Raw genomic sequence first — 72,089 nt, 5'->3', positions numbered from 1 at the left:
TATGTCCATTGAGTCGGTGATGCCAATCCAACTTTAAATCGGTGGTGGAAGTAAAAAGAATGTACATTTTACTAATGATAACTTATTAAATAGAAAAGTGTTCATCAGGCAGAGTATTCACTAGACACTTGAAAACAAGTATCTTAAGATTTTGCTTCTCTTGAAAATCCAAAGCATATAAAAATGTTGATTAAAATATCTCCCCCCCCAAAGAGAACTAACACATTCTCTGCTGACACAAAAACAAGACTGTGGATAACTGAACTATAACAAGATCTACATTGAGCTAGTTAAAATGGAACATTAGATTTTCTGTAAATCTATGTTCTATTGAGGTGTTTGCTAATTTATCTTCTCTGTTTATAGAATATATACAAGAACATTTGGACTTTCATAATTACAAAATACACTGAGAGAAAATAAACTTTGCTCTCAAGTAGCAAACAGTTTAGATACTGTTCTTTTTGAAATATATTTTCTTCAATAACCATACCAACATATTTTATGATTGCTCTCTGTTTCAAACATTATATAAATGGATTCATTTGAATCTCAATGGAGAAGAGGCACAGACTGTTGAAAACTGGAATAACGAGCATATAGTTTTTCAAAACAATATGCAGAACACACATAATAAAATGAAGATTCATATAAAATACACATATGCTTGTAATGAAACTTCATGATAAATGCAAAGCTGCAACTGGTATGAAAACAGATTTGGTAAACATCTAGCAAGAATAGAAGAGAATCAAAGCAAACCAAAGAAAAAGGTGAGAAGTTCATGCTGAACTTAAAGTTTTGTGTGGAAGCACTGAACAATAGTGGACAAAGCAATACTCAGGAAAAGAAAATATGCTCAGTGTTGTTCAGTTAAAACTACTTTTGTTTCTAATATACATGATTTCAACTTATGAGTCTTTCATGAAAAAATTATTAGAGGACTAATTAAGGAAAGTAATCACTGATGGCTTAAACAGAGGTAGAAGTTTTGCTGAGCAGAAGTCTTCTTAAACCTCAGATTAAAGATGAAACGCCTGAAGAATTGATAGTAATAAAACACAATGGAAATATAGAAATAAGATAACGTTTTAGAGTAGACTGGTGAAATTAGAACATGAGATACAAACTACAGGCTTATTGGAATGGTCAAGTAAAAAATCTGAAAAACCGTTTACCAGCAAAGATGAGGGACAACAGGAACTCTCACTCATTGTTAGTGGGAATGCAATTTGGAAGCAATATCTTACAGGGCTAAATGTTGTCATACCACATGATTTAAAAATTATGCTCCTAGATAGTTCAGAAAAAGATTTGATAGCTACTGCCCACACAAAAACATGCACATGAACTCTATAACAGCTTAATTCATACTATCACTCTCTTTCTCTGACAGACACACACACCAAAGTGTCCTTTAATAGATGACTGGATAAGCAAAGATCAACATAACAGAATATTATTCAAGAATAAAATGAAATGAGCTATCAAATTGCAAAAATAAATGGATGAAACCTAAATGAATGTTATTTTATTAGTTTGCATAAGGTATGTCAACACTCAACAATTCCTCTCCTACTTTGACTCATAAATCTACTCAGTTGGATTCTTCATTGCCCCAGAGCTCCTAAGTCTGCAGGAACCTCGACATTGAGGGGTTTGTGGTTACCACCGGTTGACATGATGAGTTTCAGATTTCGTACACTGGACACAAATTTCACAAGGTACATCTCGAGTAAGGTTAAGGTATGGAACATGTAGTCTTCTTCAAAGGAAGACTTTTCCTTTTTTTTTTTTTTTAATGAGACAGCCGAATGAACAGCCCTGACGGGCAGCAGGAGTCTAAATTTTACTCTCTCCACTCTCTCCTGCCAACTTCACTGTCACGTACATCAGCACAATGAAGAAAAGCCAGAGCAACGTGATCTCAAGCCAGTCTCATGCATACTCTTGTAGATTCTGCTAAATTAAAATGTGCCCTCCACAGAGCATCTTCCACTGGATTTCTACAGCTTTGTCTCTCAGAGAAGTAAACATTAAGACATAGACACAGGTAACAGCCATGGAAAAGCACAGGAACGATTTGAGGGACCACATAGTGAGCTGAGAGGAAATGGCTCCTGGTGTGCTGGACTGCCCAGGCACCTAGAGACTGAGGACCAGCCAGGGCTGGGTCCTAGCTAATATCATAGAGGGCCCTGCCCCAGCCAGAACCCATGTGGCCATTGCGATGAATTCAGGGTGGAGGATAAGGAGGCTTGCCAGGGTCAACTGGTAGTAGGGCTTAAAAAAGATGGCGATATTTCCAGTGGATAGTTGCAAAAGAGAAGGCAATGGCACCCCACTTCAGTACTCTTGCCTGGAAAATCCCAGGGATGGCGGGGCCTGGTGGGCTGCCATCTATGGGGTTGCACAGAGTCGGACACGACTGAAGCAACTTAGCAGTAGCAGCAGCAGCAGTTGCAAAAGAGTTGGGGGTGGGGGTGACAGAATGCCATCTCCTTGCCACTGTATTCTTTCTGAACCTGGTCCTCTACTGGGAGGGTGGGTACATCTTTTTTATTTTTCAATTTGTTAAATCCAGACATGTTGAGCAGAGCAGACACATGGGCATGTGCCTCTATGGAACAGAGAGCCTAGTGTGAAAGAAAGTTATTAAACAAGAGGCCACAAACTAGGAGCCACTGATGTGTTTTCTGTGGCCAATATGGTTCCTAAAAATGACTGTGCTCAGTCACTAACTTGTGTCAGGCTCTATAAGACCCCAAGCACTGTAGCCCACCAGGCTCCACTGTCCCTGGGATTTCCCAGGCAAGAATACTGGAGTAGGTTGCTATTTCCTCTCCATGCATAGAGAATGTTTAAGAGCAGTGGAACTATCCAGTATGATGTTATGGTAAATACATGGCACTATATATTTGTTAAAACCAATAGACCCTTACAACACAAAAAGTGTCAGTGTATGCATATTTAAAAAAGAACACATTTTGACATCAAGAATGGAATGCAGAATTTAACCAATCTAATTATATTACAAATCTATGAAGCCACCTTACTAAGATCCCCTGACGTAAGTAATTTTGGAAATGAATGTAGTTTGCAAGATTGAAACAAAGATAAAAGCACTGTAATCTAGTTGATAGTATTTTTTCTCTTGGGTTACATGTTAACCATCGTGATAATCTTCAGTTCAGTCGCTCAGTTGTGTCTGACTCTTTGCAACCCCATGAATTGCAGCACGCCAGGCCTCCCTGTCCATCACCAACTCCCGGAGTTCACTCAGACTCACATCCAGCGAGTCAGGGATGCCATCCAGCCATCTAATCCTCTGTCGTCCCCTTCTCCTCCTGCCCCCAATCCCTCCCAGCATCAGAGTCTTTTCCAATGAGTCAACTCTTCACATGAGGTGGCCAAAGTACTGCAGTTTCAGATTTAGCATTATTCCTTCCAAAAAAATCCCAGGGCTGATCTCCTTCAGAATGGACTGGATGGATCTCCTTGCAGTCCAAGGGACCCTTAAGAGTCTTCTTCAACACCACAGTTCAAAGGCATCAATTCTTTGGTGCTCAGCCTTCTTCACAGTCCAACTCTCACATCCATACATGACCACAGGAAAAACCACAGTCTTGACTAGACGGACCTTTGTTGGCAAAGTAATGTCTCTGCTTTTGAATATGCTATCTAGGTTTGTCATAACCTTCCTTCCAAGGAGTAATCTTACACATGCATAATTGAATTGAACAGTTAAATAGATGGCACATGAGTATACATACATATATTTATTTGTCTTGTTAGCTGAAAGGGTCTAAGAGAAATGAAACTCTCAAAATCCAAAAGAAACAATGATGTAGAAATAAGTACACATCTTGGTTCCCAATACTCTTTTCCAATAAAAGGAGCCAGGCTTCTTGGAGAAATTACTGATTGTAGGGCTCAGAGAGGAAATATAGAAGAGTAGTTGGGTGGATTTTATTGTATCAAAAAGGAAATAGTAAAAAAAAACAAAAACAAAAACAGAGTAATGTAAGTAAGTGTTAGTTGCTCAGTCATGCCCAACACTTTGCGAACCTATGGAGTGCATCATGACAGGCCTCCCTGTCCATTGCCAACCCCAGGAGTTTACTCAAACTCACGTCCATTGAGTTGGTGATGCCATACAACCATCTCATCTTCTGTCATCCCCTTTTCCTCTTGCCTTCAATCTTTCCCAGCATCAGGGTCTTTTTAAATGAATCAGTACTTCATATCAGGTGGCCAAAGCATTGAAGTTTCAGCTTCACAATTAGTCCTTCCAATGAATATTTGGGACTGATTTCCTTTAGGATGAACTGGTTAGTTCTCCTTGTGCTCAGCTTTCTCTATAGTCCAACATTCACTTCCATACATGACTACTGGTAAAACCATAGCCTTAACTAGATGGACCTTTGTTGGCAAACTAATGTCTCTGCTTTTTAATATGCTGTCTATGTTGGTCATAACTTTTCTTCCAAGAAACAAGTGTCTTTTCATTTCATGGCTGCAGTCACCGTCTGCAGTGATTTTGGAGTCCAGGAAAATAAAGTCTGTCACTGTTTCCACTGTTTCCCCATCTATTTGCTATGAAGTGATGGGACGAGATTCCATGAACTTAGTTTCCTGAATGTTGAGTTTGAAGTCAACTTTTTCACTCTCCTCTTTCACTTTCATCAAGAGGCTCTTTAGTTCTTCTGCACATTCTGCCATAAGGGTGGTGTCATCTGCATATCTGAGGTTATCGACATTTCTCCTGGAAATCTTGATTCGAGCTTGTGCTTCATCCAGCCCAGGATTTCTCTTGATGTACTCTGCATATAAGTTAAATAAACAGGGTCACAATAACAGCCTTGACTCACTCCTTTCCCTATTTAGAAACAGTCTGTTGTTCCATGTCCAGTTCTAACTGTTTCTTCCTGACCTGCATACAGATTTCTCAAGAGACAGGTCAGGTGGTCTGGTATTCCCATCTCGTTAAGAATGTTCCAGTTTGTTGTGGTCCACACAATCAGAGACTTTGGCAGAATCAATAAATGAGAAGTAGATATTCTACTGGAACTCTCTTGCTTTTTCACTTTGAGAAGAGTGAAAGCAAAAACACATTATACATAAGGTAGGGGATGTAGCAAACCAAACTCAAATAGGCAGCCATATTAAACAATAAATATTGCAGCATAATAAAAGAAATAGAGAATAGAAAAACCACAGAGGTACTCAACAAATGAAAATTTCATTGTTTAGAAAGGTCAGTAAGTTAACACAATTTTCGTGATATTGTTCAAGGGAAGAAGAAGACTCAAATCACTAAAATTAACAATAGAAAAGGAAAAATTACTACCAACTTTAGAGGAATAAACATAATTGTAAGGGAATACCATGGCACTAATTAGAAATTTTAGATGAAATGGACAAATTTCTAGAAATACACAATTGACTGAAATTGACTTAAGAAGAAACTGAAAATCTGAATAGCAAAGAGATAGAATTATTCATTTTTAAACTTCTTGCCCAACCCACCTCATGAAAGTCCCCCTATTATACCTAGACCCAGATAGACTCACTGCTGAATTCTACCAAATACATAAAGCAAAAGGCATGCCAATTCTCCACACATGCATTCTAGATGTATCCATAGAAGTTGAAAGGAACATTTCCCAGCTCATTCTGTGAGGCAGTATTACTCGAATGCCAAAATAGAAGCCAGTTATTTTGTAGAATTCTCAACTTTGCTCCATCCAGTGTTTGCCCATGAAGAATATCATGTTTTGCATCTTTGACAGGAAAATGATGGAAGTGATACTGTGTTCATATCATCTCATTTTATCAAGTGGTTCATGATTTCAGTGTGTCCCAATATTGATGACATTCACTTGAATCACTTGATTAAAGTGGTTGCTGTCAAGTTCCTCCACTGTCAAATTACTCTCCCCTATGTTGTAATTAAAACATTCTTTTGTGTTTTAAAGTATATATATATATATATATATATATATATATATATATATATATATATATTATTCTTCACCAAAATTTAGATTCATTAATTTAATTAAATCTATTTGATTAATAGCCTCCTATTTTACTATGGGAGTCATGACTTGTCACTATCATTATTTATAGTGATGTCCATATTGTTCCAGCCTTGGACAGTGGGAATCTCCTTAAGCCAGGCTCTCTGTCCTTTTGACATCTTCCCATCATTCTTTGAACAATTTGATGCTTTTGGTACAAGGTATTCCAGGCTCATCTTGTACTTTCCCTGAATTTGCCATGGAATTAACAATTTCTCCCAGAAATACCAAAAAGTTTTAGTGGAAAAAGGAATTTAGAATCCAATATATGAGACTTGTATGTACTCATTATTTCCCAGTTCCTCTCATTGGACAGAGTCTGGGAAGTGTACATGTGTGTGTGCATGCCTTTGTGTGAATATTCTCCCTGCATAATTCTGGCTCTGATATCATAAAATTCTGGATTGTCCCCAACCCATGTACCTTTCTCAACATATTCAGACTCTGACACACACTCCAGGCAACCATTTTATAAACATACCCCCCTTACCCTGCTTGGGCTTTGATACCCTGCAATAGGATACCCCCATGTTCAGATACTCCCCTTGTTCCACTCAGCCTCTAACTGCCTCTAACACAGGGCTGCCCACTTCCATGCATGGATGCCCTCCTCCTCTTGCTTGGCCTCTGACTTTCTACACAAATCTGCCTCCTCCATGTGAATTTCCACTTCTCCGGACTTAGGCTTTTACTCTGTATGCCTGGCCAGCTTCCTATTTGATATCCTCTGGACTAAACTGACTCTTGTGGGAGGTTTCTCTGCTCTGTGAAGGCCTCTTAATCCCACTTAGGCACTGACTGCCCATGATACTTCCTGGGATGGATATCGTTTTATCCCTGTTCAAGTTCTCACATATCATACTACACACCTCCCTTCCCTGTTCTTGTGGATCTTATCATTTCACCCGATTTGAGTTCTGACGCCCCATACTAGGATACTTTGTCTGCATGGATTCCTCTTCACCCCTACCATCTCATCTGGCCCACTATGGTATTATGACCCCCTATCATGGATGTCTGTCTTGATAGACCTCACCAAATTGCTTTTTGAATAGTTGCTTTATACTTTGGGGTATAATCCCAAAGGATGACTTACTTAATGTATTGCATTGCTCATTCTGTTCTAGTTTTTGCCACTGGAAGCTCATTCCTGTCTTCTTTGACATAACCCCCTAACTGTGGGGCTTTTTTTTTTTTTTCACTTCTGTTTTGATATGATAAGATCCCCCAGACTGCTCTTCTATGTTTCTTCTCTGAGCCCTATAATCAGCAATTTCTCCTAGAAGCCTGGTTCCTTTCCTTGGAAAAAGTATCGGGAACCAAAATCTGTGCTTATTTCTACATCATTGTTTCTTTAGATTTGGGGAGTATCATTTCTCTTAGACTCTTTCAGCTCACAGAACAAAGAAATACATGTATTTATACACATTTGCCATCTATTTAACAGTTTAATTTACATATACATGTGTAACTGTATCAAGATTGTTAACCTGTACCCCTACGAGAAAGAACACTATCAACTAGATTACAGTGCTTTTATCTTTTGCTTTCAGCCTTGCAAACTCCATTCATTTCCAAAGTTACTTAAATCAAGGAATCTGATTGAGGTAGTTGTAAATATTTGCAATAATATAACTAGATTGTTTAGTCAAATTTTGCATTCCATTCTTGATGTCAAAAAAAATTTAATATGCATACATTGATTCACTTTATGTGCTGTAAGACTCTAAGGGTTTTGACAAATATGCAGTGTCATCTATTTACCATAACATCATACAGAAAAGTTTCACTGCCCTCGAACATCCTCTATGCCTGGAGAAGAAAATGGCAACCCACTCCAGTATTCTTGCCTGGGAAATCCCAGGGACAGAGGAGCCTGAAGGACTACAGTCCATGTGGTCTCAATGAGTCACTCACGACTTAACAACTGAGCATAGTCATTTTTAGGGAACAGTGAAGGACACACAAAACGCATCAGTGGCTCCTAGTTTGTGGCCTCTCCTTTACTATCCTTCTTTCACACTTGGCCCTCTGCTCCACAGGGGCACATGCCCATGGGTCTGCTCTGCTCACCCATTGTCTGGATTTAACAAATGGAAAAAGAAAAATGAAAGATGGACCTATCCTCCCGGTAGAACACCAAGTTCAGAAAGAATACACTGGCAAGGAGGTGCCATTCTGTCATCCCCCACCTCCTTTGCAACTACCCGCTGGAAATGTTGCCATCTTCCTTTAAGCCCTAGTACCAGTTGACCCCTGCAAGCCTCCTTATCCTCCACCCTGAAATCATCACAATGGCCTCATGGGTTCTGGCTGGGGCAGGGCCCTCTCTGACATCACCAAGGGCCCAGCCCAGGCTGGTCCTCAGTCTCCAGGTGCCAGGGCAGACCAGCACACCAGGATCCATTTCCTCTCAGCTCACCATGTGGTCCCTCAAATCATTCCTGTGCATTTCCATGAGTGTTACCTGTGTCTACACATTAATGTTTACTTCTCTGAAAGAGAAAGTGGAAGAAATCCAGGGGAAGATGCTCTGTGGAGGGCACTTTTTAATTTGGCAGAATCTACAAGAGCATGCCCATGACTGGCTTGAGCTCTCGTTGTTCTGACTTTTCTTTACTGTACGTGACAGTAAAGTTGGTGAAAGAGAGTGGCAAGAGTAAGTGCAGACTCCTGCTGCCTGTTAGGGCCGTTCATTCATCTCTCTCAGAAGGAAAAAGGAAAAGTCTTCCTCTGAAGAAGACTGCATGTTCCATACATTAACCCTGCTCGAGATGTACCTTGTGAAATTTGTGTCCAGTGTGCGGAATCTGAAACTCACCACGTCAACCAGTGGTAACCTCAACCCCCTCAATGTGGAGGTTCCTGCAGACCTATGAGCCCAGGGCCAATGAAGAATCCCACTGAGTGGATTTGTGAGTCAAAGTAGGAAAGGAATTGTTGAGCGTTGACATACCTTATCCAAACTAGTAAAACTATTCTGAAGCAAAAGAAAAAAGCCTGAGATATGTTTTATTTGCTCTATAGTTTTACCTTTTCCAGACTGTCATATGATTGGCAGCATGCAGTGTATAATCTTTTGCAGACTAGCTTATTTTACTTAATAACATTCATTCAGGTTTCATACATTTATTTTTGTGATTTAATAGCTCATTTCATTTTATTCTTGAATAATATTCTGTTATGTTGATGTACTGTAGTTTATCCAGTCGTCTATTAAAGGACACTTTGGTTGCTTCCAATTTGTGTGTATGTGTGTGTGTGTGAGTGTGTGTGAGTTTGTGTGTGTGTGTGTGTGAGGGAGAGAGTGATAGTATGAATTAAGCTGTAATAAAACTCATGTGCATGTTTTTGTGTGGGCAGTAGCTATCAAATCATTTGCTGAACTATCTAGAAGCATAATTGTTAAATCATGTGGTATGACAACATTTAGCCCTGTAAGATATTGCTTCCAAATTGCATTCCCACTAACAACGAGTGAGAGTTCCTGTTGTCCCTCATCTTTGCTGGTAAATGGTTTTTCAGATTTTTGTACTTGACCGTTCCAATAAGCCTGTAGTTTGTATCTCATTGTTCTAATTTCACCAGTCTACTCTAAAAAGTTATCTTATTTCTATATTTCCATTGTGTTTTATTATCATCAATGTTTCACTTTTATAACCTATTACTTTGCAAAAAAAAAAAAAAGACCCTAATTTTATTTTTTTAAATTTTATTTAACTTTACAATATTGTATTGGTTTTGCCATTTATCAAAATGAATCTGCCACAGGTATACATATGTTCCCCATCCTGAACCCTCCTCCTTCCTCCCTCCCCATACCATCCCTCTGGGTTGTCCCAGTGCACCAGCCCCAGGCATCCAGTATTGTGCATTGAACCTGGACTGGCGACTCGTTTCATATATGATATTATACATATTTCAATACCATTCTCCCAAATCATCCCACCCTCTCCCTCTCCCACAGAGTCCAAAAGACTGTTTTATACATTAGTGTCTCTTTTGCTGTCTCGTATACAGAGTTATTGTTACCATCTTTCTAAATTCCATATATAAGTGTTAGTATACTGTATTGGTGTTTTTCTTTCTGGCTTGCTTCACTCTGTATAATAGGCTCCAGTTTCATCCACCTCATTAGAACTGATTCAAATGTATTCTTTTTAATGGCTGAGTAATACTCCATTGTGTGTATGTACCACTGCTTTCTTATCCATTCATCTGCTGATGGACATTTAGGTTGCTTCCATGTCCTGGCAATTATAAAGAGTGCTGCGATGAACATTGGGGTACACGTGTCTCTTTCAGTTCTGGTTTCCTCACTGTGTATGCCCAGCAGTGGGATTGCTGGATCATAAGGCAGTTCTATTTCCAGGTTTTTAAGGAATCTCTACACTGTTCTCCATAGTGGCTGTACTAGTTTGCATTCCCACCAACAGTGTAAGAGGGTTCCCTTTTCTCCACACCCTCTCTAGCACTTATTGCTTGTAGACTTTTGGATTGCAGCCATTCTGATTGGCGTGAAATGCTACCTCATAGTGGTTTTGATTTGCATTTCTCTGATAATGAGTGATGTTGAGCATCTTTTCATGTGCTTGTTAGCCATCTGTATGTCTTCTTTGGAGAAATGTCTCTTTAGTTCTTTGGCCCATTTTTTAATTGGGTCGTTTATTTTTCTGGAATTGAGCTGTAGGTGTTGCTTGTATATTTTTGAGATTAGTTGTTTGTCTGTTGCATCATTTGCTATTATTTTCTCCCATTCTGAAGACTGTCTTTTCACCTTGCTTATAGTTTCCTTTGTTGTGCAGGAGCTTTTAAGTTTAATTAGGTCCCATTTGTTTATTTTTGCTTTTATTTCCAATATTCTGGGAGGTGGGTCATAGAGGATCCTGCTCTGATATATGTCAGAGAGTGATTTGCCTATGTTCTCCTCTAGGAGTTTTATAGTTTCTGGTCTTATGTTTAGATCTTTAATCCATTTTGAGTTTATTTTTGTGTATGGTGTTAGAAAGTGCTCTAGTTTCATTCTTTTACAAGTGATTGACCAGTTTTCCCAGCACCACTTGTTAAAGAGATTGTCTTTAATCCATTGTATATTCTTGCCTCCTTTGTCAAAGAAAAGGTGTCCATATGTGCATGAATTTATCTCTGGGCTTTCTATTTTGTTCCATTGATCTATATTTCTGTCTTTGTGCCAGTACCATACTGTCTTGATGACTGTGGCTTTGTAGTAGGGCCTGAAGTCAGGCAGGTTGATTCCTCCAGTTCCATTTTTCTTTCTCAAGATTGCTTTGGCTATTCGAGGTTTTTTGTATTTCCATACAAATTGTGAAATTATTTGTTCTAGCTCTGTGAAGAATACCGTTGGTAGCTTGATAGGGATTGCATTGAATCTATAGATTGCTTTGGGTAGTATAGTCATTTTCACTATATTCATTCCTCCAATCCATGAACATGGTCTATTTCTCCATCTATTAGTGTCCTCTTTGATTTCTTTCACCAGTGTTTTATAGTTTTCTATATATAGGCCTTTAGTTTCTTTAGGTAGATATATTCCTAAGTATTTTATTCTTTTCGTTGCAATGGTGAATGGGATTGTTTCCTTAATTTCTCTTTCTATTTTCTCATTATTAGTGTATAGGAATGCAAGGGATTACTGTGTGTTGATTTTATATCCTGCAACTTTACTATATTCACTGATTAGTTCTAGTAATTTTCTGGTGGAGTCTTTAGGGTTTTTTGTGTAGAGGATCATGTCATCTGCAAACAGTGAGAGTTTTATTTCTTCTTTTCCAATTTGGATTCCTTTTATTTCTTTTTGTGCTCTGATTGCTGTGGCCAAAACTTCCAGAACTATGTTGAATAGTAATGGTAAAATGGGCACCCTTTTCTTCTTCCTGACTTTAGGGGAAATTCTTTCAATTTTTCACCATTGAGGATAATGTTTGCTGTGGGTTTGTCATATATAGCTTTTATTATGTTGAGGTATGTTCCTTCTATTCCTGCTTTTTGGAGAGTTCTTATCATAAATGGATGTTTAATTTTGTCAAAGGCTTTCTCTGCATCTATTGAGATAATCATATGGTTTTTATTTTTCAATTTGTTAGTGTGGTGTATTACATTGATTGATTTGCGGATATTGAAGAATCCTTGCATCCCTGGGATAAAGCCCACTTGGTCATGGTGTATGATCTTTTTAATGTGTTCTTGGATTCTGATTGAATTTTTTTTTTTTGTATTATTTTTGTATCTATGTTAATCAGTGATATGGCCTGTAGTTTTCTTTTTTTTGTAGCATCTTTTTCAGGTTTTGGTATTAGGGTGATGGTGGCCTCATAGAATCAGTTTGGAAGTTTATCTCCCTCTGCAATTTTCTGGAAGAGTTTGAGCAGGATAGGTGTTAGCTCTTCTCTAAAATTTTGGTAGAATTCAGCTGTGAAGCCGTCTGGACCTGGGCTTTTGTTTGCTGGAACGTTTCTGATTACAGTTTCAATTTCTGTGCTTGTGATGGGTCTGTTAAGATTTTCTATTTCTTCCTGGTCCAGTTTGGGAAAGTTGTACTTTTCTAAGAATTTGTCCATTTCTTCCACGTTGTCTATTTTATTGGCATATGATTGCTAATAGTAGTTTCTTATGATCCTTTGTATTTCTGTGTTGTTTGTTGTGATCTCTCCATTTTCACTTCTAATTTTATTGATTTGATTTTTCTCCCTTTGTTTCTTGATGAGTCTGGCTAATGGTTTGTCAATTTTATTTATCCTTTCAAAGAACCTGCTTTTGGCTTTGTTGATTTTTCCTATGATCTCTTTTGTTTCTTTTGCATTTATTTCTGCCCTAATTTTTAAGATTTCTTTCCTTCTCCTAACCCTGGGGTTCTTCATTTCTTCCTTTTCTAGTTGCTTTAGGTGTAGAGTTAGATTACTTATTTGACCTTTTTCTTGTTTCTTGAGGTATGCCTGTATGAATTTTCCCCTTAGGACTGCTTTTACAATGTCCCACATGTTTTGGGTTGTTGTGTTTTGATTTTCATTCATTTCTATGCAAATTTTAATTTCTTTTTTGATTTCTTCTGTGATTTGTTGGTTATTCAGCAGTGTGTTCTTCAGTCTCCGTAGGTTGGAATTTTTAATAGTTTTTCTCCTGTCACTGAGATCTAATCTTACTGCATTGTGGTCAGAAAAGATGCTTGGAATGATTTCAGTTTTTTTGAATTTACCAAGGCTAGATTTATGGCCCAGGATGTGATCTATCCTGGGGAAGGTTCTGTGCACGCTTGAGAAAAAGATGAAATTCATTGTTTTGGGATGAAATGTCCTATAGATATCAATTAGGTCTAATTGGTCTATTGCATCATTTAAAGTTTGTGTTTCCTTGTTAATTTTCTGTTTAGTTGATCTATCCATAGGTGTGAGTGGAGTATTAAAGTCTCCTACTATTATTGTGTTATTGTTAATTTCTCCTTTCATATTTGTTAGTATTTGTCTTACATATTGCGGTGCTCCTATGTTGGGTGCATGTATATTTATAATTGTTATATATTCTTCTTGGATTGATCTTTTGATCTTCATGTATTTACCTTCTTTGTCTCTTTTCATAGCCTTTGTTTTAAAGTCTATTTTATCTGATACGAGTATTGCTACTCCTGCTTTCTTTTGGTCCCTATTTGCATGGAAAATCTTTTTCCAGCCCTTCACTTTCAGTCTGTATGTGTCCCCTGTTTTGAGTTGGGTCTCTTGTAGACAACATATGTAGGGGTCTTGTTTTTGGATCCATTCAGCCAGTCTTTGTCTTTTGGTTGGGGCTTTCAATCCATTCACATTTAAGGTAATTATTGATAAGTATGATCCCGTTACCATTTACTTTATTGTTTTGGGTTCGAATTTATACACCCTTTTTGTGTTTCCTGTCTAGAGAATATCCTTTAGTATTTGTTGGAGAGCTGGTTTGGTGGTGCTGAATTCTCTCAGCATTTGCTTGTCTGTAAAGCTTTTGATTTCTCCTTCATATTTGAATGAGATCCTTGCTGAGTACAATAATCTGGGCTGTAGGTTATTTTCTTTCATCACTTTAAGTATGTCTTGCCATTCCCTCCTGGCTTGAAGAGTTTCTACTGAAAGATCAGCTGTTATCCTTATGGGAATCCCCTTGTGTGTTATTTGTTGCTTTTCCCTTGCTGCTTTTAATATTTGTTCTTTGTGTTTGATCTTTGTTAATTTGATTAATATGTGTCTTGGCATGTTTCGCCTTGGGTTTATCCTGTTTGGGACTCTCTGGGTTTCTTGGACTTGGGTGATTATTTCCTTCCCCATTTCAGGGAAGTTTTCAACTATTATCTCCTCAAGTATTTTCTCACGGTCTTTCTTTTTGTCTTCTTCTTCTGGGACCCCTATGATTCGAATGTTGTAGCGTTTAATATTGTCCTGGACGTCTCTGAGATTGTCCTCATTTCTTTTAATTCCTTTTTCTTTTTTCCTCTCTGATTCATTTATTTCTACCATTCTATCGTCTAATTCACTAATCCTATCTTCTGCCTCTCTTATTCTACTATTTGTTGCCTCCAGTGTGTTTTTGATGTCAGTTATTGCATTATTCATTACATATTGACTCTTTATTTTTTCTAGGTCCTTGTTAAAGCTTTCTTGTGTCTTCTCAATCCTTGTCTCCTGGCTATTTATCTGTGATTCCATTTTGATTTCAAAATTTTGGATCAATTTCACTATCATTATTCAGAATTCTTTATCAGGTAGATTCCCTATCTCTTCCTCTTTTGTTTGGTTTGGTGGGCATTTATCCTCTTCCTTTACCTGCTGGGTATTCCTCTGTCTCTTCATCTTGTTTATATTGCTGAGTTTGGGGTGTCCTTTCTGTATTCTGGCAGTTTCTGGAGTTCTCTTTATTGTGGCATTTCCTCGCTGTGTGTGGGTTTGTACAGGTGGCTTGTCAAGGTTTCTAGGTTAGGGAAGCTTGTGTCGGTGTTCTGGTGGGTGGAGCTGGATTTCTTCTCTCTGCAGTGCAATGAAGTGTCCGGTAATGAAGTATGAGATGTCTATGGTTTTGGGGTGAATTTGGGCAGCCTGTATATTGGAGCTCAGGGCTGTGTTCCTGTGTTGCTGGAGAATTTGCTTGGTATGTCTTGCCCTGGAACTTGTTGGCCTTGGTGTGGTGCTTGGTTTCAATGTAGGTATGGAGGCATTTGATGAGCTCCTGTCAATTAATGTTCCCTGCAGTCAGGGTTTGGACTTAAGCCTCCTGCTTCCAGTTATTGGTCTTATTTTTACAGTAGTCTCAAAATTTCTCCTTCTATACAGCACCATTGATAAAACATCTAGGTTAAAGGTGAAAAGTTTCTCCACCATGAGGGTCACCCAGAGAGGTTCACAGAGTTACATGGAGAGGAGAAGAGGGAGGATGGAGTTAGAGGTGACCTGAATGAGATGAGGTGGAATCAATAGAGGAGAGAACAGGCTAACCAGTAATCACTTTCTTATGTGCACCCCACAACTGGACCGCTCAAAGATGTTCACAGAGTTATACAGAGAAGAGAAGAGGGAGGAAGGAGACAGACATGGCCAGGAGGATAAAAGTGGGGAATGAAAAGGAGAGAGACAGATACAGCCAGTAATCAGTTCCCTAAGTGTTCTCCACCATCTGGAACACACAGAAATTCACAGAGTTGGGTAGAGTAGAGAGGGGTTAGGGAGGAGACACAGACGACCTGGTGGAGAAAAAGGAGAGTCCGAAGGGGGAGAGAGCAGTCAAGCCAGTAATCTTGCTCCCTAGTAAAATATGGGTACTGAAGATTGGGTTCTTAAAGGTAAAAAATTGGTAACAAATGCCTAAAAGCAAAAATTAAAAATCTACAGTAGAGTTTGGAATTTCAAAAATACAATGTTAAAGAAAAGAAGAAGGAAAAGAAAGAGAGAAAAGGAAAATGAAAACAAAACAAAACAAAAACAAAGTCACAAAAATTATAAATAAAATATAGTTACAAAATTGATAACAAATACCAAAAAGCAAAAGTTAAAAATCTAGAGTAGAGTTTGGAATTTCAAAAATACAATGTTAAAGAAAAGAAAAACAAACAAAGTCAAAAAAATTATAAAGAAGATATAGGTACAAAATTGATAGCAAATACCAAAAAGCATAAATTAAAAATCTAGAGTAGAGTTTGGAATTTCAGGAATACAATGTTAAAGAAAAGATGAAGAGAAAGAAAGAGAGAAAAAAAAAAAAGTCACAAAAATTATTAAAAAAAAAGTATAGGTACAAAATTGATAACAAATACCAAAAAGCTAAAATTAAAAATCTAGAGCAGAGTTTGCTATTTCAAAAATACAATGTTAAAGAAAAGGAAAAAAAATAAAAACGAGGTTACAAAAGTTATAAAAAATACATGTATGATGTTTGCTTTTTTTTTTTTTTTAAAAAAGGGGTCTTTTGTTTTTGCAAAGTAATAGTAGCTTATAAAAGTAAAAATTAAAGGAGTAATAGGGACAAATTTTTTTTAAAAAATTTAAAAAAAAGAAAGAATGATCATAAAAATAGTAAAAATATTTATAGGACTTTCTCTGATGTTGTTTGTGGGTATTGTGGGTTCAGTTCATTTTCGGCTAGTTCCTTTTTCTGGCTTATATTTCTCAAAATCTATAGGCCCCTTCCTATGTAGTCGGTACTAACCACGGGGTTTTAATCTATTGCCTGTTGCTTCCAAGGCGGTTCCCTCTTTTATAGCTTTTTCTGTTTGTTGGTCTCTTCAGTGTCTGATTTCTGCCCTGATACAAAGGGGGCGATGGTGGACACCTTTTTTTTTTAAGGCTCACTTGTTCAGTCATGTTGTGGGGAGGGAGGGACGCTGCAAACAAATAACACTGGCGTGTGCTCGCACTGCCTCAGCTGCACTTGGCCTGCCCCCGCTCATGGTGCATGTAGCCTCCCTGCCCACACTCCTCAGGCTCTAGGTTGCTCTGCCGGGAACCATCTGAGGCCAGCCCTGGGCTGCTTGCACCTCCCAGGTCTAAGCTGCTCAGGTTCAGGCACTCAGAAGCACAGACTCATTTGGGCCTGCGTTTTGTGCCCTTCCCAGGTCTGAGCTGCTCAGGTGATGACGTGTTTGGCAAGCGTGGTTGCTGCGACTTATCGCCTCCCCGTCACTCAGTTATCTGTGTGTACAACCAGCACACCTTCTCAGGCGGATTTTGACTGTCCAGAACCCCAAGAAGTTTTAGTTAGCAAAGAAGCCTGCTTACAGTTTTGTAGATAATGTCTCTCTCGGGCTGCGATTGTGCCCCCTTCCAGCTCTGGCTGCCTGTCACTGGAGGGGGATGGTCTGCAGCCGGCTATCTCTGTACAGTCCTTTGTTCTGTGCGTGGGCCTGGCGGTGTCTTAGATTAGGGCTGGCTTTTCGCGTGGTAGATATCCCAGTCTGGTTTGCTAGCCCAAATTATTTCGCTCAGGTGGTGCTTGGGATATTCAGGCCAGATCCTTAATCTAAGCGATGCAGCCCCTGCCGCGCCTCCCTGCCCAGCCCCCACTTGCTAATGGCGGATGCAGGCATCTGCGCTGCTTCTCCATTGGGGGAGTTAGCGTAGGGCTCGTAATCTGTGGGTTTTAATTGCTTATTTATTTCCTCCCTGTTATCTTGCCCTCTGTGCTTCCAAGGCTCGGCACAGACTCGGCAGTGAGGGTGTTTCCTGGTGTTTGGAAACTTCTCTCTTTTTAAGACTCCCTTACCGGGATGGAGCTCCATCCCTCCCTCCCTCTTTGTCTCTTTTTTTGTCTTTTCTATTTTTTCCTACCTCCTTTCGAAGACAGTGCGTTGCTTTTCTGGGAGCCTGATGTCCTCTGCTGGCATTCAGAAGTTGTTTTGTGGAATTTACTCAGTGTTTAAATGTTCTTTTGATGAATTTGTGGGGGACAAAGTGTTCTCCCCGTCCTATTCCTCTGCCATCTTCCCTAATTTTTTTTAAAAGCAAACTTCATATATATATATATTATAATTTTTGTGGCCTTGTTTTTTTTTTTCTTTTCCTCTTTTTTTTTTCTTTTTTTCTTCTTCTTTTCTTTAACATTGTATTTTTGAAATTCCAAACTCTACTCTAGATTATTAATTTTAGCTTTTTGGTATTTGTTATCAATTTTGTACCTTTTTTATATATATATAATTTTCGTGATTTTTTTTCTCTCTTTCTTTCTCTTCTTCTTTTCTTTAACATTGTATTTCTGAAATTCCAAACTTCACTCTAGATTTTTAATTTATGCTTTTTGGTATTTGTTATCAATTTTGTACCTATAGTTTCTTTATAATATTTGTGACTTTGTTTTTTTTTTTCTTCTCTTTCTTTTTCTTCTTCTTTGCTTTAACATTGTATTTTTGTAATTTCAAACTCTACTCTAGATTTTTAACTTTTGCTTTTTCTTGTTTGTTATTAATTTTGTACCTATATTTTCTTTATCATTTTTGTGATTTTGTTTTTGTTTTTTTTTCTTTGCTTTCTTTTTCTTCCTTTTTTTTTAATATTGTATTTTTGAAATTCTAAACTCTACTCTAGATTTTTATCTTTTCCTTTTTGGTATTTGCTATCAATTTTGTACCTATAGTTTCTTTATAATTTTTGTAACTTTTTTTTTTCTCTTTATTTTCCTTCTTCTTTTCTTTAACATTGTATTTTTGAAATTCCAAACTCTACACGATTTTTTAATTTTTGCTTTTAGGCATTTGTTACCAATTTGTACCTTTAAGAACCCAAACTTCAGTACCCATTTTTTACTTGGGAGCAAGATTACTGGCTTGACTGCACTCTCCCCCTTTGGACTCTCCTTTTTCTCCACCAGGTCGCCTGTGTCTCCTCCCTAACCCCTCTCTACTCTACCCAACTCTGTGAATTTCTGTGTGTTCCAGATGGTGGAGAACACTTAGGGAACTGATTACTGGCTGGATCTGTCTCTCTCCTTTTCATTCCCCACTTTTATCCTCCTGGCCATGTCTGTCTCCTTCCTCCCTCTTCTCTTCTCTGTATAACTCCGTGAACATCTATGAGCAGTCCAGTTGTGGAGTGCACATAAGAAAGTGATTACTGGCTAGCCTGCTCTCTGCTCTATTGATTCCACCTCATCTCATCCGGGTCACCTCTAACTCCATCCTCCCTCTTCTCCTCTTCATGTAACTCTGTGAACCTCTCTGGGTGACCCTCATGGTGGAGAAACTTTTCACCTTTAACCTAGATGTTTTATCAATGGTGCTGTATAGAAGGAGAAATTTTGAGACTACTGTAAAAATAAGACCGATAACTGGAAGCAGGAGGCTTAAGTCCAAACCGTGACTTCAGGGAACATTAACCGACAGGAGCTCATCAAATGCCTCCATACCTACACTGAAACCAAACACCACACAAAGGCCAACAAGTTCCAGGGCAAGACATACCAAGCAAATTCTCCAGCAACACAGGAACACAGCCCTGAGCTCCAATATACAGGCTGCCCAAAGTTACTACAAAACCATAGACATCTCATAACTCATTACTGGACATTTCATTGCACTGCAGAGAGAAGAAATCCAGCTCCACCCACCAGAATACTGACACAAGCTTCCTCAATCAAGAAACCTTGACAAGCCACCTGTACAAACCCACACACAGCGAGGAAATGCCACAATAAAGAGAACTCCAGAAACTGCCAGAATACAGAAAGGACACCCCAAACTCAGCAATATAAACAAGATGAAGAGACAGAGGAATACCCAGCAGGTAAAGGAAGAGGATAAATGCCCACCAAACCAAACAAAAGAGGAAGAGATAGGGAATCTACCTGATAAAGAATTCTGAATAATGATAGTGAAATTGATCCAAAATTTTAAAATCAAAATGGAATCACAGATAAATAGCCAGGAGACAAGGATTGAGAAGATGCAAGAAAGGTTTAACAAGGACCTAGAAGAAATAAAAAAGAGTCAATATGTAATGAATAATGCAATAACTGAGATCAAAAACACTCTGGAGGCAACAAATAGTAGAATAAGAGAGGCAGAAGATAGGATTAGTGAATTAGACGATAGAATGGTAGAAATAAATGAATCAGAGAGGAAAAAAGAAAAAGGAATTAAAAGAAATGAGGACAATCTCAGAGACGTCCAGGACAATATTAAATGCTACAACCTTCGAATCATAGGAGTCCCTGAAGAAGAAGACAAAAAGAAAGACTGTGAGAAAATACTTAAGGAGATAATAGTTGAAAATTCCCTAAAATAGGGAAGGAAATAATCACTCAAGTCCAAGAAACCCAGAGAGTCCCAAACAGGATAAACCCAAGGCGAAACACCTAAGACATATATTAATCAAATTAACAAAGAACAAACACAAAGAACAAATATTAAAAGCAGCAAGGGGAAAGCAACAAATAGGGGATTCCCATAAGGATAACAGCTGATCTTTCAGTAGAAACTCTTCAAGCCAGGAGGGAATGGCAAGACATACTTAAAGTGATGAAAGAAAATAACCTACAGCCCAGATTATTGTACTCAGCAAGGATCTCATTCAAATATGAAGGAGAAATCAAAAGCTTTACAGACAAGCAAATGCTGAGAGAATTCAGCACCACCAACCCAGCTCTACAACAAATACTAAAGGATATTCTCTAGACAGGAAACACAAAAAGGGTGTACAAATCGAACCCAAAACAATAAAGTAAATGGTAACGGGATCATACTTATCAATAATTACCTTAAACGTAAATGGATTGAAAGCCCCAACCAAAAGACAAAGACTGGCTGAATGGATACAAAAACAAGACCCCTACATATGTTGTCTACAAGAGACCCGCCTCAAAACAAGGGAAACATACAGACTCAAAGTGAAGGGCTGGAAAAAGATATTCCACACAAATAGAGACCAAAAGAAAGCAGGAGTAGCAATACTCATATCAGATAAAATAGACTTTAAAACAAAGTCTGTGAAAAGAGACAAAGAAGGACACTTCATAATTATCAAAGGATCAATCCAAGAAGAAGATATAAGAATTATAAATATATATACACCCAACATAGGAGCACTGCAATATGTAAGACAAATGCTAACAAGTATGAAAGGAGAAATTAACAATAACACAATAATCGTGGGAGACTTTAATACCCCACTCACACCTATGGATAGATCAACTAAACAGAAAATGAACAAGGAAACACAAACTTTAAACAATACAATAGACCAGTTAGACCTAAGTGATATCTTTAGGACATTTCACCCCAAAATAATGAATTTCAACTTTTTCTGAAGCACACATGGAACATTCTCCATGATAGATCACATCCAGGGCCATAAATCTAGCCTTGGCAAATTAAAAAAAAAAAATTGAAATCATTCCAAGCATCTTTTCTGACCACAATGCAGTAAGATTAGATTTCAATGACAGGAGAAAAACTATTAAAAATTCCAACCTACAGAGACTGAAGAACACACTGCTGAATAACCAACAAATCACAGAAGAAATCAAAAAAGAAATTAAAATTTGCATAGAAACGAATGAAAATGAAAACACAACAACCCAAAACCTGTGGGGCACTGTAAAAGCAGTCCTAAGGGGAAAGTTCATAGCAATACAGGTATACCTCAAGAAACAAGGAAAAAGTCAAATAAATAACCTAACTCTACAGTTAAAGAAACTAGAAAAGGAAGAAATGAAGAACCCCAGGGTTAGTAGAAAGAAAGAAATCTTAAAAATTAGGGCAGAAATAAATGCAAAAGAAACAAAAGAGACCATAGCAAAAATCAACAAAGCCAAAAGTTGGTTCTTTGAAAGGATAAATAAAATTGACAAACCATTAGCCAGACTCATTAAGAAACAAAGGGAGAAAAATCAAATCAACAAAATTAGAAATGAAAATGGAGAAATCACAACAGACAACACAGAAATATAAAGGATCAAAAGAGACTAATATCAGCAACTATATGACAATAAAATGGACAATGTGGAAGAAATGGACAAATTCTTAGAAAAGTACAACTTTCCAAAACTGGACCAGGAAGAAATAGAAAATCTTAACAGACCCATCACAAGCACGGTAATTGAAACTGTAATCAGAAATCTTCCAACAAACAAAAGCCCAGGTCCAGACGGCTTCACAGCTGAATTCTACCAAAAATTTAGAGAAGAGCTAACACCTATCCTACTCAAATTCTTCCAGAGAATTGCAGAGGATGGTAAACTTACAAACTCATTCTATGAGGCCACCATCATCCTAATACCAAAACCTGACAAAGATGCCACAAAAAAAGAAAACTACAGGCCAATATCACTGATGAACATAGATATAAAAATCCTTAACAAAATTCTAGCAATCAGAATCCAAGAACACATTAAAAAGATCATACACCATGACCAAGCGAGCTTTATCCCAGGGATGCAAGGATTCTTCAATATCAGCAAATCAATCAATGTAATACACCACATTAACAAATTGAAAAATAAAAACCATATGATTATCTCAATAGATGCAGAGACAGCCTTTGACAAAATTAAACATCCATTTATGATAAGAACTCTCCAAAAAGCAGGAATAGAAGGAACATACCTCAACATAATAAAAGCTATGTATGACAAAACCACAGCAAACATTATCCTCAATGGTGAAAAATTGAAAGAATTTCCCCTAAAGTCAGGAAGAAGAAAAGGGTGCCCATTTTACCATTATTATTCAACATAGTTCTGGAAGTTTTGGCCACAGCAATCAGAGCACAAAAAAGAAATAAAAGGAATCCAAATTGGAAAAGAAGAAATAAAACTCTCACTGTTTGCAGATGACATGATCCTCTACACATAAAACCCTAAAGACTTCACCAGAAAATTACTAGAACTAATCAATGAATATAGTAAAGTTGCAGGATATAAAATCAACACACAGAAATCCCTTGCATTCCTATACACTAATAATGAGAAAATAGAAAGAGAAATTAAGGAAACAATCCCATTCACCATTGCAACGAAAAGAATAAAATACTTAGGAATATATCTACCTAAAGAAACTAAAGGCCTATATATAGAAAACTATAAACACTGGTGAAAGAAATCAAAGAGGACACTAATAGATGGAGAAATAGACCATGTTCATGGATTGGAGGAATGAATATAGTGAAAATGAGTATATTACCCAAAGCAATCTATAGATTCAATGCAATGCTTATCAAGCTACCAACGGTATTCTTCACAGAGCTAGAACAAATAATTTCACAGTTTATATGGAAATACAAAAAACCTCGAATAGCCAAAGAAATCTTGAGAAAGAAAAATGGAACTGGAGGAATCAACCTGCCTGACTTCAGGCTCTACTACAAAGCCACAGTCATCAAGACAGTATGGTACTGGCACAAAGACAGAAATATAGATCAATGGAACAAAATAGAAAGCCCAGAGATAAATCCACACACATATGGACACCTTATCTTGACAAAGGAGGCAAGAATATACAATGGATTAAAGGCAATCTCTTTAACAAGTGGTGCTGGGAAAACTGGTCAACCACTTGTAAAAGAATGAAACTAGAGCACTTTCTAACACCATACACAAAAATAAACTCAAAATGGATTAAAGATCTAAACATAAGACCAGAAACTATAAAACTCCTAGAGGAGAACATAGGCAAAACACTCTCCGACATACATCACAGCAGGATCCTCTATGACCCACCTCCCAGAATATTGGAAATAAAAGCAAAAATAAACAAATGGGACCTAATTAAAATTAAAAGTTTCTGCACAACAAAGGAAACTATAAGCAAGGTGGAAAGACAGTCTTCCGAATGGGAGAAAATAATAGCAAATGAAACAACTGACAAACAACTAATCTCAAAAATATACAAGCAACTCCTACAGCTCAACTCCAGAAAAATAAACGACCCAATCAAAAAATGGGCCAAAGAACTAAATAAACATTTCTCCAAAGAAGACATACAGAAGGCTAACAAACACATGAAAAGATGCTCAACATCATTCATTATCAGAGAAATGCAAATAAAAACCACAATGAGGTACCATTTCACACCAGTCAGAATGGCTGCAATCCAAAAGTCTACAAGCAATAAACGCTGAAGAGGGTGTGAAGAAAAGGGAACCCTCTTACACTGTTGGTGGGAATGCAAACTAGTACAACCACTATGGAGAGCAGTGTGGAGATTCCTTTAAAAACTAGAAATAGAACTGCCTTATGATCCAGCAATCCCACTGCTGGGCATACACACTGAGGAAACCAGAATTGAAAGACACGTGTACCCCAATGTTCATCACAGCACTGTTTATAATAGCCAGGACATGGAAGCAACCTAAATGTCCATCAGCAGATGAATGGATAAGAAAGCTGTGGTACATATACACAATGGAGTATTACTCTGCCATTAAAAAGAATACATTTGAATCAGTTCTAATGAGCTGGATGAAACTGGAGCCTATTATACAGAGTGAAGTAAGCCAGAAAGAAAAACACCAATAGAGTATACTAATGCATATGTATGGAATTTAGAAATATGGTAACAATAACCCTGTATGTGAGACAGCAAAAGAGACACTGATGTATAGAACAGTCTTTTGGACTCTGTGGGAGAGGAAGAGGGTGGGATGATTTGGGAGAATGACATTGAAACTTGTATAATATCATATATGATATGAGTCACCAGTCCAGGTTCAATGCATGGTACTATATGCCTGTGGCTGGTGCACTGGGACGACCCAGAGGGATGGTATGGGGAGGGAGGAGGGAGGAGGGTTCAGGATGGGAAACACATGTATACCTGTGGCGGATTCATTTTTATATGTGACAAAACCAATACAATATTGTAAAGTTAAAAAATAAAATTAAATTAAATTAAAAAAAATCTAGGCACAGGTTGTACTGTAATACACTCTATGAAAACCTGGAAAAAGATTTCCTAATGGAAATATTGACTTCTTTATGTTATACTTATGAATATCTGTGATCACATTTTCCTACACAATATATGGAATTCTCCATGATAAACCTTTGAATATATGGACATTCATTTTCCTACATTAAATATTAAATTATCTCTAGAAACCATATGAAAATATTGGCATGGCTTTTGTCGGCATAAATTTTTAAACGTGGAATACAGAATTCTGTATGTTTCACATGTGTCAATCAGTGTGCAGATTTTCTTAAATGAAATATGGAATCACATATATTTTACAGATGATAATTGGAACAAAGACTTTTCTGCTATATTGACATATGGGATTCTGTATATTTCATATATGAAAATCTTAATTGAGATTTTCTAACATAAGTATGTAATTTTCTATATTTCATGTTATAGGAGTCAGGGAACCGATTTTCCTTCATGAATTAGGACATCTCTACACTTCACAAATAGAAATCTGTGAACAGATTTTCATACATGTCAGGTCAAATTTTTCACATTTAATATAAGAAAATCTCGGCCCAGATATTTGTACAAAAATAAGGAAATCTTTATGCTTCATATATGAATATATGAGTGCCAATATTCCCATATGAAATATGGAATTCTCTATGTATCATATTTGAAATAGGGCCATCCATTTTCTATGTATCACATATGAACATCTCTGCTCAAATTTTCCTAGAGGAAGTATTGAACATTATGTGTATCACATAGGAAAACCTAGGTGCCAATTTCCCCACATGCAATCTGAAATTCTGAATATTTAAGATATCTATCAAATTATATGTACCAATTTTACTACATAAAATATGGAAGTATGTATATTTCAGATATGAAAATCATTGGGACATTTTTACTCTATTAAAAATAGAATTCTCTATATATTACATATGAAAATCTCATTGCTGGTTTTACTACATGAAATGTAGAATTTTTTGTATTTCAATTTATAAAATCTATGAGGAGCTTTTCACATGAAATATGGAATTCTTTCTACTTCCTATATGAAAACATGGGTAGTGATTTTCTTACATTAAATATGGGATACTCTACATTTCACACATGAACATCTAGGCATTGCTTTTCTTAAGATATGGAGATCCAATATGGTATTGGTGTTGCTCCTATTTCACAAGTGAAAATATCGGCACCACTGTTTCTTCATGAAATATGGAATCCTTTGCATTTCTCATACCTATATCAATACAATGATTTTCCACCTTGAAATATGGAATTCCCTATAGTCCATATATCAAAATCTAAGTGCTAATGCTCCTTCATGGAAGTTGGACTTTGGTATAGTTCACATTTGCAGATCAGAATGGAGATTTTCCTATAAGAAATATGGAAATCTCTATATTTTGTATGAACCAGTGGTTCTTCATGTACTGCCACGTGTCACCTGTTTGCATTTGTGTCCCTGTCCCTTACACGTGTGTGCTTGTGTTGTGTGTGTGTGTGTGTGTGTGTGTGTGTGCATGGGTCCTGCCTACTGCAGACACAGAGATGAAGGTGACATTATCTCATGTGATGATGAGATAGTCCTGAGATATGGAGCAACCAGAAGAGGCAAGAGGTGTTCACAGACTAGGGGAGACTGGTCCATGCATCTCTGTCATGCCCCTGTCCAGGACAGGAATGAGGAAAGGATGAGAGGTGACAACTATGGACAGTGACTCTGCAAATCTGCAGTTACATCAAGAGGAATAAACAAGCTCACAATTTCTGCTGTGTTGTGTGTTTGTATCAGTAAGCAGTGATGAGGGGTTTGAGGAGTCACCGAGAGGAAATAAATCATAAGTGATGTGGGGATTTAAAACCCCTGTCTGTGGACCCCTCAGTCTGTGGTGCATTGGCTACCCTGTGGAAATGCTGGACCAGGCTAGGGCAGGACCCCCGATTTTGAAGAGGTCAGGTCCTTTGGATAAAGGGAGAGACTGGAAAGAGGAGGATGGGAATGAGAGCCGGCTTCACTGCAGATTGTTCCACACATATGAGAAGGAGATCTGGGAAAGTCCGGGGCTAGTGCTGTCTAGGATCAGCCTGTCAACCAGCACACTCCCTCTCCAAGTGTGTTACATATTGGCACCATACGAGACAAATGACATGCTAAGCTAAGCTCTCAGAGTGAACCCCCAGGCATCCTAGGAGAGATGGGGTGTGAGCATGGAATCTGTCTGGGCACTTCCAGCTACCTGGCAGTGCAGAAATGTGAGGAAAGTGCAGGTGTGGGGTGTGTGTGTGTGTGTGCTCCTCTGCCAGTATCTGCCTGTGAAGGAGGCAACAGGGATGAAGCAAGGATGGCAGCATAAGCAGCTGCTACCTGCAGAGTTTGCCAGTTTAAAACATCACTATACTCTTCACAGAATGCTTGGATATCAGGACTACACAAAGGACGGCTTCAGTTGATCATTCGCTGCTCCCAAGCCCACAGGCCTGGGGAAACAGGGTAGGCTGCAGTGTGTTCTCAACCTGGAGGGTGAACAAGAACAGCACCACTTTGAAAGGGCCTGTATACCCTAAATATGAAGACTTCAATGCCTCTGGTACCGGTGAGTCATGACCTTTAATGGAGAGCTGTCCTTAGCATCTCACCTACTGGCATTCAAGCACGTTTCAAGGAGTTCCCTAATGCCAGCTAGAGCATGTCCCGTTTCTCCCACTGTCCAAAGTGTGGCCAAGCCACTGTAGTCCTGTGCAATGTTCATGTCCACTATGTGAGGGAGGGAGGGACGCCTGTCTCCTTCTGTGGTTCATCAGAGATTGCCTGTGTTTGCCTCTAAGTTTGAGAAAGCATTCCCCAGCTGTGTGAACTGACATAGTCAGATGCCCCTGTGGATGCAACTCACACAGGAGGAGAGCTCTGGCTTTATTCAAAGTTTAAGTGTCTTTTATGAGCGCTGGTGTCCAGAGAGTGGCAGAGGGCAACAGCACCAGTCAGAGAGACAGAGACACACAGACACAAGCCCCTACTATACACAAAGAAAGATGGACAGAGAAACAGGGCATGCCAGAAGCAGAGACAGAGACACAGAAAGCTCTGTACCCTGTGGCTCTGGTGCCCCTTAGCAAAGGAGCTCAACTGTATCAAACTGGTTTTGTACCCATTCTCCTATCATCCAGACCACATCAGCCTCACTGCTCAGTGAAGGAAACTATTCAGCCACATTGTCCCCCTGAATTTCATGGGACACTTTCAGAGAGCACCCAGAGGTTAAAGTTCCTGTGGGCCACAGGAGTGTCCTTTTCGGATATGGAACTGGGAATTCATGGTTTGAATTTCTGGAGGCCAAGGAAGTGTCAGCTTGCACCTGGGTTTTGCCAGATGGAAGACAGACAACGTGCCTGGAGGTGGGCACTCAGCGAAGCAGAGGCATCACGTGGCTCACTGGAGCCCAGGAAGCCAGTGGGGTGGAGGTGTGGGGAGGTGGAAGTGGGTAGGCCCAGGGGAAGCAGGTGGGGGTGGGCCAGAGGTGACTACCTTTGGGCTAAGGGTGTGTCTGTGGAGCGTGACACCCACTACTCTCTCTGCCAATGGCTGAGATTGGGCCCAGAAGCCTGGGAGTGGTTCACAGCTCCAGCAGCCTAGTCCAATTCAGTTCAGTTCAGTTGCTCAGTTGTGTTCGACTCTTTGTGACCCCATGAATCACAGCACGCCAGGCCTCCCTGTCCATCACCAACTCCCGGAATTCACTCAGACTCACATCCATTGAGTCAGTGATTCCATCCAGCCATCTCATCCTCTGTCGTCCCCTTCTCTTCCTGCACCTAATGTCTCCCAGCATCAGAGTCTTTTCCAATGAGTAAACACTTCACATGAGGTGGCCAAAGTACTGGATTTTCAGCTTTATCATCATTCCTTCCAAAGAAATCCCAGGGCTGATCTCCTTCAGAATGGACTGGTTGGATCTCCTTGCAGTCCAAGGGACTCTCAAGAGTCTTCTCTAACACCGCAGTTCAAAAGCATCAATTCTTCGGTACTCAGCTTTCTTCACAGTCCAACTCTCACATCCATACATGACCACAGGAAAAATCATAGACTTGACTAGACAGACCTTTGTTGGCAAAGTAATGTCTCTGCTTTTGAATATGCCATCTAGGTTGGTCATAACTTTCCTTCCAAGGAGTAAGCATCTTTTAATTTCATGGCTGCAGTCACCATGTACAGTGATTTTGGAGCCCAAAAACAAAGTCTGACACTGTTTCCACTGTTTCCCCATCTATTTCCCATGAAGTGATGGGACCAGATGCCATGATCTTTGTTTTCTGAATGCTGAGCTTCAAGCCAACTTTTTCACTCTCCACTTTCGCTTTCATCAAGAGGCTTTTTAGTTCCTCTTCACTTTCTGCCATAAGGATGGTATCATCTGCATATCTGAGGTTATTGATATTTCTCCTGGCAATCTTGATTCCAGCTTGTTTTTCTTCCAGTCCAGCGTTTCTCGTGATGTACTCTGCATATAAGTTAAATAAGCAGGGTGACAATATACAGCCTTGAAGTACTCCTTTTCCTATTTGGAACCAGTCTGCTGTTCCATGTCCAGTTTTGACTGTTGCTTCCTGACCTGCTTCCAACAACACAAGAGAAAACTCTACATATGGACATCATCAGATCATCAACACCGAAATTAGATTGATTATATTCTTTGCAACCAAAGATGGAGAAGCTCTATATCATCAACAAAAACAAGACCAGGAGCTGACTATGGCTCAGATCATGAATTCCTTATTATCAAATTCAGGCTTAAATTGAAGAAAGTAGGGAAAACCACTAGACCATTCAGGTATGACCTAAATCAAATCCCATATGATTATACAGTAGAAGTGAGAAATAGATTTAAGAGCCTAGATCTGATAGATAGAGGGCCTGGTGAACTATGGAATGAGGTTCGTGACATTGCAAGGAGACAGGGATCAAGACCAACCCCATGGAAAAGAAATGTAAAAAAGCAAAACGGCTGTCTGGGGAGGCCTTGCAAATAGCTGTGAAAAGAAGAGAAGTGAAAAGCAAAGGAGAAAGGAAAGATATAAGCATTTTAATGCAGAGTTACAATGAATAGCAAGAAGAGATAAGAAAGCCTTCCTCAGCGATCAATGCAAAGAAATAGAGGAAAACAACAGAATGGGAAAGACTAGAGATCTCTTCAAGAAAATTAGAGATACCAAGGGAACATTTCATGCAAAGATGGGCTTGATAAAGGACAGAAATGGTATGGACCTAACAGAAGCAGAAGATATTAAGAAGAGGTGGCAAGAATACACAGAAGAACTGTACAAAAAAGATTTCCATGACCCAGATAATCACAATGGTGTGGTCACTAACCTAGAGCCAGACATCCTGGAATGTGAAGTCAAGTGGGCCTTAGAAAGCATCACTATGAACAAAGCTAGTGGAAGTGATGGAATTCCAGTTGAGCTATTTCAAATCCTTAAAGATGATGCTGTGAAAGTGCTGCGCTCAATATGCCAGCAAATTTGGAAAACTCAGCAGTGGCCACAGGACTGAAAAAGTTCAGTTTCCATTCCAATACCAAAGAAAGGCAATGCCAAAGAATGCTCAAACTACCGCACAATTGCACTCATCTCACATGCTAGTAAAGTAATGCTCAAAGTTCTCCAAGCCAGGCTTCAGCAATACATGATCCGTGAACTTCCTGATGCTCATGCTGGTTTTAGAAAAGGCAGAGGAACCAGAGATTAAATTGCCAACATCCGCTGGATCATGGAAAAAGCAAGAGAGTTCCAGAGAAACATCTATTTCTGTTTTATTGACTATGCCAAAGCCTTTGACTGTGTGGATCACAATAAACTGTGGAAAATTCTAAAAGAGATGGGAATACCAGACCACCTGACCTGCCTCTTGAGAAACCTGTATGCAGGTCAGGAAGCAGCAGCCTAGGGGGCCCGTTAAACTGCTCAATCTTGCCGGCCTGTGCACTTTGTTCCAGGTGATCCCCCACCCACTTCTTCAGTCTCAGGGCACCCCCAGAAGGAGGCAGCTATGGCCACTGGGTGACAGCAGCATTATAATTGGCTGTGCAGGCCACCTGCTGTGCTGTCATGCCCAACCCCTACACAGCTGCACCAGCTCGGGCCACAGCCAGGGTGAGATGCTGCCAGAGTATGCCAGGAGCACCCTGGAACTCTGGATCTTCTTAGCTGTGAGGCCAAGTTTTCAGGGGATGGGGGCCCTGGGTCCTCCTCTCACAGTGGGGGCATCAGGGACCTTGTAGGCACCAGGTGGCACACCAAGCAAGGAGGTGGCTCTCTTCAGTGTGTAGGCAAAGAAAGGAAGGTGAGGCCCTGGAAGCGAGAGAGATGGTGGGGATCAGGCAAGAGGTCAGGCTGCTGGTGGAAGAAGACAGCACAGAGGAGGTAGAAGTGGTGGAAGATGTGGAGCAGGAGCAGTTATCCTTGCAGGAGCCAGAGGAGAAGCTGGAGGAGCAGAGCCAGGAATGTGCAAGGCCAGGAGCCCCGAGTGATCTACCGGCCCATGCTGGAGAGGCTGGAGTGACTGGTGGCCCTTTAGACAGTGAGTTTAGGTCTGGGAATGTGAAAGACCACAGGACCTACGTTTGTATCAGGTGGAACAACCGTCGGAGGAGGAAGGGTCACTTGGATCAGAGATGCGCCATCTTCCAGGGCTTCACAGGCTTCTGGGCCCAAGCCCTATCCTGATTTCTATTCCTCAGAGTCAGCTGCTCAGGAGGAGGAGAAGGACCAGGAATAGAGGTGGGGACAATGGCACAGGCAAGGTAAGGGGTGCCCGAGGGAATAGAGGTGGGAACAATGGCACAGGCAAGGTGAGGGGCGGCCGAGGGAACTGGGTGCTGGTGGTGTGGAGGTCCAAAGGTACAGCAGGACCAGAATTCGAACATGGCCCAAACACCTGTAGGTGTCTGAGCCATGACTTTGGGTGACTCCTTTTGTCTTGCATCTGAAGAGGAGCAGTACCCAGGGGTGGGGATTCTATGTCAGAAGTGACCAGAAACATTAGGCCAGAGTAGCATTCCCAGAGAGTTATTATTGTATTTGTGGATAATCCTGGGAAGTAACAGAGACAGTGCGAGTCCCACAGCCCATCCCAGTCAGTCAGAGCCCCTGTTGTTGTTCCCACTAGTGCAGTGCAGAAGCAGGAGGTTTTCCACACCAAGGTGGAGAAGGAAGTGGCTGCTGTCCGGTATGTTGTGAGTGCCAGATGACTCCAGACACATCCTTGTGAAGACAAGGAGCATTTCAGAGACCCAGGGCTTTCTTGTTAAACACACACACACACAGAAAGATACACACACATACTCATACACAACACACTTGTCCACAGACAAGGTGTGCCAAAGGGACTGCAGTTCCTGACATTTTTAAGCAGTGACAGGCCACCATTCAGCACACACCATCCAGTCAGAAATAAGAAGTGGTCAGAAACAGATCCTCCCTTGGCGAATGCAGACAAATTCAGACACCAAAGACTGGTCACTGTATCTCTGTGGCACCCCTGTCCAAAATAGGAACGAGAAAAGGATGGCCAGTGACATCTCCGGACAGTGGTTCCACACATCTACAATTACATCAAGAGACATAAACAAGCTCACAGTTGCTGCTCTGTTGACCTGTTTTTTACTACAGGCCTTTTTCCATGACTGATCTCCTTAACTGGAAAGATCACACCCCCTCATACTCTGAAAAGCCCCAAGTAGTGATTGGTCTCTTAGAATCCATCTTTCAGACCCACTGCCCCACCTGGGGAGACTGCCTGCAGTGTCTCCTCACCCTATTCAATATAGAGGAATGCCGATGAGTCATGACAAAGGCTAGAAAATGGGTCCAGGCCAATGCCCCAGGGGCCCAATAAGATGTGGAGAACTGGGCTTGGGAGAACTTCCCAGAGGAAGAGCCTCTCTGGTATCCCAATACTGAGGGGGGAAGAAACCAGTTAGAGAGATAGCCACAGGCCCTCTCTCCTACAGGGGGTAAAAGACAGGGCTAAGAAGCCTGGTAACATGGCTAAGACCACTGAGGTGCTACATGAACCAGATGAAAGCCTGGACGATTTCTGAAAAAGCCGTGTGAGGCCTTCTGGGTTTTCACCCCTTTTGATCTTGAAACCACTGAAAATCAATGGATGATAAATTCAGCCTTTGAGGGATAGGCCCAATCAGACATCTGAAAAAAAAAAAAATTACAGAAATTAGAAGTCTTGCAGGTAAAAATGCCACAGACCTGCTTTGCCAACAAAGTCTTTGTCAATCACAACTAAACAGCAAAAAGTGGATGAAGCAAAATGTCACATTCTTGGCAGCTGTTCTGCCACAGTGTGCACCCCCAGTGGGACCACACCGTAAGGCAAGGGGCCCAGATCTGAAAAGGAAAATTCCCCTTAGCCACAATCAATGTGCCTATTGCAAGCAAAAGGGACACTGGAAAAATGAGTGCCCCAGTCGCCCAGAGAAGTAAACCAAAGCAGCAGGCCCACCGATCCGGTATTAACTCAAGCCACACAGCACTAATCTGATCGGGCTAACTCAAGCAGAATCCCAACTAGAGGAAACTAAACTCTCTCCAACTGGGTCCCCGAGAGACCATGGTCAGAATTCAAGTAGGGGCTATCCAAGGGACTTTATGGTGGACACTGGCACTGAGCATTCCCAGGTCACCCAGGAGATAGTCCCCTTATCAGGAAAAGAAACTACCATCATTGGGGGCACAGGAGCCCAGACCCACACACATCCAGACCTGCAGGCCCTTTTGCAGTCCTTGACAATGCTGACGGGGGGCCATGAGGTAGAGCACGAATTCCTTCACTTGCCCAACTGCCCTATTCCCTTGATGCGAAGAGTCCTGGTTGCTAAGATGGGGGCCCAGATTTCCTTTTCTGCTGATGGGTAACCTCTCCTAAAGCTAGCAGGCCCACTCTCCTCCTTGATTATGACTCTTGCTGTAAGGTGAGAAGAAGAATGGGGCCTATATTCCTCCCTTCCAGGAGAAGGGACCATTCCTCCGGAATCAGAGACTGAGTACCCACCAGTTTTGGCCAAGGAAAATGCTCTGGGCCTGGCAAAACTCCTTACTCCCATCCTGATTGATCTGAAACCAGGAGCTCAGCCTGTAAAACTACAACAGTATCTGATTCCCCGGTAGGCCCGGCTGGGAATCCACGCTCATTTAGATAGACTACTCCAACACGGACTTCTGATGAAATGTCAGTCACCTGGAAACCCCACTACTACCCGTGAAGAAGCCAGGGACACATGACTACCATCCGGTTTAGGACTTAAGAGCTATAAATGAGGCAACAATTACTCTGCACCCGGCAGTGCCTAAACCGTACACCCTACTAGGACTGATCCCTTCCACAGCTGAATGACTTACTTGCTCGCACTTGAAAGATGCCTTCTTCTGCCTCCAGCTTGCACCTGTCAGCCAACCACTATTTGCCCCTGAATGGGAAAACCCACACATGGGAAACAAGGAACAGCTCTCTTGGACGAGGCCTCCTCAGGGTTTCAAGAACTCCCCTACTCTCTTCAGCGGAGCTTTGGCCACTGACTTTGTGCAATTTCCTGGACGAGAGTTAGACTGTGTCTGGTGAAGTAGGTCATTGAGCACAACACAGGCTCGATGCCTAGAAGGAGCAAAGGCCCTCATCTCCTTGTTAATGGAAGCTGGGTACTGGGTATCAAAGAAAAATGCACAAATCTGTAAAAGACAAATCAAATATCTAGGTTTTAATATCATCTCGGGCCAGCAAATGCTAGGAACTGAAAGGAAACAAGCAGTTTGCACCAACCCTCCCCCTACCACTCACCAGAAGGTCCACAAGCTCCTGGGAGCAGCAGGATTCTGCAGGATATGGATCCCTGGATTTTCAGACATGGCCAGAACCCTATATGAGGCCCTGAAAGAAGAAAAGGCTCCCCTTGAATGGAGCCAAGAAGTGGCATTTCAAACAATTAAGGCCAAAGTCTCCAATGCCTCAGCCCTAGAGCTTCCCAATATCAACAGAGCGTTCAATCTCTGTGGTCATGAAATGTACAAAATGGCCTTGGGAGTCTTGACCCAAAAATTCAGGCCTTGCCAAAGGCCAGTGGCCACTTGTCTAAACAGATGGCCACCCTACCTCCAAGCAATAGCAGCCACTACCATGCTAGTGAGCGAGGCTGTCAAATTAATGTTGGGGCAAAACCTAAATGTTAAGATCATACACTCAGTTGTAACCCTGATGGATAGCAGAGGCCACCACTGGCTCACACATGCATGGATGACTAAGTATCAAGGGTTACTATGTAAACATCCATGGGGAAACCTGAAAGTTGTATGAACTCTAAAACCAGGTATCTTCCTACCAAAAGAAGCAGGGCCCTTGGAACATGATTGCTTGGAATTATTAGACGAAGTGTTTTCTAATAGACAAGACCTGACTGACAAGCCACCCCACAACCCAGACCTGGTCCTATATACAGATGGTAGCAGTTACATAGAAAACAGAAAGAAGATGGTTGGGTATGCTGTAGTGTCTCACTCTGAAGTGGAGGAAGGAGAGGCACTTCCTCAAGGATGGTCAGCGCAGAGAGTGGAGTTATGGGCATTAATCGGGGCCCAGGAACTCAGCTGAGAGCAGCGAGTCAATACCTATACAGACTTGCGGTATGCTTTCACTACTCTACATGTCCACGGAACCTTATACAAGGAAAGAGGACTCCTTACAGCAGGAGGGAAAGGGATCAAAACCCAAGTCAAAATATTGAAACTTCTGGAAGTAGTATGGGAACCAAAGGAAGTGTCAGTTGTCCACTGCAAAGGCCACCAGAAGGGAAGTGACCCAGTGGCCGAAGGGAACCGTCACACTGATGCAGCCACCAAGGAGGCTGCCCGCGGCAGCCGCCAAATTCAAAGTCCTGCTAGCCCTGGAGATACCAGCTGCCCCCAGGTACTTTCCTGAGGAGGAAAAATGGAGAAAAATGGAAGGGGGAACCAAGGCAAAGATGGGATGGTGGCTCACACAAGACTGCAAGTCCATGTTCTGGCACATCTTGCCTACAAGCTGGTGTACCAGCAACATGAACTGACCCATATGGGCAAGACTGCCTTAGAGAGTTTGCTAGACCCATACTATCTTGTTGCTCACCTCCCTGCACTCTGTTCTTCTCTCAGTGATGTGTAAACTGTTTACAAAATAAAGCTCGCCAGGGCCCTAGTAGATCGGCAGGGACACAACATTGTGGACTATCCCCCTTTGAGGATACGGAAGCAGGTTTCACTGAAACCACTCCAAATCAAGAATTTAGATATCTTGTAGTTTTTATCTGCATCTTTTCAGGCTGGGTGGAAGCCTTTCCTATCCGAACTGAAAAAGCAAGACAAGTAACCAAGGCAGTTCTGAAAGACATTGTCCTCAGATATGGAATGCCTCTGTCCATAGCATCAGACAAGGGACCAGCATTTGTAGCCAACGCAGAACAACAGGTGTCAAAGACTTTGAAAACCCAGTGGAAATTGCATACTGCCTACCATCCCCAGAGTTCAGGGAAAGTGGAACACGTGAATTGAACCCTCAAACAAACTCTAGCAAAACTATGCCAGGAGACCAGCTTATCTTGGGTAGGTATGTTGCCTGCAGCCCTCTTAAAAGTGAGGAGTTTGCCCCAGGCAGGGATAGGGTTTTCACCATTTGAAATCCTGTATGGACGACCACCCCCACTAGTCAACTTAAGGGGAGACACCAGAGAACTAGGGAACTTGAACTTATATAAGCAGCTACAAGGGTTAGGACACACCATCTCTCAAGTACATACATGGATAATTGATAGAATACTCGTTTCCTTAGGCATAACAGTACATCCTCACCAACCAGGGGACTGAGTATGGGTAAAGGATTGCAAAAAAGAGCCTTTAAAACACATGTGGAAAGGGCCATATTCTTTAACCTTAACTACCCACACTGATCTCAAGGTGGAAGGAATAGACGCTTGGTTCCATTACTCCAGAGTCAAACCTGCAAGTCTGACTGATAGCCAAGAGAAGTGGGAAACGACCCTTAGTCCGGAGGAATCCCTGTGCCTGACCTTGCAGAGAAGGAAACAACCATCCCCAAAGCCCCACTCTGGCCACACTGGAAGCTGGTCAATAAAAGCACGGCTGAAGCTTGAGGAACCAATAGGACCGACAAAAGGCAGATGTATTGGTTATTAATTGGTCTGGGACTCCCCCTATTCATCTTATTTGGAATAGGGCTTTACTCTTTCCCCCAGAGTGGACTTGTATCCAAAAACTCTTTCTCTCTGCTTTGTCTAATTCTTCATAGTTCTTGTTTTTTGGAGTTTCCTCATATTGTGATCAACTTAATTATGAAAACAGCGTATTTTTGCCTTTTAAGTTGTAAAATCCCCTCCTCATCTGAGAGCCAGGATGATTGTTCTGAATGTATGGAGTCTTTCTACCTTGAGGGTACATGGGCCCTGGAAGTGTACTGGATTGGATGCCTCTCTGCTATTCCAATGGAATCTAACAATTAGCAGGTGGGCAGGGTGTCCTATTCAGAGTTGTGCCCTGTCCAAGGAAACAGTAGGCAAAGAATGCCTAAGCTGAGAAGGGTTAAATTATACCTGGGTCGGAGAAACAAAATGCAGAAGAGCCCTGGTCTATAATGATCCCTATAAGAAATTTCCATGGTGTCCAGGGGCCCCAACCTGGTATTGGGCTCCCCAAAAAGGAGGGAATGGAAATCACACTTGCATTCCCTTGAATTCCACTTCTGGGATTCTAGAGCAAAACTGTACAGGAAATCAACCTGATACTAATCCCTTTCTTGCAATCCCAGGCATTAGCCCACATTGGAAGCATCTTTACTGCACAAACCCAGACTTATGGCAATCCTGAGAGGAACTTTTTGGAATTGTGGAAGAAGGGCCAACTCAGAGCTCCCATGCAGATATGGAAGAAACTGCACCATAGGAATAATTCAGTCAGGTTTCTTCCTCTTACCCACACCAGGGGATATGCTGGTGTTCCCAATTTGTGATAACCTGAGACACAGAGAAAAATGATTCCTTGAGCTAGGAGGAAAACAAAACTAGGGCGAAGATGGGAGTTGGGGATACAGGACCCCCATTTACATGCTCAATCGAATAATCCAACTGCAGGCATTACTTGAGATTATAACTAATGAAATCACAACTGCATTGGAACTGTCATTACAGCAACAATCCCAGATGAGGACTGCCATCTATCAATATCGAACAGTGGAGGAAGGAGGAGCATATGGGAAATTCAACCAAACTGACTGTTGTATCCAAATAGATGACAATGGAAAATTTGTGACAGACATAGCTAAAAATATCGAGAAGATTGTCCATGTTCTGGTTCAGACAATGTTTCTGGTTAAGACAATGATTGGGATTGTCGTAGTCATACTCACTGATGTCTGCTTATTCCCTGGTTCATACCCGTCCTAATCAAAAACATAACAACGTTCATTCATAGGAACAGTTGTCAAATGGAGAACAGCCACCTAGCTGTTGCTTTTAAAGGATTACCAGCCAGTTCTGGATGATGATGTTCTCTGACAGCTGCAGATGCACCATAAACATCAAGAGGGGGGAATGAGATAGAAACCAGACCAAAGCCCCCAATTAAAGTAGCAACCTTTTGTTTTCCCTTCCTTTATCTTGTGTTAACATCTGCTGCTCATCAATCACTGCTTATGCATCTGATCTCTTGCTTGCTGGTTACCTCCTCTCCTTGGGAACTAGGGCTACCTGGGGAAAGGAGGGATCTGAGCTGTTCGAGCAGGAAATTTATGGTGCATAAAAGATACTTAGAACAAAGGCAGGGCACTCAGTCTTTGGAGGCAACTCCACTGAGCCCACACTGGTGCTGAATAAACCCAGCTGTTCTGCATCTTTGAGTGCCGCTTGTCTCTTTCTGATGCCACAGAGTCTATAACAACACTATGATGACAATCAGCTGACTCATGGCCTACTTTCCCATGGCCTTTCTTTATTTCAAACAGTCCTCAGAAACTTGCCTTGTCTGTGCTTTTGCATTCTATCTGCCTTTTCTTTTTTTGAGAGACTCTTGTATGGCAGGAGGAATTACTATAAACTGGGCCATCTTTAGTGGTAGGAAGTCATTTAGCACAATTGGTACAGTTGGAAAAGTGAGAGGAAAGTCCTAATACAAAAATGTAACTTCCAAGTTAGTGCTGTCTTCTGGTTGTATGAGTAGAGAAGTAGTCAACGAGAAAGAAAATGAAATCCCAGATACGTGGTTATCTTGTCATGATCTCCAAATTGAAATATGCTTAAGAGAATAGTCTATATATAGGTGAATCCCGACTCCAGCTCTATTAAGTATTCACACTGTTTGAACAGTGTGAGCGAGCAAGTCTCCTTTAAGCCCTTCAGTTTGGACTGGATTGCATTCCTTTTTATTTTACTTTTTTTTCAGATATGTACTTTGCAAGTAGGAATGGTGGTCTCTTGGGGTTCTCAGGAAACCAGAGGACTGCTGATAAGAGTGGTGACCATAGACTACAAATTCTGCCATGGAGAAGGTAACAATAACACACCTGGAAAACTCTCTGAGGGAAAAGCCCATGTGATTTCAATGGTTTGGGAGGGCTTGTGATCCTCTAGGCTTCCCCATGGCTACTACAGCCTAGTGTCACAGCCTAGTGTCTTGGTTAGGGGAGATTTAGGGAGGCATGGTTGCCATGACATCACGACTCTGTGACATTACTAAAGCTATAGGCAGAATACCTTGGTCACTTCCCTTTGCCTCTAACAGATGAAAGGAGAGGCCTGTATCTATTTTATGAGGTGGGGCTGTCTTCATGATAGGCTTATTTTCTTCTACCACTTACTGTAAATGATGCTCATTCTAGTAGTTCCTAGGCCAACTTTACCCATGAAATAGGAACAAGCTCTAGCCCAGTTGAATCTCTAAAGAAATGGTGAAAACTCTAAGGGAGTGTTAAGTATCTGTGAGGATCATCAGTTTATGTGTTAGAGATTCCATTACTAGTTTCCTTTCCATGAGACCCTAGGTAAGAAAAGGAGGCCTCATTTGAAACTGAAAGCCTCTTTTCAAGAGGAAATGTGTGTATTGGTTTTCTAGGGTTGCCAGAACAATGAAAAACATACCAGGTAGCTTTAAAAATGTTTTCTCAAGCTTCTGAGGATCAAACCAGAAATCAAAGGGTCAGGAGATTTGTTCTGTTCTGGACTGTGTCAGTCCAGAATTTTCTGGCTTTGTCTTCACACAGTAATGTCTCTGTGTTTTCTGTGACTGATCTCCTTTTCTTATAAAGAATCAGTTGTATTAACCCAAGTACCTATTCAGAGGCCCTATTTCCAAATAGGGTCAGAAGAAAAGACAATCTACTCACATTTTGACTAAATATAATGTACAGAGAGTTATGTCTTCAGCATAAAATTTTGAGAGGATACAATTTATTCATGATATTCATTTTCTCCTCTCAACTTGGTACTGCTAAATATTCATCTGTATCCCAAAGCTTACCCCACTAAGCAGCTTGCCTAAACCCAGAAAGCAGCTGCTTAAGAAAAAATGGGTTGTTTAGGAATAATACAGATGAAAACAAAATTCAAAGTTTCTTACCAATCCAGAAATCCTCTCCACAAAGACAGAATGTATGGGAAACATTTCTTTTATTGAATAAGTATTAAACCATAATGTGATGGCCATGATAAGGAAACTACTAAAAGACTGCAAAGAGAATAGAGGTATTATAAATATGTTTCCTAGCAAACTGTCAATTACGCTTTGACTGTTTGGGTCGCAACAAACTGTTACAAATTCTTAAAGATATGGAAATACCAGACGACATTACCTGCCTCCTGAGACATCTGTATTCAGGTTAAGAAGCAACAGTTAGAATCAAACATGGAACAACGGACTGGTTCAAATTGGGAAAGCAGTACGTCAAGCCTGAATATTGTCATCTTGCTTATTTAACTTACACGCAGATTTCTGCTAAGTTACTTCAGTTGTGTCCGACTCTGTGTGACCCCAGAGACGGCAGCCCACCAGGCTTCCCCGTCCCTGGGATTCTCCAGGCAAGAACACTGGAGTGGGTTGCCATTTCCTTCTCCAATGCTTGAAAGTGAAAAATGAAAGTGAAGTCGCTCAGTCGTTCCCAACTCTTAGCGACCACATGGACTGCAGCCTACCAGGCTCCTCTGTCCATGGAGTTTCCAGGCAAGAGTACTGGAGTGGGGTGCCATTGCCTTCTCCGTACATGCAGATTACATCATGGGAAATGCAGGACTGGATGACACACAAGCTGGAATCAAGACTGCAAGGAGAAATATCAATAACCTCAGATATGCAGATGACAACAACCTAATGGCAGAAAGTGAAGAGGGACTAAACAGCCTCTGGTTTAAAGTGAAAGATGAGACTGAAAAAAGCTGACCTAAAACTTAACATTCAAAGAACTAAGATCACAGCATTCGGTTCCATCACTTCCTGGAAATAGATGTGGATACAAAGGAAACAGTAACAGATTGTACAGACTGTATTTTCTTGGGCTCCAAAATCACTGCAGAAGGTGACTGCAGCCATGAAATGAAAAGTTTTGCTGTTTTGAAGAAATCCTATGGCACATCTAAACAGCATATTAAAAAGAAGACCCATTATTTACTGACAAATTTCCATACAGTCAAAACTACGTTTTTTTTCAGTAGTCATGTATGGATGTGAGAGTTGGACCATAAGGAATGCTGAGTGCCAAAGAATTGATGCTTTTGGGCTGTGGTGTTACAGAAGACTCTTGAGAGTCTCTTGGACAGCAAGGTGATAAAACTAATCATTTTAAAGGAAAACATTTCTGAAAGTCATTGGGAGAACCGATGCTGAGGCTGAAGTTCCAATACTTTTGCCACCTGATGCAAAGAACTGACTGATTATAAATGACACTCATGGTGGGAAAGATCGAAGGCAGGAGAAGAAAGGGATGATAGAGGACGAGATGGTTGAATGGCATCACTGACTCGGTGGAAATGAATTTGAGCAAGCTCCAGGAGATGAAGAATTACAGGGAAGCCTGGCATGCTGCAGTCCATGGGGTTGCAAAGATTCAGAAATGACAAGGTGACTGAAATGATCCTAGCAAGCATTTTTTATTACAAAATTTTCAAAATATGAAGCCGTCCTCAAAAAGACCTGATTAAAACACTCATCACAGTTATTTTGCCCTAAATTTACATAGTAATTGGGGTAACCATCAGTGTTTTCTAATTTGTTTCTAGAGAGAAGGATAAACTTCACATAATTTTATGACTGAATGTGGCTGTGGAAAGAGGCATACGCTAAGATGGTCTGTTACCCTCCACAGAATTGAGAGATAGGATGTTACTATTAACAATTGAGAAATAAGATGCTACTATGAACAAATACCCATGTACTCATGGGCAAACCACTTCAGTATTCTTCCCCAAGAACCCTATGAACAGCATGAAAAGGCAAAAAGCTAGGACACTGAAAGATGAACTCCCCAGGTCGATAAGTGCCCAAAATACTACTGGAGATATCAGGAGAGAAATAACTCCAGAAAGAATGAAGACATGAAGCCAAAGCAAAAACAACACCCTGTTGTGGATTTGACTGGTGATGGAAGTAAGGTCCAATGCTGTAAAGAGCAATATTGCATAGCAATCTGGAATGTTAGGTCCATTAATCAAGGCAAATTGGAAGTGGTCAAACTGAAAAGTGGCAAGGTGAACATCAATATTTTAGGAATCAGTGAATTAAAATGGACTGGAATGTGTGAATTTAACTCAGATGACCATGATAGCTACTACTGTGGGCAAGAATCCCTTAGAGGAAATGGAGTAGCCATCATAGTCAAGAAAAGAGTCCAAAATACAGTACTTGGGAGCAATCTCAAAAATTTCAGAAGGATCTCTGTTCATTTTCAAGGCAAACCATTCAATATCACAGTAATCCAAGTCTAGTAATGCTGACCAGTAATGCTGAAGAAGCTAAAGTTGAACGGTTCTATGAAGACCTACAAGACCTTTTAGAACTAATGCCCCCCAAAAGACGCCCTTTTCATTATAGGGGCCTGGAATGCAAAAGTAGGAAGTCAAGAAACACCTGGAGTAACAGGCAAATTTGGCCTTGGAGTACAGAATGAAGCAGGGCAAAGGCTAATGGGGTTTTGCCAAGATAATGCACTGGCCATAGCAAACACCCTCTTCCAACAAAACAAGAGAAGACTTTACACATGGACATCACCAGATCATCAACACCAATATCAGGTTGGTTATATTCCTTGCAGCCAAAGATGGAGAAGCTCTATAGAGCAGCCAAAACAAGACCAGGAGTTGACTGTGGCTCAGATCATGAGCTCCTTATTGCCAAATTGAAACCTAAATTGAAGAAAGTAGGGAAAACCACTAGACCATATGGGCATGACTTAAATAAGATCCCTTATGATTAAACAGTGAAAGTGACAAACATATTCAAAGGTTAGATCTGATAGATGGAGTGTCTGAAGAACTATAGATGGGGGTTCGTGACATTTTCGAAGAGACAGGGATCAAGACCATCGCTAAGCAAAAGAAATGCAAAAAAGCAAAATGGCTGTCTGAGGAGGCCTTACAAATAGCTGTGAAAAGAAGAGAAGCAAAAAGCAAAGGACAAAAGGAAAGATATCCCCATTTAAATGCAGAATTGCAAAGAAAAGCAAGGAGAGATAAGAAAGCCTTCCTCAGAGATCAGTGCAAAGAAATAGAGGAAAACAATAGAGTGGGAAAGATTAGAGATCTCTTCAAGAAAATTAGAGATACCAAGGGAAGATTTCCTGCAAAGATGAGCTCAATAAAGCACAAAAATGGTATGGATCTAACAGAAGCAGAAGATATTAATAAGGGGTGGCAAGAATACACAGAAGAACTGTACAAAAACCATCTTCACAACCCAAATAACCACGATGATGTGGTCAGTCACCTACAGCCAGACATCCTGGAATGTGAAGTCAAGTGGGCCTTCGGAAGCAGTGCAACGAATAAAGCTAGTGGAGGTGATAGAATTCCAGTTGAGCTATTTCAAATCCTGAAAGATGATGCTGTGAAAGCAGTGCACTCAATATGCCAGCAAATTTGGAGAACTCAGCAGTGGCCACAGGACTGGAAAAGGTCAGTTTTCCTTCCAATCCCAAAGAAAGGCAATACCAAAGAATGCTCAAACTACCATACAATTGCACTCAACTCACACGCTAGTAAAGTAATGCTCAAAATTCTCCAAGTCAGACTTCAACAATCCGTAAACTGTGAAATTCCAGATGTTCAAGCTGGTTTTAGAAAAGGCAGAGGAACCAGAGATCAAATTGCCAACATCCACTGGATCATGGAAAAAGCAAGAGAGTTCCAGAAAAAGATCTATTTCTGCTTTATTGACTATGCCAAAGCCTTTGACTGTGTGGAACACAATAAACTGTGGAAAATTCTGAAAGAGATGGGAATACCAGACCACCTGACATGCCTCCTGAGAAATCTGTATGCAAGTCAGGAAGCAACAATTAAAACTGGATGTGGAACAACAGACTGGTTCCAAATCGGAAAAGGAGTGCATCAAGGCTGTATATTGTCACCCTGCTTATTTAACTTATATGCAGAGTACATCATGAGAATTGCTGGGATGGATGAAGCACAAGCTAGAATTAAGACTGCCGGGAGAAGTATCAATAACCTCAGATATGCAGATGACACCACGCTTATGGCAGAATGTGCAAAATAACTAAAGAGCCTCTTGATAAAAGTGAAAGAGGAGAGGAAAATGTTGGCTTAAAGCTCAACATTCAGAAAACTAAGATCATGGCATCTGGTCCCTTCACTTCATGGCAAATAGATGGGGAAACAGTGGAAACAGTGGCAGACTTTATTTTTGGGGCGGGTCTAAAATCACTCAGATGGTGACTTCAGCCAGGAAATTAAGACACTTACTCCTTGGAAGGAAAGCTATGACCAACCTAGACAGCATATTAAAAATCAGAGACATTGCTTTGCCAACAAAGGTCTGTCTAATCAATGGTATGGTTTTTCCAGTAGTCATGTATGGATGTGAGTTGGACTATGAAAAAAGCTGAGCACTGAAGAATTGATGCTTTTGAACTGTGGTGTTAGAAAAGACTCTTGAGAGTCCCTTGGACTGCAAGGAGATCCAACCAGTCCATCCTAACGGAGATTAGTCCTGAGTGTTCATTGGAAGGACTGATGTTGAAGCTGAAACGCCAGTACTTCTGCCACCTGATGAGAAGAGCTGGCTCACCAGAAAAGACCCTGGAGGAGAAGGGGATGACAGAGGATGAGATGGTTGGATGGCATCACCAAGTCAATGGACATGATTTTGGATAAACTCCAGGAGTTGGTGATGGAAAGGGAAGCCTGGCTGGCTGCAGTCTGTGGGGTCGCAGAGAGTCAGACATGACTGAGCAACTGAACTGAATTGAACTGTTGTACCCATAGGTTAGACAAGCAATATCAGAACATTGGAGTTTAAAGAAGAGAGCATTTTCTTCCAGGGCCATGCAAGTAGATGGGTGGCTTATGCCTTAAAAAATCCTGAACTCCCCTCCCTGGGTTATCCCAGTGCACCAGCCCTAAGCAACCAGTATCATGCATCGAACTTGGACTGGCGACTCATTTCATATATGATATTATACATGTTTCAATGCCATTCTCCCAAATCATCCCACCCTCTCCCTCTCCCACAGAGTCCAAAAGACTGTTCTATACATCTGTATCTCTTTTGTTGTATGCAAAACCAATATTGCAAAGTAATTAACCTCCAATTAAAATAAATAAATTTATATTAAAAAAAATCCTGAACTTCCCAAAAGCTTTCAAGAATGTCCACTTAAAACTTGTGGGAGGGATGTGATTAGCTGTGACAAACTTCCTGCTGTCAGATATTTTATTCTTGAAGAAAAGTCACGGTGAGGTAACTGTTCCTGTAAACCTCTAGCAAAACAAATATCATTCTCTATGCTGAATGGTAAGATTCCAAGCTTGATTTTCACATTCCAAGGTCCTGGTTAGGAGGAGGAGATTCCTGGGCAAGCTGATTATCCTGTCTGAGGGCATTCATCCATCACCCTGTCTTGGTCCTCCCACCCGTGGTTAGTCACAGCTGAAGAGGCAGCTTTCAGTCTCTGGGCCCTTGACTTACCAAGGTCCCCACACCCTGCCCAGCCACCTTAAATGAGGGAGCCAGGTGCCCAGCCCACAGCTGCCCTCAGTCTTCTCAGTCTACCCTAATTGTGGGGGTGGGGGCTGGGTCCTGTAGACTCTGACCCAATAAGATTGCCACAAGCATTATGTCATGGAGGTGGGGATGGCAGGCAGATTGCCTATTGCTCTGAACCCTGGGCCAGGTCAGTGAGTGGCTCTAGAAATGTCTCTGTACCTCTGCAAGACTCGGCTTTTAGCCTGTCCCCAGGCTCCACGCGTTGTTACCCAGACCAAGGCCAGAGCACCTGCAGGGCCATGGAGGAAGGCTGAAATATATCTTTTACTACACTCTGCTGAGAGGCTATTGGTGGGCCTGGTCTTCTAACTCCTATGGTCTTTAGCTGAGGACGGCAGCTCCATGCCCCTCTTGCCCCTATTACCGTATCTTCCTTGGTGAGATTATTCAACATTTGACAGAAAGTTGGTAACTTAGACCATCATGGTCTATTTCCATTAGCCCAAGATAATCACATTCTACTCTGTTTCTATAACTCAGGTAAATTAACTAACAATATCATGTGATGATACAGTTTTTATCTTCCTCTAACTGAAATATTATACTTAAAAAGCATAATGTCCCTAGGACATATATATTGCAAATGGGGGAACCATTTATTCATTCACTGCTGGAGGTATAGTTGAATTGTAATATTTTAAAAACAATTTTTATTGGAATAGAGTTGCTTTACCATCTTATATTAGTTTCTGTTGTACATCAAAGTCAATCTATTATAGGCATACATAGATCCCTTCATTTTTGGATTGCCTTCCCATTTAGGTCACCACAGAGCACTGAGTAGAGTTCCTTCTACTTATTTATTTCTTTCATTTTTTTAATTCAAAGTAATTTATTTGTTTTAACTGGAGGATAATTACTGTACCATACTGTGATGGTTATTGCCATATGTCAACATTAGTGAGCCATAGGTATACAAGTGCTCACACATCTTTAAGCCACACTCATCTCCCTTCCCACCCTATTGCTATGGGTTGTTCCAGAGCACTGGTTTTGAATGCCCTGCTTTATGCATACATAAACCTGAATGATGATTTTCCTGCATGAAATGTGCAATTTTCTCTATATCACATGTGAGTTACGGGTGTAGAGTTTTCTACATTAAATTTGAAATCTGTATTTATGTTTGGAAATCTAGCTGTATATTTTTGGTCATGATAGATGAACTATTGTACGTTTCATATCTGAATATCCCTGCACACGTTTTCCTACATAAATATGGAATGCTGTATATTTCACATAGGAAAATTTGAGCATATATTTTCCTGAATAAAGTATGGAATATTTTTACATTTTTTAATGAAAATCTCAGTTAAGATTTTCAGACATGAAGTATATAATTCTCCATAGTTCAAATATGAAACACCGAGGCAAAGTTTCATTATTGAACTAGAAATTTTGTACATTTCATAAATGATCCTCTAGGTACAGATTTTCCTACATGAAAGTTGGTATATTTTATATTTCACATGAAGAAATACGGATACGGATTTCCTTGTTTTGCGATACTCTATATTTCACATATGAAAATATGGGTGCTGATTTTTTTACATTAAATATGTAACTTTCTATATTTCACATTTGAAAATCTAGATAAAGATTTTCCTGCATGAAACATGCAATATGCTATATGAAAATCTGGAAAAGTTTTTCCTGCTTAAATATTGAATGTTTTATTTTACACTTATTAAAATCTATGTGCACATTCTGCACATGATATATGGAATTCTCTGTGTTTACCTTTGGAAAATATTGACATTCTTTTCCTTACATTAAATATTAAATTCTCTATAGAGGTCATATTAAAATATTAGCATGGGTTTTGTGGGCCTAGATTTTCAACTGTGAAAATATGTAATTCTGTATGATTCACGTGTGGAAATCTCAGTGCAAATTTTCCTAATTGAAGTATGAAAACATGTATATCTTACAGATGATAAGTGCGGATTTTCTGATATATTGCTATATGGGATTCTGCATATTTCATATAAGAAAATCTTATGATTTTGGGGGCATATAATATGTAATTCTGATTTCACATATAGATATTTGGGAACAGATTTTCCTACATGAAATATGAAATCTCTATATGTCACATATTGAAATCTGTATACAGATATTCACACATTACATATGAAATTTTTCACATTTCCTATGTGGAAATCTCAGACCAGATAGTTTAGAAAATATATGGAACTCTCTATAGTTCCCAAGTAAAAACAAGATGAATTTTTGAGATGAAATATGGGTTTTTGCTCATTTCTCATATGAAAACCAGGGTACATATTTTCTTACATGACATATGAACAGTGTATATTTTAGATTGAAAATCTGAGTTCAGAATTTTTTACATGAAATATGGAATGTTCTGTTTCAAATGTGGAAATCTTACCTTAGATAATGCTTCTATGAAATACATAATCCCTCTGTTTCCTATATGCATGTGGACCCTGATTTTGCTCCATAGTATGTGCAATTTGCTACATGTCACATAGGAATATCTTGGTCTAGATTTTCCCACATGAACTATGGAATTCTCTGTATTTCCTTTATCAAAATATGAGGACAGGTTAACTTTAGGAAAGATGGAATTTTTTTTATATTTCACAATTGAAAATCTAGGTGTCGATTTTCTACATGAAATATGAAATTCTGTACATTTCTTGTATTAAGGTATTAGTGCAGATTTTCCTGCTTAAAATATGGAATACTCTATATTTCATATAGGAAAGCCTGAATGATGACTTTCTTACAGCAAATATGTAACTGTCTATATTTCACACATGAAAATATGGGTACAGATTTTTCTACATGAAGTATGAAATCTGTACTTCATGTTTGAAAATCTAGCTGTGTATGTTTGGTCATGATATATGGAATAATGCATGTTTCACATATGGATATATGTGCACATATTTTCCTGCATGAAGAGAGAATCCTGTATTATTCACATAGGAAAATTTGAGCATCCATTTTCCTGCTGAATTATGGAATTCTACTTTCATAAATGAATTTCTCAATTAAATTTTCTGACAAGAGATCTGCAATTCTCTACAGTTCAAATATGAAATTCCAGAAGCAAATATTCATTCCAGAAATACAAAATGTGTATATTTCACAAATGAAAATCTAGATAGAGGTTCTTACATGATGTGTGGTACTCTTTACATTTCATATAAAAGATCTGAGCACAGATTTCCTTGATTTAAATACAGACTAATTTATATTTCACATATGAAAATATGGGTACTGTGTGTTCTACAATATATGTATTTCTCTATATTTTACAAATGACATGTTGAATTTTTCCTATTGCATTTATAAATATTGGTTGCACATTTTCCTACACGGTATATGGAATTCTCTGTGTTTAGCATTTGAAAATATAGATGTTCATTTTCCTACACTAAATAATAAATGCCCTAAACTTCACATATTAAAATATTAGCATGGGTTTTGTAGACATAGATTCTCAAATGTGAATGGGGAATTTTGTGTTCTGCATGTGGACATCACATTAGAAGTTTTCCTAAATGAAATATGGACTTCTGTATATTTTACAGATGATAATTGGAAGAGAGGTTTTTCTGCTATATTGATACATGGGATTCTGTATTTTTAATATACAAAAATCTTAATTAAGATTTTATTACAGAAATATGTAACTGTCTATATTTCATATTATACCAAACTGGGAAAAACTTGACCTACATGAAATATGAAATCTTTACTTTTCACATATATTAATCAGAACAGATTTTCATACATGACATAAGAAAGTTTCCATGTTTTATATAAGGAAATGTCATCCCAGATATTCATACAATAAAATGCTGAACTCTACAATTCATATATGAAAATATAGTTGCCAATTTTCCCACATGAAATGTGGAATTCTCTATATATCACATTTGAAACCTGGCCACCCACTTACCACAAAATATGAAATCTTCTATATATCATATATGAAAATCTCTGCTCAAAGTTTCCTCTAGGAAATACTGAACATTATGTATGTCACATCTGAAAAACTGGGTGCTAATTTACCCACGTGCAATCTGGAATTGTGTATATTTTTGATATCAAAATCTGTGCACCAATATTACTACTTAAAATATGGAATTCTGTATATTTCACATGTGAAAATAGGGTGAAATTTTACTCAGTTAAAAATGAAATTCTCTATATTTTACATATGAAAATGTCAGTGATGAATTTACGTCATGAAACATTGAACTTTTTGTATTTCACTTTATGAAAATCTGTATGCTGAGTTTCCTACATGAAATATTGTATTTTCTATACTTCATATATGAAAATCTGGGTGGTGACTTTCTTACATTAAATATTCAATTCTCTATATTTCACAGATGAAAACCATGGCTTTAGTTTTCTTCAGATATGGAGAACCAATATGGTATTGGAGTTATCTCTATGTCACAAATGAAAATATGTGCACCACTGTTTTTTCATGAAATATGGAATTATTTGTATTTCTTATGTCAAAATCTAGGCTTAAACACTCTTTCATGGAACTTGGAATTCTGTATATTTCACATATGAAGATCAGAATGGAGATTTTCCTATAAGAAATATGAAGTCACTGTATTTCATATGAATCACTGGTTCTTCAGGTACTGACACATTTCTTCCCTGTTTGTCCCTGTGCCTTGCACATGCATGTGTACAGGTGTGTGTTTGTGTCACCTGTGTTTGTGTGTGTGTTCATGGGCCCAGGCCCCTGCTGACAAGGAGATGAAGGCAAAAGAACATGAGAGGTCTAACAATGAGTAGAGGAGGCAGGAGACATCGACAGACTAGGGGAGACAGGTCCATGCATCTCTGTGGTGCCCCTGTCCAGGACAAGAATGAGCAAAGGATGGCCAGTGACAACTCTGGGTAGTGAGTCCACAAATCTGCAATTACCTCAGGAGACAAAGACAAACTCACAATTTCTGCTGTGCTGTTGTGTGTGTTTGTATCCATAAGAGGGGTTGGAGGGTTTGCAGAGTCAGCCAGCATAAATCAAGTGCTGTGGGCCTCTAAAATCATTACCCGTGGACCCCTCAGTCTGAGGAGCCATTGGCCCTGATTAAAAAAACTCTTCAAGAAATGGGCATAGAAGGAACCTACCTCAACATAGTAAAGGCCACATTTGATAAGCCCACAGCAAATATTATTTTCAATGGTTAAAAAGTGAAAGCATGCCCCCTAACATCAGGAACAAGAAAAGAGTGTCCACTGTCACCACTATTATTCAGTCCAGTTTTGGAAGTCCTAGATACAACAATCAGAGAAGAAAAAGAAATAAAAGGAATCCAGATCGGAAAAGAAAAAGTATAGCACTCACTGTTTGCAAATGACATGATGCTGTAAATAGAAAACCAAGATGCTATCAGAAAATTACTAGAGTTAATCAGTGAATTTAGCAAAGTTGCAGGATAAAAAATCAATACACAGAAATAGTTTGCATTCCTACATACTAACAATGAAAAATCAGAAAGAGAAATTAAGGAACCAATTCCATTCACCACTGAACAAAAAGAATAAAACATCTAGGAATAAACTTACCTAAGGAGACAAAAGAACTGTATACAGAAAATTATAATTTGATGAAAGAAATCAAAGATGACATAAACAGATGGAGAGATATTCCAGGTTCCTGGGTAAGAAGAATCAATATTGTGAAAATGACCATACTACCAAATGCAATCTACAAATTCAATGTGATCCCTATCAAAATATTAACGGTGTTTTTCATAGAACTAGAACAAAAAATATCACAGTTCATATGGAAACACAAAAGCCCCTGAATAGACAAATTAATCTTGAGAACGAAGAATGGAGCTGGAAGAATCAACTTACCTGATTTCAGATTATACTACAAAGTTATAGTCATTAAGACAGTATGTTGCTGCTGCATTGCTTCAGTCGTGTCTGACTCTGTGTGACCCCATAGATGGCAGCCCACCAGGCTTCCTGTCCCTGGGATTCTCCAGGCAAGAACACTGGAGTGGGTTTCCATTTCCTTCTCCAATGCATGAAATTGAAAGTGAAGTCGCTCAGTCATGTCCGACTCTAGCGACCCCATGGACTTCAGCCTACCAGGCTCCTCCATCCATGGGATTTTCTAGGGAAAAGTACTGGAGTGGAGTGCCATTGCCTTCTCCAAAGACAGTACGTTACTGGCAGAAAAAAAGAAGTATAGGCCAATGGAACAAGATAGAAAGCCCAGAGAAAATCCCATACACATATGGGCACCTTATCTTTTACTTAGGAGGCAAGAATATACAATGGGAATAAGACAGCACTTTCAATAAGTGGTGCTGGAAGAAGTAGACAACTAAGTGCAAAAGAATTAAATTAGAACACTTCCTAACACCATACACAAAGTTAAACTCAAAATGGACTAAAGACCTAAATGTAAGACCAGAAACTATAAAACTCTTGGAAGAAAACATAGGCAGAACACTGTATAACATAAATCATAGTAAGATCCTCTATGACAAACCTCCTAGAAAAAAGGAAATAAAAACAAAAACAAATAAGTGGGCGCTATTTAAATTTAAAAGTTATTGCATAGCAAAGAAAACTATAAACAAGGTGAAAAGACCACCCTCAGATTGGGAGAAAATAATAGCAAATGAAACAACTGACAAAGTATTAATTTCCAAAACATACAAACAGTTCATACAAGTCAATACAAGAGAAACAAACAACCCAGTCAAAAAGTGGGCAAAAGTCCTAAGCAGATATTTCTCCAAAGAAGACATACAGATGGCTAATAAACACATGAAGAGATGCTTACCATAACTCATTATTAGAGTGTTAGTTTGTCAGTTGTGTCCAACTCTTTGTGAACCCATGGACTGTAGCCTGTCAGGCTCCTCTGTCCATGGAATTTTCCAGGCAAGCATACTGGAATGGGTTGCCATTTCCTTCTCCAGGCCATCTTCCTGACCCAGAGATTAAACCCGGGTCTCCTGCACTGCAGGAAGTCTCTCTACTGTCTGAAGCACCCCAGAAGCTCTTTATTAGTGAAATACAAATCAAAACTACAATGGGATATCACCTCACACCAGACAGAATGGACATCATCAAACAATCCACAAGCAACAAGTGCTGAAGAGGGTGTGGAGAAAAGGGAACCCTCCTACACTGCTGGAATGTAAATTGATATAGCCACTATGGAAGACAGTATGGTACTTCCTTAAAAAAAAAAAAAAAAAAGCTAGGAATAAAACCACCATATGACCTAGCAATCCCACTATTAGGCATATACCCTTCAAAAACCAAAGCCAAAAAAGACATATGTATCCCAGTGTTCATTGCAGCACTATTTACAGTAGGCAAGACATGGAAGCAAGCTAGATGTCAATCGACAGGGGAATGGATAAAGAAGCTGTGGTGCATATATACAATGGAATGCTAGTCAGCCATAGAAAAAAAGGAATGCCTCTGAGTCAGTTCTAAGGAGGTGGATGAACCCAGAGCCTATTATACAGAATGAAGAAAGTTAGAACAAGAAAAAACAAATACCGTGTATTAATGCATATATATGGAATCTAGAAGGATGGTACTGATAAACCTGTTCGCAGAGCAGCAATGGAGACACTGACATAGAGAACAGTCTTATGCACAAGGATAGGGGAGAAGAGGGAGAGGGTGAGATAAACGGAGAGAGTAGCAATGGATGCATTTATACTAACATATGTAAATAGACAGCCAATGGGAATTTGCTATATGACTCAGGGAACTCAAATGGGGGCTCTGTAATAGCCTAGAGGGGTGGGAATAAGCGGGAAGTGGGAGGGATTCAAGAAGGAAGGGGCATATGTACACCTACACTCATGGTTAATTCAGGTTGAAGTGTGACAGAAATCAAACCAATACTGTAAATAATAATCAATCAATGATAAATATTGTTTAAAAAGCTAAAAAAAAAGGTTATTTGGAAATTATCTAGAATGTCGCATGTGAGAGAAAAAATAAAAAACTTAATATGTGGTCTTTTGCCTTCCAGGTTTTGTTCTCGTAATTTTTTAAAAGTATGAGATAGGGGAGTTAATGTCGTCATGATTCTGTATCTGTTGTTCTGTTTATCTTTATATTATACTATGGTTATGCTACTTTCCATAATAATGAGGGTGCTCCACTAATGTTGGTCAGAGGAAACACATGTTGAGATGTTCATTTGGACCAGGAACTGTTCTCTGTGATGTGTGCATTCTGACATGACACCCCATGGTCTTTCAAGCACTTAGGAGAAACTGTGTTCAATCAATACACAGATCCATACACAGTAAAGTTTCCTGCAGATAGACATGTTGATCTGCCTTTTGATCCAGAGCACACTAGACACTTCAATGTATTCCAGACTGGGGGTCAGATACAACATGTCTCTGTTCCTCTCTGGCCTGGGCAACAATCTGACTCAGCTCTTCCAGGGAGGTGACTTTGGGCAAATTCATTCACCCATTAACCACTACATGTTTCTGCTTCCTTAGCTGCGGAAAGGGATGATAGCATTAAAAATTCTTACCTCATAGTGTTGTGATGAGTACTCAAAGACTTTATTATACCTGTACATATGGAGAGCTAACCACGGTTCAGAAGGTTGAGCTTATCTTCTTGCCTCTCTTCACTTCCGTTTCTGCTTGTACTCACACCCCCCTGTCCCTGCCCCAACTCTTTTCCCCTACCACCCCAACTCCACTCTCTAGCACCTGTGCCCCATCCTCAGACTCTCCATCCAAAAACATGGCTGATAATCTCCTCATGATTTACGTCAGAAAATATCCATACCATCACCCTTGAATTAAAAATCATGAATATTGGCAGAAGAAATAAGAAACAGACTAAAACTGGCAATGTGAAAACTACACATTAAATAAAGCATTACTGATGAAAGTCTGACTATTAATGTTTTCATGTCTTCATCAGATTCAGATTTTCAGAATTTGATACAGGAGAATTAGACTTGATAAAAAGAATGCAAAAAAAAAAAAAAATGTGATGCAGGACCACAGCCTTTAAATTTCCATCTATAAGGTTTTTAAAACTTTACATACTCATGTTCTATAATGGTTCAGTGACCACTTATTTCCTGTCATTATACAGATCATATGAAGGGGTTATTGGACTTGTAATTTCATAGAGAATATGCACTAAACTTTTCCATATGAGCACATGATGAAACCTCAGTTTTGCATTTAGGCTTCACAATATCCTCATTGGAAGAGGCGGATACTCATTATGCTAAAAAAAAAAAAAAAAATCCTTCCCCCATGCCTCATTCACTGGGTTCTTGAGGCCCTGAAGGGCTGAAGTGACACTGCAAGGTCCATGTGGTGAGTCAAGGTGGTCTTAACACTGTGTCCCTGGTACACTATCCAGGGAAATGTGGAACAGCAATAATATTAACTACAGTAATGACAACAGCTAGAATCGACTGGGAACATACCATATGGCACATACTGTTCTGACGATTTCCCATGTCTTAACATGGTCAGTCTTCTACAGTGCCTGATGAAGTAGTTAAATTTACTCCAAGCTAGTGCTTCTATGTGGCTAATGGAGGAATGAGCCACAGAGAAACTATGTAACTTGCTCAGTGTCACCCAGCAGTCAGGGAGCCACCGGTCTGGATGCATTGTGGAAAACTCAGTGTGTTCTGCATTTCTAGTCAAGGGTAAGATCCAACTGCTATGGCAAAATATGTCGAATAAAAGCTACCACATAACAAAAATTGATCTTACATCAAGGAAATGCACACTAAATAGAAATTCAATTTCTTCAGAAATCTTTCAGATAGAGGCTTTGAAAGACTGGAACTAGGATGTTTTGTAGAAACGATGGTCTGAAAGCCTCCTCAGAACAGCAGACAGCATGTCAGTGAGTCTCCTAGACTGGAGGTCGTGGGTTCCTGCATCAGAGAAGGCAGCAAACCCCTGTCACCTACACAAGCTCCAAATGGAGACAGAGCCTGGCAGGAGTCAAAATAAGACCATTCCTCTGCTCTGGTACTGCCTAGACAAGTTGTCCATGTCAATCAGAACTGAGGAATTCTAAAAAAAAAAAATGCAGATTTCATGATCCACATTCAGTGAATCTCACTTAGTGCAGCTACAATAGTGCCCTAGAATCTGTCACTTTTCATTATGCTTGGGAAACTCTCAGGGACTTTATTAAACCCCTTTAGTAGAGAGACTGTCTGAAAAATAAGGGAAATAGCAATCAGAACAGATATGAGAAAAAAAATAGAGATGATCAACAAAACCCAAAGCTGGCTCTTTAAAAGATCAATACAAATTCATAAACTTCTACTCATATACAAAAAAGAGAGCTAGATAACTAAAGACAACACTTACCAATATCGAGAGTAAAACAGATTTCAGATTCCACAGAAATTAAAAGGATTCTGTGAATGATTCTAAATAATGGCATCTGGCAATTTCAGTGAAAAGAACTAACTAAGTTCAGCCACAAAGAAATAGATAATCTATTGAAAAACCGAGCTTGTAGTTGAAAAATTTACAGAAATCTTCAGGCCCAGGTGGTATCCCTGGCACAAAAGAGAAAGAGAGGGAAAAAATGGGTAGGGACAGAGAAAAGGTGACTATATTCTAATACAATCAGTTACTCAAGGTAAAATGGGGCAAATCCAAGCAATGTGATGAAGCCATTGGTTTTTATTTTCTCATTGTCCTCCAGCTTCCCATTACTACCTCCCTCCTTTGCCCCAGTTGCTTTCTCCTTCTTAAGTCCTGCCCTCCACCAAGAGTAGCAATATTGTGAGGCACTATTCCCACATTATAACTGATATCCGCTGGTTAACTGACATTCTATCATCTCAACAGCTGGTATACTCAAGCTCTCTGTCTCTCACCATGGACCAGAAGGTTTCACTCCTAATTTCAGGTATAGCTAGGAGAGAAGGTGCAGAGCACACATTGGATTCTTGAGTCCTTCATCTGTGAAATGCAGATGACTACAAACTGTGGGAAAAAACAGAGACAGCAGCACAAGACCCTTTCAATGAGTGCTAATCCAAACAAAATATGCCAATCCCAGAGCATCACAGGACTCCTTGACATTCAGAAGCATGCCAAGTAGATTTCCCTGCCAGGACTGTTGCATTTATTGTTCCTTCTGCCTGGAAAGCTCTTCCTTCAGGTAAGCCCATGGCCTGCTCCCTCACTTCCTCCACATCTCTGCTTAATTGCCATCTTTCAAGGAGACTTTCCCTCATTATCTTGAATAAAATAATAACATCATACCTATACATACCCTTTCCCCTGATCTAGCATTATCTTTCTTCATAGTGCCTGCCACCCTTGATTTACTTACTGACAATCAGGTCTATGAAATGAGAGACTTGGTCCATTTTGTCCCGTCACAAACTCCTCGAATTAGGGCTCTGGTATATGGCAGGTGCTCAGAAAACATTTGCTGAAGGACAGCCGGGAACCAGGCCCTTTACACGCATTGCTAACGTGCACAGGTGCCCTCTAAGACGGACACTGGCCCCACTGTATTAATTATCATACATACTGAGATTCCAGGAGACGGGTGACACACTCAACAACACACAGTCAGCATGTCAGGTTCCAGGCTTCGGAATCATATCTGCCAACTTCCAAATCCTCAGTTCCTGGACAGAGACCTCACAGCCAAGAATGCAAGAGGCTTTATTTCTAACACAACGACTCCACACAGCTCAGGTAGATACCCAGAAACACCAAAAACAGGTCACTGTGTATCTGCACAGAGAGCTCACAACTCGAGTCTCAGACCCGCAAACACGACGGAGACCAAACACACTGCGACAAAGAGCCTCCAAACAAACCAAGGTCTTCAAGACAGAAACAAATGAGAATTGCACAGATACTTCACATCATGGAGACTGACTTCCGAACCACTCCGGACACTTACTAACCTAATACTGAAACCCCTAAATAGAAGGACAGGACTTTGAGTAACTCAAGAACATCATACAACCTGAAGATAAAGTTCCCAGACAAATGGAAAAGCTGCACCCTGTGCACAGACACCAAGCAGCTGATAGTTCACACCCTAAGACAAAACCCTCCTCAAAGCAGCTCAGAGACATCACAACTTGGGACCCAGAATCAAAAGCTCAGAGATCTCACATTCTGGGGAGCAGACGCCTACACAGAAAACTCACACCCAGGGACTCAAAGGCCCCAAAGCTCCAAAAAATGCACATCCCGGCGTACAGGCACACACATCCTAGAAGCTTTGGACTATGGCTTGCAAAATCCACTCAGATCAAATATCCCATCACCCACGATCCTGGCCAATGGCTCAGAGAGATCAAATGTACCCAAAACAGCATCTGTGATGTCATACGTAGCCATACACAACCCCAAGCTCCCTGACACAGGTTACTCTCCAGGGAGAGACACAAAACAAGCCCAGAGACCTCTCCCTGGTCATGAATTGCATACATCTGTGCGACTTACCGCGCGTTGCCATATGATCCAGACTGAGTGAGAGCTAAGACTGAAACAGCGTCACTCTGCACAGCCACTGACTGTGCCGAACCTCGCCACTAACCAAGGCAGCGATTCAACCCCTTCAGGAAAAGCGGTAAAACTCGAAGAAAAAACACACACTATGAAAAGCCGCGCAAGCAAACGCAGGCGCCTCTCGCCCAGAGTTCCAGCTCCGCGACCTCAGTACCTGTCTAAGACAGGCAGCCCATGGGAACCGAGCAAGAGACGAAAGAGGTCGGGAGGAGCCGGACTTCGGCGTGTACCCGAGCCCTGGAAGAGCTAATTCTGGCTATCTCCCGGTCTCCGTATCCTCAAAGCGGCAGCCAATCTCTCGCTCTGTAGCCATCCCCACGTTGGTTGAGAACATGTAGAAACGAAGGGGTGGAGTTGGAAAAAAGACAAAGAAAGTTGCAGCTTAATATCGGTGTCCACTCGAATTCAAATGCGGCGGGAAGATGAAGTGGAGCGAATGTGGTTGGACCTAGTGGCACCATGAGTGCCTCCGCTGGGAACTCTGGTCGATGCCCGACGCGGTGTCAGGGCACCCTCTGTTTTTTCACACACACTCTCCCAATGGTACCTTCCAGAGTGGGCGGTCCTACCGCTACCCTTCAGCGTCATATTTCAGGACCGAACTGTTTCTTCTCGAGCGCCACTTGATGGTGAGATTGGGAAACAACAGAAGTACATGCCCAGGATGATATGCAACCGGTAGAAAGACAGTCAGGATGAAAACCTCACAGATTGCCACACTCTTGGACTCAGAAAAAAGTCTTAAGAAACTGAAGATTACTCCTCTGTGGTGGCCACTATTGTAACAGGAAGCATTCAAAGAATTTTCTCTGTGCTGGGCATTGGCCCTGGTGCTTCTTTGTGCTTTCTTGTTAATACAGAGTAGGTCTCATGGGGAAAACCAGCCACAGTCCCCCAACTGGCAGGAGAGATAAAGCTTCTGAGAATGGGATCTGAAGTCCTGGTATGGGAACGGCCTCTGTCGCTGACTGCGAGTGATATGTGAAAGGACAACAGGACTTTCCATTCTGTTAGGAAAGGGGTCATCTCCAAGGGGACCCAAGGACACCGTGTATGTGGCATAAAGACCACAGCTTTGTCATCTTGTCATCCCTGAATATGTTCCTTAGCAGAATCCTCAGCCTGTCTAGCTGTGCCTCTCTCAACAAGTTTAATTTATTCATTCTGTCATTCATTCATTGTATCCACAGTATGTGTGAAGCACAACTATGAGTGTTAGGAAGGAGAAAATCAACCTTTCCCTCATGGAATGTACATTCTTTTGGGATCATACAGCCCCAAAAATCTAAGAAATTTTTCAGGTGTTTGTAACCACCATAATTAAAATTAAATCAGGATACTGAAATAGAGAGAGGGGATCATGTCTAGAAAGATTGGTCAGGGAAGTTCTTTGTAAGATTGTGACATTTTAGCAAAAGCCTAGAGGAGATGCCTATGTGGGAGAAAAGTACCCCAGATAGAGATAATGGCCAGTTGAAAAATTGGAGTGTAGAACTCAGTGTCATGTGTGTGAAGAGTGAAGAGGCCAGTGTGACTGTCACAGCATGATGGAGGGATAACCAGGAGATTGGATGAGAGAGGTAATGCGGGGCAGGTCCCATAGGGCCTAATGGCCATGGGGAGGACTTTGACTTGAGCCCCAGGAGGGTTCTTACAAGAAAAGCCCCCATGCTTCCTTCAGAGGCCCAGGTCACACAATGATTTTTGAGGAACGCCTGGTTCACCCCAAGAAAACCACAGGCCCTCTGAAGCTGAATGTGCCTTTCCTCGAATTCCCCACTCTCAAGGGGAATCCCCCCTACTCCTCCCAGTGAACATCCATGTCAATTGATGATACCCTCAGGTGAGAACAAGGACCCTCATGGTGTGAGCGAGGTCACATTCAGTCTTGCAAAGGCAAAGAGGGACTATGTAACAGGCATGAGGTTGTCCAGGAGAAAGACAAAGCTAGAGCATTAGACGAGCAGAGAGACTATTTCTGGAAGCAAAGAGACCCCACTTAGTTGTGCACCCACCTATGGGCCTCCAGCCCTGCTACTGGAGGATGTACCGGTCTCTACAGGAGAAAAGAGGCCCCTCCCCGGGGACTGCCTCTAGGGAATGACTCAGTTGCCCATGGCCTGGGCCTCAGTCAAGCTCCCTTGACACACATCAGGGGCCTCTGTCCATCAAAACAAGGACATATTCCAGTCATGGGGAGGCTCATGCTGTACAAAGGGTCCCTCACAAACTGTTCTGTTCAGACTGCTCTCATGCTGACCTCAGTGCCAATGAACGCTTTAATGGGGGAAAGAGAGGCAAGGATCTCTGCATTTGTGGTGGAGCCTCATACAAATTGGTGAATGTGAGGTTTCTCCCCACCTGCTTAGAGGCTCACTTCTGTGACTTTCAGCACCACCTCCCAGGGAATTAGAAGGTTACGTTATATATATCTGATAACGAGCTGGATGTATGATGGGGAGACACAGAGACATATCCTGATGGTGCATCAGTCACAGGGTCCTTGTGGCCCTGTGCAAACGCCCCCCTCTCCCACCTCCTGGCCAAGGTTGTGCTGAGTCCTTCCTGCCTCGTACAAGGAACCCAAGCTTACATCCAGTTCCTCCCCTCCTCATGTGCTGACACCTTCCATCTCCACTGGGCTTTGGGTTGGGCTCCCATCTGCAAATGGTGTCCTCCTTGTTGTGGTTTGGGCAGATTGAGTGAGTGAATGTGTGAACACAGTTTTGGTCACAGGGCCACTATCAAGGGTGGCAGTCATGTTGACAAGGTTTGTGTTTATCAGGATTATTACCATGGGCTCCTGTGAACTGCACATCACTTACTCTCCCTGAGGATTGGGCCCCAGGCTTTTATCTCTGTAGGGAGGATGGTAGAAATCATATCAAATGTGAAATCACAGGTCTGTTTCTAAGACCTGTGAGAGTGGGGTCCATCCAGCCTTCCTCTCAAGAAAACTCTCATTTCCAGATACATGAACACCTCAGAGGCCCAACGCACTGTACAAAGACCACCTTCCCCCAAATAGTTCAGAGACTCCATGCCTGGGACAGAGATTCACAAATAGTTCAGAGCCTGCTCATCCTGGACACCAACCCCAAACAGCTCAAATACATCACACCTGAGGACACAGACCCTAACCTGCTCAGAAATTCCCACTGTGGCCTCAGAAGAAACTTCTTTGGTTGCTGAATGACACTGCATTCTGAAGGAATTCAGAGTGAAAAACAGGATGAGGCATACTATGCTTTGGACAAGCTGGCCTTTATTTAGTTACTTGGATGCCTCAGAAAAAGGTTCAGTGACCCCAGATTCTTGCATCTTCCCAAACACAGAAAAGCATGAAAAGCATTATCTTGTGATATCAGATCTCTGTGTTTCACAGTAACCTTTTACCAATATGTATGCTTGACTGTATGCATTTCCTAGCCAAACTCATATTGTCTTCTCTGCTACATCCTCAGAGCAGTTTCCTCAGAGCTAACAGAGTAGCTGTGTCCTGGGCTCTGGTTCCCAGAAGACCCTGATTCAACCAATCACAACACTTCCACTGTACGTTTTTCTTTAAGTAGACACTACTCAAACTAACGGCCCCTCTTTAGCTTTTAGGCCTCACATGCCTCCCCACAGGGCCTACAGGCTGCACCCTGGGGCACAGAGCCCCAAATCTTTCCCTCTGGGCTTCTGTGTGGGCAGTGGCAATGAGGTTCTGTTAAGTCATCTCCAAGGGAGAGGCCACCAGTCTTGCAATACCTGCAGTCTGCATTCACCAGCATGTCATTCTGAGGAAGGCAGGTTCATTCCAGGGGTGTGGTATGCCTTAGAGCTGAGGGGTTCTGAAATTGATTTCCCATGTCTGGGTCCTGACTTAGGCCCTAACCCTCCCGCCATCCCCGGTCACCTCTGGTCATGGTAACTTTGTATCCTGCCCCATGGGAGGTTCAGAGTGAATCTCACATCCACATAAGAACCCCTGGGGACCTGGTCTTCGCTGTATCAGCACCCACTCTGGGCTACTGAATTCTGGAGATGGGAGAGGTTTTCCCCTCATAGTGCCTATGACAACTCCCTTACATCCCTCTAATCATCTGTCATTTTACAGAGTCCCTCTCCTGGTGACAGCTGCCACAACCTCCCTCTCACCCAAATTCCCACCCCTCCCCTCATCTTCCAAGAGTCCTCCCTTCCCACCTCAGGGGCCTCTTTAGCCCCTGCCCCAGACCTATTCTCAGGGCCTCATTTACACCCTCACTCCAATTGTGGCCTCTCACCCAGCACCCCCACTGCCTCAGAGGATCCCCTGAGGACCCTGTCTACTCTCTGCATTCTTCAGGACACCTCTCTCCTGCAAAAACACAGGCGTCTATAATAAAGTCCTAGTGAGGGAGGAACTGAAAATCTCCAGGATCCAGAGAACATGCAGACACAGACCAGGAGTCCAAGGCACTTCCCTCAGAGCTTGTGGGAAAGGGTGAGGGTCTCTGAGAGAAAGAGCTAGACTGAAGGTCCCACAGGTGTGACAGGGTTTTCTTCAAGGGGCCTAGTGAAGAAGAAGTGAAATGGCACCTTAGAAGTGCTTAGGACACTGCAATTCAGAAGGATGATTACCTGAAACTGAGATCCCCACTCACGGATGCTACCTGACTCCTAGAGTGACCTCACTAAAGCAGCCACTGATCGGAGAAGCGTCTCCAGCCTGTTGACTGGGCAGCAAACACTCCTGGAGACTGGGTTCCACTGGTCCTTCAGTGCTCAGGCCCCACTGCAAGCTCTTGCTCATCAGACTCAGTGCCTGACTGTGTGAGCCCTGGTCTGATCTGGGGTCTTTGTCTCTGTACCCCCACGAGAGCCTGAACCTGCATTTTCCACGTTGGCTGCAAAGAGTGGTCTAGGATTCTGTGCCTCCCAAGCTCCACAACCAATCACTGCTGTCAGTATAATCAAATCTGCAGAGGATGCGTGTGGGCAAAATGGGGTTGGAGCGGCCTCCTGAACATCAGAGAAAGGGAATTCCCCTCTGTCTTCCCTGAGAATGATGTGAGGAGGTAGGAAGCAAACTTTACTTCTCCTGCACCACAGATGGACAGCACTGTGGCAACATCTATCAAAGTGAAAACTCCTGACAAATCCCTTGTCCTGTCCCTGAGTGAAGGATGTTTTTTGTCCAGTTTTGTAAATCACCCCAGTGCCCGGCACAGAGTAGGTGATAATTGGGTTGTGTGTGACCAACTGAGACTTGATCCAGCAGCTCTACTTTAAAAATGTATAATCAACACACCCACATTCATAGACCTGTGTGTAGAAGGACGGTGGTAGCAAATAACTGTGCAAAACCTCTTTATGTCCATTAAATGTCAACAATCTTTGGATGGTAAATGAACGTTGAGGGGTTCATGGTATAGCATGCAGCACACACTGGCCATGGAACACAATGAAGGGACCAGTGTGTACTGATCAGATGGAACTGCTTCAAGACATGCTGTTAATAGTCGTGGAGAGGGGAAGCAAATGGGAGATGCTCATAGTGGGGCCTGCTGTGTTTGTGTGTGTGTCTGTGTGTCCGTGCTGTGCTTAGTCACATCTGACTCTTTGCGACCCCATGGACTGTAACCCTCCAGGCTCCTCTGTCCATGGGGATTCTTCAGGCAAGAATGCTGGGGTGGGTTGCCATGCCCTCCTCCAGGGGATCTTCCCAACCCTGGGATCAAACTCAGGTCTCCCACATTGCAGGTGAATTCTTTAACATCTGAGCCACCAGGGAAACTGAAGAATACTGGAGTGGGTAAACTATCACTTTTCCAGGTTCTTCCCAACCCAGGAATCAAATTGGGGTCTCCTATATTGCAGGCAGATTCTTTACCAGCTGAGCTACGAGGGATGCAGTGTGTGTGTGTGTGTGTGTGTGTGTGTGTGTGTGGTTTAAATACAGAGAAACTTGTTTGAAAGGAACAAAGAGGCTCTGATAACTAACCCCAGTGGTAGGCCCTGGAAGCAGAGAACGTGGAGTGAGATGACCTGTGTAGTCCATGTACTGATATACTGATGGAATCTTTCATCAACCCCATACTCAGATAATATTTGAGTAACTATTAATATATAAAGCAAGGTCAGATGATGACAACAATACCTGTACCACAGAGCACTTGTATGTGAGGGCCTCTGGAAGATGTCCAGAAATAGGGTTCTCAAACTTACATGGCCCAGGGTCAGGCAGTTAGTGTGCATAAGGGAAACCAGCTCATGTGAGAGTAGGGAAGAGAAGCACATAGACATGTTAAATGTTCCCTGCTGATCTGCTTCTGGTATAGGTACAGTAGAGAAGATGGGATTGGTGCAGACTCCAGACCCTCGTGACAACCTCCTCCACATCAAAAATAGTGGTAATCTTCAGGATGCATCAAAGTTGTTCCATCTTTGCACTGATGTAAACTCCTTGGGAGTTTCCCTCAACCTTTTCATTGCAGAACACACACACACGCAAACACACGCACACACACCATACGGAAAGATAACTGATCCTTTTAACCCAGAATTCAATAACTAACTATGATGGACTTGAGGGGACTTCCTGGTCGTTCTATGGCTAAGAATTCACCTTGAAGTGCAGGGCATGCGTGTTCGCTGCAGCCACTGAGCCTGTGGCACAACTAGAGAGTCCATGCAACCAAAGTTGAGTTTCAGATCTTTGCTTGTGGTGCACTGACTCTCTATTTATTTATTACAGTTTACTATTGTGCTAATAAATTAAATATATTACAAAATATATACACAAATGTGCCAGGAGCAACCACGGGAAATCCCACCCATGACAAAGGTCATGCATAGAGGACCTGACAGGCAAAGGCAGATCAGAACTTGAGGGACCCCCTGGATCTGCTCGAGCATCTACCCCAAAACCAGAATCTGTCTGTCTTACTATTTTGTGCCTTTCACCAACTCTTCTGACATTAACAAGGGGCTATCCCCGACCACCTTTCTCTGGAAAAAGTCAACTTAGGGCTTTAATTAATAAATCTCCTGGGCATGAAAGGAGTATTTCAATTCAAACCCCTCTGATGCCTTTTTAGCTTGCCTGACAGGTTTATCCAGACTCTTGCAGCTATGCATGTGATTGTTCACAGCCTCCCAACCGTGAGAGACATGGGAAGCCTAAAACATCCTAAAAATATAGAACCTTTCGAAGAGTTAAAAACTATTAGAGTAGTGCTGGTGTAAGATTTCATTGTTGAGCCAATGCTTGCTGCCAAGTGCCCATATCCCTTATCCATTGTGCACCTAGGAGTGCATTAGTTAATGTAGTTGGAATGTAAGAAAAACAAGTAGTAGCCTTGGAATTAACCACATCAGACCTTTGAGCTAATTGGTTCTTTCTTTGTTGTAACTCACTGCACCTTTGCTCTGTGAGAATGTAACTCTGTTTAGCACTTTCTGAAGCTGATATAGATTAGAAATATAAAGAAAAAACACTTCAAGGGAAAATAAGTTTTCTGGTTGAGCAGCCTTTATCAAAAAAGGGTCATAAAATGTCCACAGGCCTCCAAGGCCAGAAGATAATATACACAACATTGTTTATGGGAAATGTATGCAGAAAAAATCCTGGTTTCGACAAAGACAAAACAGATGTACTGTTTGGGCTAATTCTGCATGACTTTTCATCTTTCATTTCCCTCTATATACAAGTCAAGGTATAAAAGTTCCTTTTGAAAATAAAGTTATGGGCCTTGATCACCAAAGCTTGGTCTCCCCGTGTCATTCTCTCTTTCCTTTTCTTTCTTTCTCTCTCTGTTCTTCTTTCAGGATGACTCCTTGGAACACAGGAGATTTATTAGCTTTCTGTGTAAACCAAGGAAGATCAAGCCTCTCTCTCTCCCCTTTTACTTTCCTTATTGCTGATGCCATCATCCTGAGGGTACCCCTGGATCCTGCTGGGGCTGGACCCCAGCACAAATGGAAATTGTAAAGAGATCAATGAAAGATAAACTGTTTAAAAAAAAAAAAAAACAAGAAAATTATCCTCCAGTTAAATAAAATAAATAAATTAAAAAACAACAACAAGACTGACTTAGGAATTGATTCTGCCCATGAGGAATTAACAGGCTTGGATTTATCCTCCCACTTTAATTAACTAAAATTTTGTGACTGTTTTCATACATATTACAACATGCAGGATGCTGATGCCTGAGAGAAGGGAAAAATGAGGTGAGAACTCCAATTTTCCCTAGCTTACTACCTGAAGAAGCTTTCCAAGTATTAGTGCAGGAAGAAGGAATTCAGTCAGAGACCAGCACTCTCCCAGATCTGAGGAAACAGAGCACAGCATTCAGGGAGGTCAAAACAGCTAGAATTCTTGGAACACAGGACAAGAGAAAGGGGAGCTGCACCAAGCAGGGAGGACTGCAGAGAGAGAGAGAACAAGAGTGAGAGCTATTTATATTTGCACAGGGTTCCCTGGGAGTCCCCTGCTCCATTATGATCAGCTCATATGTGTGCAGAATGTACCTAAGGCCAAGAAAAGAACCACCAAAAAGGAGTGGGTGGAGAAATCCCAGAGCTCAGAGAGGGATGGAGATAGTTCTTCTTACCTTCCAGAGGGAAGAAAACACTCATAATATGCAGGTATCTTGTACATTACTCAGCAAAATATTACCTCAGTAGTGAGGCAAATTAGCCCTAGATGAAGGAAAGATAGAGGCCATAAACTAGGAGCCACTGATGTGTTCTGTGTGACTTTCACTGTTCCTAAAAATGACTATGCTCAGTTGCTAAGTCATGTGTGACTCCTTGAGACCTCATGGACTGTAGCCCTTCAGGCTCCTCTGTCCCTGGGATTTCCCAGGCAAGGATACTGGAGTAGGTTGCCATTTTCTTCTGCAGGCATAGAATATGTTTTAGGCCAGTGAAACTATTCTGTATGAGGTTATGGTAAATACATGACACTGCATATTTGTCAAAACCCTTAGAATCTTACAGCATATAAAGTGAATAAATGTATACATATTAAAAAAAGTTGACATCAAGAATGGAATACAGAATTTGACTAAACAATCTAATTATATTGCAAATATTTAAAACTACCTCACTCAGATCCCCTGACTTAAGTAACTTTGGAAATGAACAGAGTTTGCAAGACTGAAAGCAAAAGATAAAAACACTGTAATCTAGTTGATAGTGTTCTTTCTCATAGGGATACAGGTTAAGAATCTTGATACGGTTACACATTAATACATGAATTAAGCAGTCAAAAGGATGGCACATGAGTATACATACATATATTTCTTTGTTCTGTGAGCTGAAAGTGTCTAAGAGAAGTGATACTCCCCAAATCTGAAAGAAACAATGATGTAGAAAAAAGCACAAAACTTGGTTCCCAATACTCTTTTCCAATAAAAATAACCAGGCTTATAGGAGAAATTACTGATTGTAGGGCTCAGAGAAGAAATATAAAAGAGGAGTCTGGGGGGTCTTATTGTGTCAAAAATGTAGTGAACAAAAAAAGATCCCCACAGTAATGGGGTTATGTCAAAGAAGAAAGGAATGAACTTCCAATGGCCAAAACTAGAACAAAAAGAGCCACATAATTAATTAAGTAAATCATCCTTTGGGATTATACCCCAAAGTACAAAGCAACTATTTATAAAGCAATTCAGTGAGATCTATCAAGACAGGCATCCATGACAGGGGAACATGGTGCTGTAGTGGGCCAGATGAGATGGTACGGGTGAAGAGGATATCAATGCAGAGAGAGTATCCTAGTACAGGGAGTCAGAACTCAAATAGGGTGAAAAGATAAGATCCACGAGAACATGGAAGGGAGGTGTGTAGTATGAAATGTAAGAACTTGAGCAGGGTAAAAAGGATATCCATCCCAGGACGTATCATGGGCAGTCAGTGCCAAAGTGGGAATAAGAGGCCTTCACAGAGCAGAGAATCCTGCCACAAGAGTCAGTTTAGTCCAGAGGATATTAAATAGGAGGCTGGCCAGGCATGTAGAGTAAAAACCTAAGCCCAGAGAAGTAGAAATCCGCTTGGGGTAGACAGATCTGTGTAGAAAGGCAGAGGCTAATCAAGGGGAGGAGGGCATCCATGCATGGAAGTGGGCAGTCCTGTGTGGGCAGTTAGAGGCTGAGTGGAATAAGGGAAGTATCTGAACATGGGGGTATCCCATTGCAGAGTATCAAATCCCAAGCAGAGTAAGCGGAGTATGTTTATAAAACAGTTGCCTGGAGGGTGGGAGTCTGAATATGTTGCGAAAGACATTCACATGGGTTGGGGACAATTCAGAATTTTGTGACATCAGAGTCAGAGCTATGCAGGGAGGATTCACACACAAAGGCATGCACACACACATGTACAATTCCCAGATTCTGTTCAATGACGGGAACTGGGAAATAATGAGTACATACAAGTCTCATATATTGGATTCTGAATTCCATTTTCCCCTAAAAATTATTGGAACTTCTGGGAGAAAGTGTTAATTCCATGGCAAGTCCAGGGAAAGAACAAGATTAGCCTGGTATATCTTTTACAAGAAGCATCAAATTGTTCAAAGAATGATGGGAAAATATCAAAAGGACAGAGAGCCTATTTAAGGAGGTTTCCACTCTCTGAGGTTGGAAAGATATAAACAATATGAACATCAAAATAAATAATGATAGTGACAGGTCATGATTCCTTTATTAAAATAAAAGACTATTAATCAAATAGATTTAATTAAATTGATAAATCTAAATTTTGGTGACGAGTAAAATATATATGTACTTTGAAATACAAAAGAATGTCTTAATTACAAGATAGGAGAGAGAAACTTGACAGTGGAGAAGCTTGACAGCAACCACTTTACTCAAGTGATCCAAGTGAACATCATCAACATTGGGACACATTGAAATCATGGACCACTTGATAGAATGAGATGATATGAAGACAGTATCATTTCTATCATTTTCCTGTCAAAGATGGAAAACATGATATTCATCATGAGCAAATACTGGATGGAGTAAAGTTGAGGAGAATTACAAAATAACTGACCTCTAGTTTTGGCATTCGAGTATCACTGCCTCACAGAATGAACTGGGAAATGTTCCTTTCCACTTCTATGGGCACATTTATAATGCATGTGTGGAGAATTGGCATGACTTTTGGTTTATGTATTTTGTAGAATTCAGCAGTGAAACTATCTGGGGCTAGGTATGGTAGGGGGACATTTGTGAGGTGGGTTGGGCAAGGAGTTAAAAAAAATGAATAATCCTTTCTGTTTGCTTCAGATTTTCATTTTCTTCTTGAGTCAATTTCAGTCAGCTATGTATTTCTAGAAATTTGTCCATTTCATCTAAATTTTCTCATTAGTGCATATTCCAAATTGGGAAAGGGGTCGACAAAGCTATATATTGTCACCTTGCTTACTTAATTTATATGCAGAGTACATCATGAGAAATGCTGGACTGGATGAAGCACAAGCTGGAATCAAGATTGCTGGGAGATATACCAATAACCTCAGATATGCAGATGACACCACCCTTATGGCAGAAAGTGAAGAATAACTAAAGAGCCTCTTGATGAAAGTGAAAGAGGAGAGTGAAAAAGTTGGCTTAAAACTCAACATTCCAAAAACTAAGGTTCATGGTATCTGGTCCCATCACTTCATGGTAAATAGATGAGGAAACAATGGCAACACTGAGAGACTTTATTTTGGGGGGCTCCAAAACCACTGCAGATGATGACTGCAGCCATGAAATTAGAAGATGCTTGCTCCTTGGAAGGAAAGCTATGACCAACCCAGACAGCATATTAAAAAGCAGAGACATTACTTTGCCAACAAAGGTCCACCTTGTCAAAGCTGTGATTTGTCCAGTAGTCATGTATGGATGTGAGAGTTGGACTATAAAGAAAGCTGAGCACCAAAGAATTGATGCTTTTTAACTGTGGTGTTGAAGACTCTTGAGAGTCCCTTGGATTGCAAGGAGATCCAATCAGTCTATCCTAAAGGAAATCAGTCCCGAATATTCACTGGAAGGACTGATGCTGAAGCTGAAACTCCAATATTTGGCCATCTGATGTGAAGAACTGACTCATTTGAAAAGACTCTGACAATGGGGAAGATTGAAGTTGGGAGAAGGGGACAACAGAGGATGAAATGGTTGGATGGAATCACCGGCTCAATGGACATGAGTTTGAGTAAACTCCAGGAGTTGGTGATGGACAGGGAGGCCTGGCGTGCTGCAGTCCAGAGGGTCACAAGGAGTCAGATGACTGAATAATGAACTGTCTGACTGATTCCTTTATAATTTTATTTATTTCTCTAAGTGGTAGTTACTTTTCCTATTTTATCCCTAATTTTAGTAATTTGAGTCTTCTTCCTTCCTTGATCATTATCGCTAAAGTTGTGTTATTTTTTGACCTTTCTAAATAACCAAACTTTTATTTGTTGAGTATATCTGTAGTTATTCTATTCTCTATTTCCTTTATTTTGCTCTAATATTTATTGTTGACTATATCTGCCTATTTGAGTTCAGTTCACTACATTCCCTAACTTAGGTGTGATGTGTTTTTTTTTTTTTCATTCCCCTCAAAGTAATTCAAATCAATGTGCTTACCACAGATGCTAAAGTAGCTCAAGCTGATCAATCATATGAAGACCTAGAAGACCTCCTAGCACTACCACCAAAAACAGATATTCTATTCATCAGTTTGGATGTGTATGCCAAAATAGGAAGTCAAAAGATGTCTGGAGTAACAGGCAAGTTTTGCCTTGGAGAACAGAATGAATCAGGACAAAAGCTCACTAAATTCTGCCAAGAGGATACACTCATCATAGCATATACCCTTTATGAACAGCACAAGAGATGAGTTTACACATGGACATCACCAAATGGTCAATACCAAAATCAAATTAATTACATTTTTTTTTGTAGCCAAAGATGGAGAAGCTGTATGCAGTCAGCAAAAACAAGACCTGGAGCTGACTGTGGCTCTGCTCATCAGCTTCTAATAGGAAAATTCAGGCTTAAACTAAAGAAAGTGTGGAAAACCAGTAGGAGAGCCAGGTGTGACTGAAATGCAATCCCCTATGAATATGCAGTGGAGGTTCAAGGGATTCAAGGGATTAGATGCAGTTAACAGGGCACCTGAAGAACTATGGATGGAGGTCCACAACACTGTACATGAGGCAGCGAACAAAGCCATCCTGAAGAAAATGAAAAGCAAGAAGGCAAAGGGGTTATCTCAGGAGGCTTTCAAATAGCTGAAGAAAGAAGAGAAGCAAAAACCAAAGGAGAA

At 40.8% G+C, this 72,089-nt stretch overlaps 2 long non-coding RNA genes across 4 annotated transcripts in view; both read right to left on the bottom strand.

Moving 5' to 3' along the window:
* LOC133243085 (uncharacterized) overlaps positions 1-5,960 on the bottom strand; it is a 21,322-nt gene extending 15,362 nt beyond the window's left edge. Inside the window, exon 1 of the long non-coding RNA XR_009734971.1 lies at positions 1-5,960. This exon is cut by the window's left edge and continues 2,472 nt beyond it. This is a non-coding gene — a long non-coding RNA (uncharacterized LOC133243085).
* A 24,779-nt stretch (positions 5,961-30,739) lies between these two features.
* Positions 30,740-59,427, bottom strand: LOC133243084 (uncharacterized). Of its 3 annotated transcripts, XR_009734970.1 has the most exons (5): positions 57,155-59,427; positions 56,637-56,830; positions 34,802-34,912; positions 34,366-34,692; positions 30,740-33,159 (listed from the first exon to the last, which is right to left on the bottom strand). It is a non-coding gene; the product is annotated as an uncharacterized LOC133243084 (long non-coding RNA). The 3 variants fall into 3 exon arrangements; XR_009734968.1 differs by having other exon boundaries at positions 56,637-59,406; XR_009734969.1 differs by lacking the exon at positions 56,637-56,830 and having other exon boundaries at positions 58,752-59,396.
* Between the last annotated feature and the right edge of the window lie 12,662 nt (positions 59,428-72,089).

This window comes from Bos javanicus, chromosome X (genome assembly GCF_032452875.1).
Source record: "Bos javanicus breed banteng chromosome X, ARS-OSU_banteng_1.0, whole genome shotgun sequence".
Lineage (NCBI taxonomy): Eukaryota > Metazoa > Chordata > Mammalia > Artiodactyla > Bovidae > Bos > Bos javanicus.
The sequence above is the reverse complement of the archived record's forward strand: the minus strand, read 5'-3'. Positions and strand labels throughout refer to the sequence as shown.